The following is a 60,948-nucleotide window of genomic DNA, read 5'->3' as shown; positions in this document are numbered from 1 at the left end:
CCTCAAAGATCACCTGCCTCAGTGACTTCAGACCAGTTGCCCTAACATCTGTGGCCATGAAATCATTTGAGTGTATCATTCTGTCATACTTGAAATCTTGCACCTCCCATATCAATTTGCTTATCAAACCAACCAGTCTGTTGAGGATGCAGTTAGCATAGCCCTGCACCATGCCCTGCAACACCCGAAATCACAAAACACCTACACACGCATCCTGTTCATAGACTTTAGTTCTGCCTTCAGCTCCGTCAACCGTCTCAACTCTTTACCATACTCTTGGATATTGTGGAAATTGCAGTAGAGATGGACAATTTATCTAATTGACTACATGAACACGTGTGTTATTTATTCTTCCGTACCAAATCACCATCTCATCAATGAGGCGCTGCTCCAACCATCCTACTCCTCACCTCGCCCTCTCAACCCGGAAACCCTTTCTTAAAGGGCCCGTGTCTACCAATTATGGTTAATTGTGCCGATATAGTCCGTACATACGTCCCCCCAGAATTCACCATAACGAAAAAAAGACAACGTGGAGGGGGGCGGATGGCCTGGCCACAACGGCTTCGCTGAACAGGTGCGGGGGCTGGGGTGCCTACAGGAGGGGCCTTAAGGACCATGTGGCGTTGTGGGGGTAGGGCAGGTGGTAGAGGAACCCTAGGGCCTTGTTGGGGGGTGAGGGCAGGGTAGGAGGGCACCCCCGCCATGGGGGCTGGACAAGTCCAGCAGGTCAGTCCAAGTCCAGGTGAGCCGGTTTGAGGCGATCTACTGAAATGCACTCTGGCTTGTTGCCGACTTCCACGACAAAGTGCTTGTTTCCGGTCTCCAGGACACGGAACAGCCCGTCGTAGGCTGGCTGCAGGGGTCCACGGTGGGCGTCGTGGCGGAGGAAAACATATTCTGCCAACTGCAGACTTGCTTTTGATAAATCAGTGTTTATGGCACTTTTCTAACTCAGTTTTAAACTTGTCTGTACTTTTATAAAATTTGCTGGTACTTTTATTTCTTTATATTTATTGGGGGGGGGGTGTTATTGTTTTACTGTGTGAAGCACTTTGTGTTACATTTGTTTGTATGAAAAGTGCTATACAAATAAAATCTGATTGATGATTGATTGATTGATAGATATGGTTGGGCTCACCTCCACACATAGCATGGGCTCTGGTACCAAACTCCTAGAGAGGGGCTGGACTCATTACTTTTCCAGAGATGGCCAAGGTGACAGGCGCCGGGTGTGTGAGGGGATACTCACAAGTCCCTGGTTGAGTGCTGCCATGTTGGAGTTCTCCCCAGGGAATGAGAGGTTCGCCTCTATATGACTGCAAGTCACTGGGGGGGAAGGCTCTGACCGTTGTGTGTACTTATTCACCGAATAGCAATTTGGAGTATCCGGCCTTCTTGGAGTCTCTGGGTGGTGTCCTGGATAAGGCTCTGCCTCCGGACTCTATAGTTCTGCTGGGGGGACTTCAATGCTCACGTGGGCAATGATGCAGAAACCTGGAGTGGCGTGATTGAGAGGAATGGCCTCCCCGATCTGAACCCAAGCGGTGCCTTGTTATTGGACTTCTGTGCGAGTCATGGATTGGCCATAACAAACACCATTTTCGAACATAAGGTAGTTCATAAGTGTACTTGGTACCAGAACACCTTAGGCCGAAGATCAATGATAGACTTTGTGGTTTTATCATCAGACCTGTGGCCGTATGTTTTGGACACTAGGGTGAAGAGAGGAGCAGAGCCGTCAACTGATCACCACCTGGTGGTGAATTGGGTCAGATGGCGGGAAAGGCTGCCAGACAGACCTGGCAAACCCAAACGTGTATTGAGGGTGAACTGGGAATGTCTGGTGGAGGCCCCTGTCCATGAGGTCTTCAATTCCCACCTGCGGAAGAAGTTCGCATGTATCCTGAGGGAGGCTGGGGACATGGAGTCTGAGTGGGCCATGTTCAAAGCCTCTATTGCAGATGCGGCAGGCAGGAGCTGGGGTCATAAGGTCAGTGCCTGTCGAGGCGGCAACCTAAGAACCTGCTGGTGGACACCGGCGGTGAGGGAAGCAGTCAGGCTGAAGAAGGAGGCCTTTTGGACTTGGTTGGCCCAGGGGTCTCCTGAAGCAGCAGACAGGTACCGGGAGGCCAGAAGGGCTGCTGCTTCGGCAGTTGCGGAAGCAAAAAACTCGGGTGTGGGAGGAGTTCGGCGAGGCTATGGAGGGGGACTTTCAGTTGGCCTCAAGGAAGTTCTGGCAAACCATCCAGCGACTCGGGAAGGGGAAGCAGGGCTTGACTCAGGCTGTGTTCAGGTGGGGAGGAGAAGTGTTGACCCGGACTGGGGATGTTGTCGAGCGGTGGAAAGAACACTTTGAGGAGCTCCTGAACCCGGCTAACCCATCCTCAGTGGAGGAGGTAGAGTCTGAAGACTCAGGGGAAGCCCCACCCATATCCCTGGCAGAGGTCTCTGATGTAGTTAAAAAGCTCCTCGGTGGCAAGGCACCAGGTGTGGATGAGATTAGCCCTGAGATGCTGAAGGCTCTGGACATTGTTGGGCTGTCTTGGTTGACACGCCTCTTCAGGGTGGTGGTTCCCATATTCAAAAAGGGGGACCGGAGGTTGTGCTCCAATTATCGGGGCACCACATTACTCAGCCTCCCTGGTAAAATCTACTCTAGGGTGCTCAAAAGGAGGCTGCGACCGATTGTGGAACCTCAGCTCCAGGAGGAACAATGCGGATTCCATCCTGGTCGTGGAACAACGGATCAACTCTTTACCCTTGCGGAAGTGCTGAAGGGGGAATGGGAGTTCGACCAACCAGTCTACATGTGTTTCGTGGACTTGGAGAAGGCTTATGACCATGTACCCCGGAGCACTCTGTGGGGGATACTGCAGGCGTACAGGGTACCAGGGCAGTTACTACAAGCCATCCGGTCCTTGTATAACCAAAGTGAGAGCTGTGTCCACATTCCCGGCACAAAGTCAAACACGTTTTCGGTGGGTGTCGGACTCCACCAAGGTTGTCCCTTGTCTCCGATTCTGTTTGTGATATTCATGGACAGGATCTCAAGGCGCAGCGAAGGTGAGGAGTGTGTCCGTTTTGGGAACCTCAGAATTGCATCTCTGCTCTTCGCAGATGATGTGGTTTTGTTGGCTTCATCAGAACGCGACCTCCAGCACACACTGGGGCGGTTTGCAGCTGAGTGTGAAATGGCTGGGATGAGAGTCAGCACCTCCAAGTCTGAGGCCATGGTTCTCTACCGGAAAATGGTGGATTGCTCCCTCCGGGTTGGGGATGAGTTGTTGCCTCAAGAGAAGGAGTTCAAGTATCTCGGGGTCTTGTTCATGAGTGAGGGGAGGATGGAGCGGGAGATTGACAGGCGGATTGGTGCAGCATCAGCAGTAATGCAGACGTTGTACCAGACCATTGTTGTGAAGAGGGAGCTGAGCCAGAAGGCAAAGCTCTGAATTTACCAGTCAATTTTCGCTCCAACCCTCACCTATGGTCATCGGCTTTGGGTAGTGACCACGGCTACAAGCGGCTGAAATGAGTTTCCTCCATAGGGTGTCTGGGCTCAGCCTTAGAGATAGGGTGAGGAGCTCGGACATCCGGAGGGAGCTTGGAGTAGAGCCGCTGCTCCTTCTCATCGAAAGGAGCCAGTTGAGATGGTTCGGGCATCTGATTAGGATGCCTCCTGGGCGCCTTCCTTTGGAGGTTTACCGGGCACGACCAACTTGGAGGAGACCCCAGGGTAGACCCAGAACTCGCTGGAGGGACTACATGTCCAGTCTGGCCTGGGAATGCCTTGGGATCCCCCAGGAGGAGCTGGAGGGCGTTGCTGGGGAGAGGGATGTCTGGAGTGCCCTACTTAACTTGCTGCCACAGTGACCCGACTCTGGAGAAGCGGCTGATGATGAATGAATGAATGAATGAATGAATGTGAGATCAGCTATGTTATATAGTTTGAAGACGGTGGCACTGACGAAAAGACAGGAGGTGGAACTGGAGGTGACAGAGTTGAGGATGCTAAGATTTTCATTGGGAGTGACGAAGAAGGACAGGATTAGGAATGATTATATTAGAGGGACAGCTCAGGTTGGACGGTTTGGAGACAAAGCAAGAGGGGCAAGATTGAGATGGCTTGGACATGTGTGGAGGAGAAATGCTGGATATATTGGGAGAAGGGTGCTAAACAGAGCCGGCCCAAGGCATAAGCGAACTAAGCGGTTGATTAGGGCCCCCGCTCCCCCAAGAGCGCTTGAAATGTCAAACACGACAGGTTGATAAATATATATATTCTTGTGTGTGTGATATATCATATCAGTAGTAATCACCAAAAAACAAAAACTAAATATTTTGATATCATGTTGTTAACAGACTGACAAATTAATGCTACTAGTTTAATCAAACAAAGATTTTAAGGAGAATGATAAATTAAAGCACTTTATTTTGGGATATTTTCTGAACCATTAGCACACCTTTGAACACTATAGTTTTCCAAAAAGATTTATTCATCTACATATTCTTTAATCTTTATTGTTATATTGTTAGATGTTAGAAGTTCCTCTGTTCATCGTATGTCATTATTTAAGTTTCTATTTAATCTACTCATATATTTTCGTAATGTGTGTGTGTGTGGTGTTAGTGTGTGTGTGTGTGTTAGTTAGTGTAGATAGCGGGACCGAAAACTAAAGCATTTATGATCCTAATTCTTTTTGGAGGTGGTAGGTATTGTCTCAGAGAGTAAGGGAAAAATCCCAGAAAATTAAAATTATGCATAATTATGCATAAATATGCAAAATATTATTTTTTCTAAAAATGGATAAAAACAATTTCTCTCGGCATTTCAGATTATTCTGAGCATCTTTGATTTTTGCACCTATATCAAAAAAAATTTCTGGGACTTAGAAATGTTTTGGCATTATGCAAAATATATGCATTTTTGCAAAAATGCACTTATGATCCTAATTTTTTTTTGGAGGTGGTAGGTATTGTTCCAGAGAGGACCAGAAAAATTGCAGAAAATTAAAATAATTATAATAATTATGCATAATTATGCAAAATATGCATTTTCTAAAAATGGCTAAAAACCACTTTTCTCGGCATTTCAGATGATTCTGAGCATTTGGGGGGAGGGAGTTGGAGTGGGGGGGGTTTAGGGGCAGGGGGAAGGCGGTTAGCTGGCAGGATGAAGAGGAGGGAGATTTAGACGGGTGGATAACCAAACCGCTACATTGTAGCGGGGTTCTTCTAGTCTAGTTAATATTGTCTGTTTTTGCATTTGCATTTTATGTAAGAAAATAATTTAGTTCTTTGTTACTGTTCCGCACTTTCGCACAGTTCAAAAGCAATTAAAATAGTTAACTTGTTCAGTAAATGCATTGTCTGCTGGTTTATTTTAAGACTTTCCAGCACAGTAGTAAGTCATAACAATGGTACGGTAACGACCAAGCATGGACATAATATTGTCGGTGGTGGGAGGTGGGTTTAGTGTGGGGGGTGGGGGGGCAAAACAAATTCTGCTTAGGGCCCCATAAAGCCTTGGGCCGGCTCTGGTGCTGAATATGGCGCTGCCAGGCAAGAGGAAAAGAGGGAGGCCAAAAAGGAGGTTTATGTGGTGAGGGAGGACATGCAGGTGGCTGGCGTGACAGAGGAAGATGCAGAGGACAGGAAGAAATGGAAACGAATGATCCGCTGTGGCGACCCCTAACGGGAGCAGCCGAAAGTTGTAGTAGTAGTAGTAGTAGCAGATGACTGTGAAGCACTTTGGAAACTTGTTTTTTAAAAGCGCAATATAAATAAAGTTTATTTATTATTTTTATCTGTTGGATGTACCTTGCCCCATCTGGCATTGTGAAAATGCGCAAGACGGAAATGTTCCTGAATGTAGTTGTATGTGTGAATAGTGAATCACTAGCGGTGACTGAAAGGTTCAGTAATTTATTGGAAACTGAACGAAAAGCACTTGACTCACTCTGTATTGAGTGTTTTTTCAGTGACAGTTATTTGGGTTGCTTTAACTACTATACGCTCCCTCATGCCCCTCAGTGCACGGAGAGCTGCGGTGCATGGGAAGCAGGTTCCTTTTGTAGAAAACTGGTTTAGGGAGAAGACGCGTGAATTAATTTAACGTGTGACTCACGAAGCACTGGCATATTCAACACGATCACCTTGGACGACGAGTAATATTTACAATTTAAGTGCATTGGATTTTATTAATCAGTGCTTACAAAATATCAAACCACGCATGCAAAGCACCGACAAGAGGTGACGGTGAGCTTGAAAAGCGGAATGTAATCTGCTAACAAGCAAAAATAAACCGCTATCAAAGATAACAGTTAAAACAGAAGAGCGACCTGCCAAAGCGGAACTTTAGCGACCTGTGAATTGTACACCGGCGGAATGTTTTACAGTCGGGACACGTGGTAAAAATGGCAGAGGCAGACTCATGGGGTGAGGATGCGGCTACTGTCACGGTGTAAATTTCAGAGTAATGTTAGCCGTCATTGAACTGTCATTCTCCTCTGTTGATAGACGCTGAGTCGTTTGAGCCCGACGATGTAAAAAAGCCGGTCGCGTTTGACAAGTGGGAAGGCGAAGACGAGGAGGAAGACGTGAAGGTAGGTACCGGTTAGCTAGTCGTTAAAGTGAACTCGGCGCTCATGTAGCTTGACATCCGAGTAGATAACGCGAGCATGACTGATTACAACAACGTTAGTTGGCTAGTTAATTTACCAAGTTGTCAACCTGTTGAAATAACATACCTGTGCTTGTTATGCTGACCATCGACGATGACTTTGACGCCCTAAAATGGTTTGTACTTTCCAGAGAGTTGCAATAGAAATAAGGAAATTTAGTCATGGAAATATCACCTTGAAAGTGTCGCCCATAATCTTCTGATTGGGAAATCAGGCTCAGATGTTTTAAATCACAGCATCTTTGGTTGTATGAAGTCTTGAGCGATATTTAATAATCAGTTTAGAAATATAACTATTGGGCCCTGGTCTGTTCTTCATCCAAGATGCTGTTTATTAAGCCTTTCAAATATACGTGCAGGGATGCATTATGGTCTGCTTTATTTGCTTCGGTGATACAAACAAAAATCAAAATGTTTGAACTTTGCAATTCCATTAGTAATAGGGCCACTGAAGGTTGATCTGGCAAAAGCATAATGGCCAGCTGTGTAACGATAAACACACAAAGCGTTTAGGCAAAAGGGCAGGAAGCAATATCATAAGTTTAAAAAAAGTGCATTTAGTGTATTGGTCCATTTTGATACTGAGTCAGTCATTAGACTGCACTTGTTTGCACTGGTACATCAATCATCGTACTCTGTTGGGCTACTTGATATGCTTAGGAATTGGAACTGTACATATACACTCACCGGCCACTTTATTAGGCACACCTGTCCAACTGCTCGTTAACGCAAATTTCTAATCAGCCAATCACATGGCAGCAACTCAATACATTTAGGCATGTAGACATGGTCAAGACGATCTGCTGCAGTTCAAACCGAGCATCAGAATGGGGAAGAAAGGTGATTTAAGTGACTTTGAACGTGGCATGGTTGTTGGTGCCAGACGGGCTGGTCTGAGTATTCCAGAAACTGCTGATCTACTGGGATTTTCACGCACAACCATCTCTAGGGTTTACAGAGAATGGTCCGAAAAAGAGAAAATATCCAGTGAGCGGCAGTTCTGTGGGCGAAAATGCCTTGTTGATGCCAGAGGTCAGAGGAGAATGGCCAGACTGGTTCGAGCTGACAGAAAGGCAACAGTAACTCAGATAACCACTCATTACAACCGAGGTATGCAGAAGAGCATCTCTGAACGCACAACACGTCGAACCTTGAGGCAGATGGGCTACAGCAGCAGAAGACCACACCGGGTGCCACTCCTGTCAGCTAAGAACAGGAAACTGAGGCTACAATTCGCACAGGCTCACCAAAATTGGACAATAGAAGATTGGAAAAACGTTGCCTGGTCTGATGAGTCTAGATTTCTGCTGCGACATTCGGATGGTAGGGTCAGAATTTGGCGTCAACAACATGAAAGCATGGATCCATCCTGCCTTGTATCAACAGTTCAGGCTGGTGGTGGTGGTGTAATGGTGTGGGGGATATTTTCTTGGCACACTTTGGGCCCCTTAGTACCAATTGAGCATCGTGTCAACGCCACAGAGTATTGTTGCTGACCATGTCCATCCCTTTATGACCACAGTGTTCCCATCTTCTGATGGCTACTTCCAGCAGGATAACGCGCCATGTCATAAAGCTCGAATCATCTCAGACTGGTTTCTTGAACACGACAATGAGTTCACTGTACTCAAATGGCCTCCACAGTCACCAGATCTCAATCCAATAGAGCACCTTTGGGATGTGGTGGACCGGGAGATTCGCATCATGGATGTGCAGCCGACAAATCTGCAGCAACTGCGTGATGCTATCATGTCAATATTGACCAAACTCTCTGAGGAATGTTTCCAGTACCTTGTTGAATCTATGCCACGAAGGATTAAGGCAGTTCTGAAGGCAAAAGGGGGTCCAACCCGGTACTAGCAAGGTGTACCTAATAAAGTGGCCAGTGAGTGTATATTCACTGTACATATTCTCACATTCACGTGTTTCCTTTTTGTGTGTGTGGTTGTAATCTTTTATGGTGCTGCTTGTTTTTCTCTCTTTTTGCACTGGAACTGAGCTACCATGTTGTACCAAAACAATTACCATCAATAGTGTTGCGTGGCAATAATTAAGTGTCTATCCATCCATCTTTACATGGCATCATTCATTCATTCATTCACTGAGAAAAAATAGGGTTTTGTCTCAAAATCTGGTACAATACTTAGACATTTTTTAAACAAGCCCATAATGCATAAACAAAACAATTCTGAACTGTATAAATATGATTAATGTAACATTCACTCTGCTTTTTTTTTCTTTCATTGGACACCCTTATTGTATCTGTAATAAATATGGTAATAATAGCCAGACTTCAAAGACCAGGTAGGTGGTTATTTAAATGCATTCATAGTTAGTACAGTATAGTATATTTTGGCCTTTTGGGACCCTGTGTCCAAGGTTTAGGGGCTTAAACTAGTGTAATAATTGTCAATAGATAGTGAAGAAATAGTAGTAGTGGTAGTAGTAGATATTGAAGAAATGTGTTTTATATAGTGTGCCTAGTCTAGAAAACTTGGCATATGCTTAACTAAATATTTGAAATTGTTCCAAGTTTTAGTCTGAAAGACCAATGCTGACCATAGTCAGTTGTTCCTTCAGTTTCTTGACAGTTAGAAATGGATAAAAACTGCTCTAAAATCTTCAGAATTTCACAAACAGGTGATTAATGTTCTCAGGTAGAAATGCATTATAAATTTCACTGAGTACAAGTGTGATGCTGAAGCAGTGATGTGTCACTGTGTTTAATTCACTGTGGGCCTACCAACAATCCCCTCATACTACCTCACACAACCATTCCTAATGAAGCATCTAGATGTTGTAGAGACAGCAGTGAGAGCTCTTCTTGAAAGCAGCTATTAGAAAAGAGAGCCATAAAAGTTCCCTTTTTAGTTACCTGTCTGCAACAATTTGGGAACCATCAACAAGACTTTGGAAGCATGGTTGGTTGAATAGTAAAAATTGAATAATATCTGATAAATGATGCCAGTCCAGTTATGCATCCCCTTGCCGTATTTACCTGCTTCACATTTGAACTTCATTTTTATTCCTGCTGTGACTACATGAGATCAACCATTTTCAAGCGAGATTAGAAGGTGGAGACTGCAAACTGTTATATGTGCTATGTTCTCTTGTGACAGAGTAACAGCATGTGTCATTTCACCACGTTGTTAAAAACGAGATCCAGAGGTTTTCCATCAGTCTGCTGATCATCTACAGGATGAGCTTTTTATATGTAGAATTACATATAATTACATGTTTCATAAATCTTTTTATTCCGCAGGACAATTGGGATGACGAGGAAGAAGAACTGAAAGATGAAGAAAAGAAAACAGGTCACTGGATAAACATAACTATTCAGTCTCAACTGCATACATATCTGTCCAACAAGGTCATTCAGCGGTAGAGACTAGTGTAGGACACCCTGTTACTCACTTAATATAATGTCAAATGTGTAAAAATGCCATATGACAGCACTGTTCTTAATGTTTTCTTGGACTCTAGTTTTCATGATGAAAATGTTGGACAAGCGCTGATTAGATGTTAAGTTTTCGATTATTTGATGGAGGCTTTAATCCAAAGTGTCCTACAGTACCATGAGGTGCATGTGTTTTAAATATGAGTGGCCCTTGTTGGCTGTCTGTGTCATGAACTAACTACAACTAATGAACCACATTAGAGACTGCACAAATTTGAAAGATGCATAACCTGTCATCCTCCTCTACCCCTCACAGAAACAACACTGTCGACAAAGAAGAAACTAAATGAAAAAATAAAAGAAAAAGAAGATTTACAAAGAAAAAAACAGATGGAATTGAAGATACAGGTGAGTACTGACCTGCAGAACAGTTTGCTCAGATGTAAAGAAGCCCCCCCCCCCCCAAATAAATACAGAACGATTTCATGGTTTCAGTTTATGGAAATGTAAAAAGAACCTCATTTGATATGGATATCAATGCTTTGTCGTCATACTTGAGTTAAGACCTGTGTATTTAATCAGTTGTAGATTTGTTCACATGGACACGAAGCCCTGGAGCTTCCATTTCATGACCTAACCACAGTATTTTAAAGGAGCATCTCATAAGAATCTACAGCTGTTTACAGAATCGGATATCCAGTCTGAACGCGCTGCAAATAGGCTTTTCTTTTGACCTACGTTTATCTTTGAAAAGGAACGTCCATTTCATTTGCATGTTGTACAAAACCAATTGACCTATCAATCTGTATATTTTGGTCATTCAGTGGTAAACAATATTTATTGATTGTCCCTTTTTTTTTTTCTTAGTTAGAGGAATCCCAGGACGACAAAGAGCTCACACCAGAGGAGGATTTGGCAGAGAAACTCATAGAAGAAAAACTACAGGAGGATTCCCTTGTGAAGCTGGACGGTGAAGCTTTCGGTATGAACGGAGCGATATTTTAGCAATGAAATATAATACTAGCTCAGAAATTTCTATCATGCATTCAGCATTTACTGTAAAAAAGGGATGTTTTTTCATGGACGCACAGATTGAGTCAAGAGAACGAGGCCTTAGTGTGAAACAGGCGAGGGAGCCTTGAGAATGTTGAGCGGACATGTTGGTGTCTCTCAGATTTGTATTGTTGATGGGGGTCCTTTTGATCATTTCATCATAACAATCAAGACTGTCAGGGAGACTACCAAGTATTTCGGGCAATCTCTGGGAATGAGCTAAATATCACAGGAAAAGGTGAAACAATTTAATAATATATTTAGACTATCTATTTAAACTAGATTATTTCACTGTCATTGATTAATCAAAACACCGGATTTATCTGGATTTTTATTTACATCTGTTAGTGTTAAGTCGGAAGGCACGGTGGCGCAGTTGTTAGCGCGGTCGCCTCACAGCAAGAAGGTCCTGGGTTCAAGCCCCAGGGTAATCCAACCTTGGGGGTCGTCCCGGGTCATGCTCTGAGTGGAGTTAGCATGTTCTCCCCGTGTCCGCGTGGGTTTCCTCCGGGTGTTTCAGTTTCCTCCTACAGTCCAAAGACATGTAGGTCAGGTGAATCAGCCATACTAAATTGTCCCTAGGTGTGTATGTGTTGGCCCTATGATGGCCTGACGGCCTGTCCTGAGTGTCTCCCTGCCTGCCACCCAATGACTGCCCGGATCGGCTCCAGCATCCCTGCGACCCTGAGAGCAGGATAAGCAGTTTGGATAATGGATGGATAGTGTTAAGTCCCACAGTCCAAAGACATGTAGGTCAGGTGAATCAGCTGTGCTAAATTGTCCCTAGGTGTGAATGCGTGTGTGTGTGTGTGTGTGTGTGTGGCAGCCCTGTGATGGACTGGCAGCCTGTCCAGGGTGTCTCCCCGCCTGCTGCCCAATGACTGCTGGGATAGGCTCCAGCATCCTCACGACCCTGAGTAGGATAAGCGGTTTGGATAATGGATGGATGGATAGTGTTTAGTTATCTGACAGAGTTCACATGGAGACCAATAATAACCAATAAGACGATTACTGGGAGTAATCTGTTAAAGGCAACATTTTGGGTTTACATAGTTTTTGAAATCATTTTCTTATTCCTCTAAAACTTGGCTGTAGTTTGTTGATCACATTTCTTCCAATGAGAGACTGCATAAATCAGAGGTTACACTTTGTTAGTTTTGTCTAATCTGCATTGAAACTACCACTCATCTCCTTTATCTGTATAGTTTCTCTCACTTTCATATGTCCCACTAAAAAGGACATTTTAGTTCTTGTTAAAAATGCAAATCTCAGTTCAAAATATGTCAAAATGCTCTAATCATATTTTGGTTACTCTAGGTGTCTCAAACAACGTCACGGGAATTGACGGCATCAGCCCTTCCTCAAAAGATGACTTCACAGAGTTTGAGAAACTGTTGAAGGACAAGATTTCCCCTTATGAGAAGTCCATACATTATTCCGGTTTCCTAGAATCATTGTTCCGAGACCTCTGCCTGTCCTGTAAGTATTCAGGTCTAGTTTGTGAAACACCAAATTCAAGCCTGGCTCACTTTGTTCTTCCGCTATATCTTCATTGTTGAAAATAAGTTGTGTTTGCACTAATATGCACTATGTTACCATTTGAATCATCTACTACCTTATTCTATAATGTTTTTTATTTTATTTTTAATTTTATGCCATTTTGTGTTTAGCATGTTTATGAATCCAAGTCTGGTGTTGAGTCCTTAAGCTGAAACGTTATTCATGTCTTTGGATGCAGCTGCAGGCTCAGTTCCTATTTATCACTTACAATTCATGAAAACTAGTTTATATGAACTGTATGCAAATTGAATTTGACTTATGTATGAAAATCATTTGCCAATACTTTGTGATAAGTCATTCTTTTCTTTTGCTTTGCAGTGGAGGTGGAGGACTTGAAAAAAATTAATGCTTCCATCACAGTTTTACTCAGTGAGAAACAGAAACAAGAGAAGGTTTGTGTTTTAATGTAGTCATTAGGAATTAGTCTTTTTTTTTTTACTCATTTCAGACAACGCTGCCTTTATTGTTGTTTCTTCCCCATTTGTGGCAGTGAGACTCCCTGTGATCCCATTTGTTTAGTGATGATGGTTAATGTTTTGTTGGATTATCTTTCTGAATGTACTTTTGCGTTACTTGGGAAAATAACTGCCAAATTTTACAAGAATGACCTGTTAAATACTAATTTACTCGGACAAAATGACATGACTGTTACTGATGGTTGAATGAGTTGCCTGTGATGCAGGTAGACGGAAAGAACTGTGCACGCTGGTCCCAAACAGATTAGTTCACTCACTGACACAAGTGAATTGATAAGGTTTATACATGTGGTCCTAACTGTTCAACTACATCTGGGCACAATAGTTGTTTTTTTTAGATGAAAGTTTCATGCATGTCAGTGTTAACTTAAACTTGAAAATAAACTCAGTTTTCCTTTGTTTAGCAACTGAATAAGGGCAAGAAGAAGAAGAAAGGAACTACTGCTGGAGGTGGGCTTAAGGCCAAGATGAAGGACGACCTGGCCGACTATGGGGAGTTGGATGGGGGTTATACACAGGACTATGAGGACTTCATGTGATACCTTCTGTCAGTATTCCTCTTCTTGCTCAAACATCTTCTATCGCTGCTTCAAGCCATCCATCGGAACCCAAGTATCAACTAAAACATATAATACTGTCACAGGTACAAAGAGCGTTTAATCAGTATATTTTTTTTAGGAAATAATCTGCCTTGTAGGAAAATTATCTGCCTTGGGTTGACCATCCCATGTCAATGCTCCCTCAGATTGGAAGGAAAACACTTCGCCTGTGGTATATATTTAAAAGATGGAAAACAGTCTTTCCATCTCTGCCATTCTTGGCTAAATTTGATCTCTGGTCCACCAAAAATGTTCCAAGATTGGTGAGATGGACTACATTTGTTGTTCTATGCAAAGTAGAATTTCCCTGAACAAATGTCATGTTTTTATTTGTGTCAAGTCAATTTTGTTTGTATAGCCCATTACAGATTTGCCTCAGTGGGCTGGGTCTTGACATTCCTGAGATGTAACTGTTACACATTGGCTTAGAAAAAAAACTTTGCCTGGTACATGTATTGCATCGGCAGTGCATTGCATTTTCAAGTGTACATTTCCAAAAAGATGACTCATAAACCTGAGCTGTCATTTCAGTTTTAAGTATTACGTTTGGCTAAAGGAAAGGTTGGGAAAATGTGGTACTTGGTGTGTCTACTGTCGCATACTTGCAGACTCTTCCCATAACAACAGGAATGCATTGCTTATGCATTCCTGTTGTTGTGGGAAGAATCTAAGAATCCTTAGATTCTTCATGCAAGTCGAATGATGTTGCCTTAAAAAAAGATTGTTCCAAAATTACCGCCAGTGAAGATATAAAAATGAAGCATACATTTGCATTTGATTTAATTTTCAGCCATGTTTTTATAGTTGCTAAATGTTGTCCTTGTTCTGTCAATGTGTTAGCAACAGTCCCTCCACAGGACAACAGTGTTTAATGTCGTGTCCATCCTGCATATCTTGGGGGAATTGTGTCTCTTCTGAGGTCAAAATGTTTGACCCCCCCCCCCCATAGTCCCACTTAAATATTCCCAGCCTTCCCTTTAAGAATATTTTCACATAACACTGCCTTTAGTAATATTGAATAATATTTGAATATAACTATCTATGATGGTAGAAAAAATCTTTTTGAGTTTTTAGGTTTTTTTTTTTTAAGATACCGTATTTCTTATAGTATTTGGGCAGCAAACGCTGTGTTGTCACTCTAGTAGTAAAGCGGCGAATTCCTGCAGGATATTTTCAGACAGCTGTTGGAAACCTGAACACCAGTCCGCTAGTCCACAACCACATTCATGCAAATATACTTAAGTCTGTTGTTACCTTCACACAAACAGGGTGCTGTCGAAAAGTGTCGGATGGAACATGTGTTTGTTGACAATAAACTACAGGTTTGTAGTTTATTGTCAACAAACACTGCTTTGTCTTAACAAAGACTGACAGCTGATTTAATTCCAGAAAAGGGATATAGTATTTCAAAAAAACAAAAAAAAAGATCAGATATGAGGCCTGAAGTTGGAAGTTGTGTCTGCCGGTGGTGGGGCAACGCTACAATACAGAATATCGCTCTAAAGAAAAGAAAACCTGTCTGGATGAAAATATGAGTATTTTCATGTCATTATAAGCCTTGTATGAAGATGCAGCAGTTTCTTTGCTGTTAGACGACACCGAAAAACTGTTATTATTGGGTGATGGGAGACCAAACTGCTATTTTAAATTCCTCTCTGTGCTATTTTGCCTACAGTTTTGAGTATTTCAAGAAACTGTGGGATAACATGTTTATTAAGAGGGACTGTTGTATAGTATGCAACCCTTGTATTATATCGTGTCACACCCCATCTCCTTTTCCTATTTCTTTAAACAGGACCAATTCTGAGTTGGTGAAGTAACAATACCACGATTTGTTGCTATGAATAATTTATTGGGGAAAAAACAAATAAAATTGCGTGTAAAATGCGTTACTGTTGAACTGAATTGGTTTTGCTGGATGCAAATGATTGATCAATGATTTAAATTATTGTTACAGGAATGACAAAAATGATAATGAAAGTGACATTTTCGTATTCTTCACTGACAATATTAAAATCATGTATTATATAAAAGCATTCTAGGCTACTTTTAGTGCTGCTGCATTAGTACTATTTTGCTTTCCCATGCCTCATAATCCCATAATGAGAAAAATTCAGGTTATTTGTAAAAATACCTTTGTTACCGGTAGACTCACAATCTACTACTACTACTACTACTTTCGTTAGACTTTATAGATGACGAGTAACTAAATTCCAGATGGCATTCAAATTTAGGCCCACGACTAACGAGACCTTTTATTTGGGGTTTGTGAACCAAAGCATTGTCTTGCCAGCTGGTCAGATAACTTGCCGGTCGGTGTCTTAAGCCTGTCCTCTTGTCCTTGTAGGAAATAGGTCACTGTGCACCAAATTGCCCCTTTCGGTAACCATCATGTGACTCCAGTTGCAAAGGAGACCAGTCTTCACACCTTTATCTAACAAAGGTGTTCAAAATGAAGAATATATATATATATATATATATATATATATATATATATATATATATAAAGCTTCTTTTTTTTTTTTGGAAACCGTCAATGGTGTTGATAAAAGGGCTCAACAAATGAGGAGCGGAATATCAATATAGATGTAGGAATTTTTTTTTAATACATAGCAGTACAAGCTAGTTTTCGTGTGTCACACACTCATCAGCTGCCAATGAGTGTGCGACGCACGAAACAAGCTTGTACTGCTATGTATTTTTTTTAAAAATCCTACATCATAATATATATATATATATATATATACGTGATATTGTAAGGATACGGCACAGGGATAGTTATAAGCACATTTAATAATAATAATAATAAAAACCTACACTAGGTAAAATGGCCCATGTGCCTTCAACTGTTTATTATTAGCTGTCGGGGGGGGGGCTCATATATACATGAGCCGTGTGTGTGTGTGTGTGTGTGCGCGCGCATGTGAGTGTTGCTGGTCTACTGCACCTCACCGCCATGGGAATCCTCCGACAGCACACCGGATTTGGAGAGCAGAGGGATATGCAGAGCAGGCTAGCTGTGCTGATGTTCTCTGCCGTACTGGTTATGGGAGGAGGGTTCTGAATCCAGAAGGTCTCTTTCACCTTCCCCTCGGTTGAGCCTTTACTAATATCACAATGTTAAGAAAATTGGCTTTGTTGGAGTACGTAACATGATTTGATGCCGTTTGATGAGGTCCTATGATTGATGACACGCAGATCACCATTTTTAGAGATGCGCCATGTTGTAAGCCATGCATTTCGCATCAGAAAAAGGGAGAAATACAGGCCCCAAATGTTTTTTTTTTCTTTGTGGATCTTTTGAAGGTGATTGTTATGGGGTTGCCTTCAGTTAGTTGGGTTTATTTGTAAAATATCTTGGTTATCTTTTAGCAGACTCATAAAACCTTTAATGAGACTTGATATATGACGAGTTTCTAAATTTGAGATACTGTAGGCCCGCAACCAATGAGAGCTTTTATTTGGAGTTTGCAAACTAAAGCAATGTCTTGATAGCACATACACATGATCTGCTTCTTAGGTCAAGTGTGATGGTGACACCCTGATCACTGATTAAAGAGATGTAGCAATTGTAAACTGCACTTTGCATCACAAAAAGGATTGAAATCCGCTGCTCTTCATGGAATTATATCTTTGTCCATTGTTTTTTTCCCCTCTTTCTTCCCCCAATAGAGCACTCCTGAGGGACATTTTATGTTTTGTCCCACTGTGTCGACATTCACTGAATTGATGCCTTGCTTGAAGCGATCACACCCACAGTAAATAGCCGCTAAGCAGATGTGGCAAATTAAAAATGTCAGCTATAGTGGATATAAAAAGTCTCCACACCTTGTTAGAACAGCAGGTTTTTGTTCATTCATTCATCATCAGCCGCTTCTCCGGGGTTAAAAACCCCACTGCCATCTCTCCTAAACATCTCCATGCCTCCAGCATCTCTCCTCCACACATGTCCAAGCCATCTCAATCTTGCCTCTCTTGCCTTGTCTCCAAACCGTCCAACTTGAGTGGTCCCTCTAATATAATCGTTCCTAATTCTGTCCTCCTTCGTCAATCCCAGTGAAAATCTTAAAATCTTCAACTCTGCCACCTCCAGCTCCGCCTCCTGTCTTTTTGTCAGTGCCACGGTCTCCAAACCATATAACATAGCAAAACAATCAGAAACATTTTAGGGGGAAAAAATATAAAACTTAGAATAACTTGATTGCATAAGTGTTCACACCCTTTTATAACTGGAGATATGGCTGTGGTCAGATAACCAATCACATTCAAACTCATGTTAAATAGTAGTTAGTATACACCTGCCATGGGCAGCATGGTGGCCCTGTGGTTAGCACTGTTGCCTCACAGCAAGAACCCCAGGCCGTCCCAGGTCCTTTCTGTGTGGAGTTCGCATGTTCTCCCTGTGTCTGCATGGGTTTCCTCCGGGTGCTCTGGTTTCCTCCCACCATCAAAAAGACATGCATGTTAGGGTTAACACTCCTGCCTGTGCCCCTGACCAAGGCAATGGAAAGAAGAACTGGAGTTGGTGCTGCAGCTGCACTGCTCCTATACAATAGGATGGTTTAAATGCAGAGAACAAATTTGTTGTAAGAATACAATTCGCTATAAGAATACAATGACAAAATAGTGGCTTTCTTCTTTTAATTAAACTGACTGTGATTAAGCCCAAATAAGGTTCAGTTATTCCTTTCTGATTTTCTTTGTTGCATCCAACTGGTCCACAAAGAGCTTACAAAGCATGAATGGGATCTCATTGTTGAAAGGTATCGATCAGGAGAGGGGTACAAAAGAATTTCCAAGGCATTAGATATACCATTGAACACAGTAAAGACACTTATCAACAACTGGAGAAATATGGCACAATAGTGACATTACCAAGAACAGGACGCCCCTCCAAAACTGCTGAGAAGACAAAGAAAAAACTGGTCAGGGAGGCTGCCAAGAGGCCTACGGCAACATTAAAGGAGCTGCAGGAATTTCTGGCAAGTCCTGGTTGCTCCCTACATGTGACGACAATATCCCGAATTCTTCATATGTCTGGGCTATGGGGTAGGATGGCAAGACGGCCTTTTCACACGGAAAAAAAAATACAGTGGTGCTTGAAAGTTTGTGAACCTTTTAGAATTTTCTAAATAAGACCTAAAACATCAGATTTTCACACAAGTCCTAAAAGTAGATAAAGAGAACCCAATGAGACACAACTATTATACTTATTTATTTATTGAGGAAAACGATCCAGTATAACATATCTGTGAGTGGCAAAAGTATGTGATCCTCTAGGATTAGCAGAATTTGAAGGTGAAATTAGAGTCGGGTGTTTTCAATCAATGGGGTGACAATCAGGTGTGAGTGGGCACCCTGTTTTATTTAAAGAACAGGGATCTATCAAAGTCTGATCTTCACAACACCTGTTTGTGGAAGTGCATCATGGCAAGAACAAAGGAGATTTCTGAGGACCTCAGAAAAAGCATTTTTAATGCTCAGGCTGAAAAAGGTTACAAAACCATCTCTAAAGAGTTTGGACTCCACCAATCCACAGTCAGACAGATTGTGTACAAAAGGAGGAAATTCAAGACCATTGTTACCCTCCCCAGGAGTGGTCGACCATCAAAGATCACTCCAAGAGCAAGGCGTGTAATAGTCGGCCAGGTCACAAAGGAACCCAGGGTAAAGTCTAAGCAACTAAAGGCCTCTCTCACATTGCTAATATTAATGTTCATGAGTCCACCATCAGGAGAACACTGAACAACAATGGTGTGCATGGCAGCGTTGCAAGGAGAAAGCAACTGCTCTCCAAAAAGAACATTGCTGCCTGTCTACCTTTTGCTAAAGATCATGTGGACAAGCCAGAAGGCTATTGGAAAAATGATTTGTGGACGGATGAGACCAAAATAGAACTTTTTGGTTTAAATGAGAAGCATTATGTTTGGAGAAAAGAAAACACTGCATTCCAGCATAAGAACCTTATCCCATCTTTGAAACGTGGTGGTAGTATCATGGTTTGGGCCTGTTTTGCTACGTCTGGGCTGATGATCTGGGCTGATGAAACAATTAATTCTGAATTATACCAGCGAATTCTTAAGGAAAATGTCAGGACATCTGTCCGTGAATTGAATCTCAAGAGAACATGGGTCATGCAGCAAGACAACGACCCTAAACACACAAGTCGTTCTGCCAAAGAGTGGTTAAAGAATAAAGTTAATGTTTTGGAATGGCCAAGTCAAAGTCCTGACCTTAATCCAATCGAAATGTTGTGGAAGGACCTGAAGCGAGCAGTTCATGTGAGGAAACCCACCAATGTCCTAGGGTTGAAGCTGTTCTGTATGGAGGAATGGGCTAAAATTCCTCCAAGCTGATGTGCAGGACTGATCAACAGTGACCAGAAACATTTAGTTGCAGTTATTGCTGCAGCGGTGGGGGGGTGTCACACCAGATACTGAAAACAAAGGTTCATATACTTTTTCCACTCACAGATATATAATAATGGATAGTTTTCCTCAATAAATAAATGACCAAGTATAATATTTTTGTCTCATTTGTTTAACTGGGTTCTCTTTATCTACTTTTAGGACTTGTGTGAAAATCTGATGATGTTTTAGGTAATATTTATGCAGAAATATAGAAAATTCTAAAGGTTTCACAAACTTTCAAGCACCACTGTATCCAAGCCTCGCTAAATTTTGCAAAAAGATACATCCAGTCTTTCAAAACCATGTGGAAGAATGTGTTATGGTCTGATGAGACCAAAGTTGAACTTTGTGGCCATAATTTCAAAAGTTATGTTTGGTTCAAAAACAACACAGTACTAAACCAAAAGAACAGCAAACCCATGGTGAAGCATGGTGGCGGCAGCATCAGGCTTTGGGGCTGCTTTTCTTCAGCCAGATCTGGGGCTTTAGTCAAGGTGGAGGAAATCACAAATAGCTGCGATTACCAGTCGATTTTGGCACAAACCCTTCAGGCATCTGCTAGAAAGATAAAGAGGAATTTCACCTTTCAGCACAATGACCCAAAGCATACATCCAAATCAAAAAGAATGGCTTCACCAAAAGAACATCAGCATTTTGAAATGGCCCAGCCAGAGCCCCGACCTGAATCCAATAGAATATCCGTGGGGTGACCTGAAGAGGGCTGTGCATAGGAGATGCCCTCGTAATTTGACGAATCTACAATGTTTTTACAAGGAAGAGTGGGGAAAATATTGTGAAGTCAAGATGTGCCAAACTGACAGACTCTTACCCAAAAAGACTGAGTGCTCTAATAAAATCAAAAGGTGCTTCACCAAAGTATTAGTTTAGGGGTGTGCACACTTGGCAAGCAGGTTATTATGTTTAGTATTTTTTTTACCCTAAAATGTTTAACTTAGTTTTTATAGGTTGCAATTTCAAAACAAGTGGAAAGTTCTGACAGGATGTCTTGATTTCTCCTTTTTTTTTTTACATTACAAAGACCTGCCAGTTTAACGGGTGTGTAGACTTTTTATATCCACTGTATCTTTAAACCATTGCCAAGTTTCAGTTGTCCATCAGTTTCATTTTAAGATAAGATGATAAGATGTACTTTATCAACCCCCGTGGGGAAATTCATCCTCTGCATTTAACCCATCCCAACACACACACACACACACACACGCACACGCACACACACACACACACACACACACACACACACACACACACACACACACACACACACTGGAAGCAGTGGGCAGCCACATTGTAGCACTCAACTCCAGTTCTTCTTTCCATTGCCTTGGTCAGGAGCACAGACAGGAGTATTAACCCTAACATGCATGTCTTTTTGATGGTGGGAGGAAACCAGAGCACCCGGAGGAAACCCATGCAGACACAGGGAGAACATGCGAACTCCACACAGAAAGGACCTGGGACGGCCTGGGGTTCGAACCCAGGGCCTTCTTGCTGTGCGGCAACAGTGCTATCCACTGGGCCACCATGCTGCCCTAAATAGGAATTACTGTGATTTAAAACACATTCAATTTGATTGCATCACATTCAGTCATACAATGACATTTGATTCACTGCAATGTAGCTGTCATGAGACACATAAAACTTGCACCAAGTCCACCAGTTTTGAAAAGTATATTCTTGTAACTATCTAATAACTATCGATGTATTATGTGAAATTGTCATTTTGAGATGAATAACAATTTATGAGGCAGCAGTAACGAAGTCCCAATGGGCAGTTTGATCTGTCCTTCAAATGATCGTTCTGACAGAGAGGCTTGTTTCAGTTTAAAAATGCCTTTTTTATATTTCACAAGTCTGAGTCACTTTTTTGTTTAACTAAAACAATGGCTCACCTTTTCTTTCAACTCACTTGTCAACAACATCAGCAATAGTTGTGCTTACTTACTGACAAACTATTGGGCTTTAACAAGAAAACCTAAACTAAAATGTTCTAGTTAAGGCTAGCTAGAAATATGTGAAGCTCGTATTGACCTGGTTACTACATATATTTGATGTGTTAGTGTGATGATTAGAAGTAAAAATTAAAACAAAAGCAAACTTACAAGATGAAACAATGCTGTCTGCATTGTAAATAAGCACTGCAAAAAAAATTACATCTGAATGAATAATTACTAATCTCTTACTGAATGATTAAATTTAGAAAGCAACAGTAATTAAGCTTGCAACTTCTTATAATGCTCTCAATGTGTAGGTTTACTGAATGTGCACTTTATACATGTCAGGCGGATTGGTGCAGCATCAAGCAGTAATCTGGACGTTGTACCGGACCGTTGTAGTGAAGACGGAGCTGAGTCGGAAGGCAAAGCTCTCAATTTACCAATCAATCTTTGTTCCAACCCTCACCTTTGGTCATGAACTTTGAGTGGTCACCAAAAGGGTGAGATTGCAGATACAACCGGCTGAAATTAGTTTCCGCCGTAGGGTGTCTGGGCTCAGCCTTAGAGATAGGTTGAGGAGCTTGGACATCCGGAGGGAGCTTGGAGTAGAGCCGCTGCTCTTTCGTGTCGAAAGGAGCCAGTTGAGGTGGTTCGGGCATCTGATTAAGATGCCTCCTGGGGACGAGACCCCAGGGTAGACCCAGAACTCGCTCGAGGGACTACATGTCCAATCTGGCCTGGGAATGCCTTGGGATCCCTCAGGAGGAGCTAGAGGGCGTTGCTGGGGAGAGGGACATCTAGAGTGCCCAACTTAGCTTGCTGCCACCGCGACCCAACCCCGGAGAAGCAGCTGAAGATGAATGAATGATTTGATTGAATTAATGTGTCATCTGGGGCTTAAAATCCTCACTGACTTCATAAAACATCAAACAAGGATTTCATTCATGTTTTCAGGTTTGTTTCCTACTGTGAAGACACATTACCGTATAAGGTATTTATCAAGGGCGCTAGGATCTTTGACCAAAGCGGGCCACCCTTGTTATCATCCCCACAGATGGTTCTTTAAACTGATTAAAAACAATGGATAATAAAGGAAACTTCTGTTAAAGTTTGAATACATAAAAGAATATAAAACACAGTTACACTAGACGACACTTCTGCAAAGCAGTGATTTTCAAATGAGACCAAATGTTGCTGTATTATTGGGGAGCAACTATAAGACTTTATCAGCGCTCTTTTGAGTTCTGAGTGAGCGTTCCTGCACAGTGCATGATGTTTTGGTGATCACCTATAAGCTCAAAACACATTTTTGAGTCAATCATATTACCATATTTCCCGGACTAATATTTTCACCAAAGTACAAGCCACACTCAGCAAAAAATGCATTGTTGCGACGAGAAAAACCCGTCATTTGTATATAAAAGTTGCATTTATATGGCGGTACAGTATTTTCAATTGAGTCAGAACATTAAACAGTGCCCTTTAGTGGCATTAGTTGAAATGCAGCGTACTGTCCGACAAAATTACATTGTATAAGTCGCAGTACCAGTCTAACAAGTTAAAAAAAAAACACGGCGATTTGTCAGTCCAGCAAATACGGTAACTAACTTGTATTTTTGTAATCCCCAATCTCTTAATTTAAACGATCAGACAACCCCCCCCCCATCAACTTCAGAAAAATTGGACAACTGAAAAAAATTTTGTTACCGCTTTATTACTGTTTTACTTTTTCTTTTACTGTTTTATTTTTAGTGTTTTATTACTGTTGAAAATCGGTAACAAATATAAGAAAAATCATAGCGTTTAGTAAAAGGATGTACATCTTAAGAACTGAATTGTTATGAATATAAAATATCATGAGCATTTGAAGACATCATGAGCAAAGGCAGCCAGTGGCCTCACAAAAGTATATTTCCCACAATGTAAGTACAAGTATAATATTCATCCTAGGGTTTCCATTTATTAGACAACTGACTATTATATTCAATGCCCCCCTTTTTTTTCTAAATTATATTTGACTCATAAAATTTAACACCTGTGGGTTGTGAGAATTATATCACTACCCACGCTTAAGTCCTATACAGACTGTACGACTCCAAAATGTTTCATGTCATGTCTTTGAAATGGCGGCAAACGTTTTGTGTTGTGGGCAAAATCTCAAGTCCTACACACTTTCTTAATCTTGCCTCGTTAATGTGACAGAGTCTGTCCGCCCATGAGATGTAGTAAAAGTTCTTCCAGTATCAGAATTTGTGGGGCTCATACATTTAACGTGACAGGACTTATGAACCAATGACTGACCCATCAGAACATTACCAGAAAAACTTCATTCCTGTGCATGACAAGGGATATAGTAACTGTAAATACAAATGCAAGTCATGTCAGATGAGAGAAAACATTGCAACCAAATGAGACTTTACTCTTATTTAGTTTTTTTGTATTGTACAGTGACCCACAAGTGCAAAACTTATTGACAAAGCAGGAACAAGACAGGTTAAAACCTAGTATACGGCTGTTTTTGCAAAACTTATTGACAAAGCAGAAACAAGACATGTTAAAACCTAGTATACAGCTGTTTTTATCACGGCTCCAGCATCTCTGCGACCCCGATTGTGTTAAGCGGCTTGGATAATGAATGAATGAATGTTTAAAATGTGGCTGTGTTGACATCAGTTCCATGAACAGCTGATGACATAATAGAAAACTCCACACTGATTCATTTTGAAAGCAACGGCCAATGGAGAAACTCCAATTCGGCCGTTTCACCAATGGTGAAACTCCATAACTCACTCAGGCACTCGCTCAACTAACTACATGTGTACGGCTGGCCTCGCTGTTGTGGTCCAGCCAAAAAACAAGACACAGGGATGCAAACAATTTGGTTTATGGCGAATGTCACTTTGTTGACATCAATTTGGATGACTTGTGTGAATCGTCCAGATCCAAAGGTTTTTTCTTGGAGGGGGGGGGGTCCTCCTTAACGATTTCTACAGTGTAATTCTGTCACACTCGTATGAGTGAACTGCACTGAGCAAAAAAATCTACTCAACTGTCAAGACCTGTTAAGAGGACCTCACATTACAACACTGGCTATGTAGTTGTTTAGTCTTGCTGGACCGTGGCTTACACAGACCTCACTTAGGCAGCTTGATGTGGTGTGTTTTAAAAAGAGGAAATTGAGGACATAATTGAACTACATGTAGTTAACTACTCCCCAACACTGCAGTTATGTCGTACATGGCAGTGGCCTCGCCTAGCCTTGACTGTGTTTTTAGCGTCGTCGTGTGGAGTGCGGGGGGGTGTGTCGAAGGTGTTTGGCTGAGACAGCTAGCATGGGATTGGCTGAGGGAGCTTGGTCTGCTGCGTCCTGTGGGCCCAAGGATCATGGCCCTAACTGGAGCTGCACCCGAAGAGGAAACACCGAGGGCGGTCTAACAGGACGCAGAAGCGGGCAGGCTTGGCTAACTGCTAGCCCATGCAGACCGGCAGTTCCGACAGTCATCCTGGCTGGCGTCCATTCTCCTGGACAGTGATTTTTGTTTGGTTGGTTTAGATATATGCGTTAGTTTGGATATACACTACCGTTCAAAAGTTTGGGATCACATTGAAATGTCCATATTTTTGAAGGAAAAGCACTGTACTGTTCAATGAAGATAACTTTAAACTAGTCTTAACTTTAAAGAAATACACTCTATACATTGCTAATGTGGTAAATGACTATTCTAGCTGCAAATGTCTGGTTTTTGGTGCAATATCTACATAGGTGTATAGAGGCCCATTTCAAGCAACTATCACTCCAGTGTTCTAATGGTACAATGTGTTTGCTCATTGGCTCAGAAGGCTAATTGATGATTAGAAAACCCTTGTGCAATCATGTTCACACATCTGAAAACAGTTTAGCTCGTTACAGAAGCTACAAAACTGACCTTCCTTTGAGCAGATTGAGTTTCTGGAGCATCACATTTGTGGGGTCAATTAAACGCTCAAAATGGCCAGAAAAAGAGAACTTTCATCTGAAACTCGACAGTCTATTCTTGTTCTTAGAAATGAAGGCTATTCCATGCGAGAAATTGCTAAGAAATTGAAGATTTCCTACACCGGTGTGTACTACTCCCTTCAGAGGACAGCACAAACAGGCTCTAACCAGAGTAGAAAAAGAAGTGGGAGGCCGCGTTGCACAACTGAGCAAGAAGATAAGTACATTAGAGTCTCTAGTTTGAGAAACAGACGCCTCACAGGTCCCCAACTGGCATCTTCATTAAATAGTACCCGCAAAACACCAGTGTCAACATCTACAGTGAAGAGGCGGCTGCGGGATTCTGGGCTTCAGGGCAGAGTGGCAAAGAAAAAGCCATATCTGAGACTGACCAATAAAAGAAAAAGATTAAGATGGGCAAAAGAACACAGACATTGGACAGAGGAAGACTGGAAAAAAGTGTTGTGGACGGATGAATCCAAGTTTGAGGTGTTTGGATCACAAAGAAGAACGTTTGTGAGACGCAGAACAAATGAAAAGATGCTGGAAGAATGCCTGACGCCATCTGTTAAGCATGGTGGAGGTAATGTGATGGTCTGGGGTTGCTTTGGTGCTGGTAAGGTGGGAGATTTGTACAGGGTAAAAGGGATTCTGAATAAGGAAGGCTATCACTCCATTTTGCAACGCCATGCCATACCCAGTGGACAGCGCTTGATTGGAGCCAATTTCATCCTACAACAGGACAATGACCCTAAACACACCTCCAAATTGTGCAAGAACTATTTAGAGCAGAAGCAGGCAGCTGGTATTCTATCGGTAATGGAGTGGCCAGCGCAGTCACCAGATCTGAACCCCATTGAGCTGTTGTGGGAGCAGCTTGACCGTATGGTACGCAAGAAGTGCCCATCCAACCAATCCAACTTGTGGGAGCTGCTTCTGGAAGCGTGGGGTGCAATTTCTCCAGATTACCTCAACAAATTAACAGCTAGAATGCCAAAGGTCTGCAATGCTGTAATTGCTGCAAATGGAGGATTCTTTGACGAAAGCAAAGTTTGATGTAAAAAAAATCTTATTTCAAATACAAATCATTATTTCTAACCTTGTCAATGTCTTGACTCTATTTTCTATTCATTTCACAACATATGGTGGTGAATAAGTGTGACTTTTCATGGAAAACACAAAATTGTTTGGGTGATCCCAAACTTTTGAACGGTAGTGTATGTGTTCTTGTAGTTTCTGGTTATGTGTTGCAATGTTGTGGGAAGGGGGAAACGATGTTTCATTTCATTTCAAGTGCACAAGTGCATGAAATGAAATGACAAATAAAGTGTTTCTGATTCTGATGTTACTTTTGTAATTCTGAAGATAAAAAATTTACAAACTAGAATTACCTGTTTATTTAAGCATATAGCACAAGCATATAGTCACATGGTTATATGATATTACGCTGTTGCATTTTTTTCTTCAACTTTGGGTAGCTGTTTTTTCCACCATGTCTTTGCATCCCTGAAGACAGCGTAACAGTAATAACTTGGAACACAGTGACCTTAAAACGTGACAGAATATTTGTAATATTGAAAAAAAACTAGACGTCTCAGTATTAAGCACCAACACAGTAGTATTTATCCAGCTGCAGCACATTAATTTGTCCCCTCCCCTGAACATAAGCATTAATGCATACGCATTAACCCTTCCCAAGTTTAAAAGAGACTAATTTTTTTAACCATCTCTTCAATTGTATAGAAAGTAGTGTAGAAGACTACTTCGCAGTTAGTTGGGGGAAAAAAGTAAGGCGTTCAAGTCCACCTCTCACTTTTATGGTACAGCAACTTCCATTTTGCCATGCCTTAAATGTTTTTGTGTTGCGAATCAATGCTTTTGTGTAGTGCTCTAATGTTGTGTTGTCAATGTCTTTGTTTTACAAATGTCATTGTCTACTGTGGCCTAATGTTGCCAAGTAATTACTGTTGTCATTTTTTTTCTGTTTCATGGATTTTGCTCTTTGCATCCCTGGGTCACTGTATTTTTTGCACTTGAAACACCACCAAGTGTCACAACAACTTGTTCAGAGGCCATGCTTGTGAGCGACACACTGTTGACAAACTTCACACTGTTGCTCTGCTGACTGTTGTAGCCCTGAGCCAGTGTGTTATCAGAATCTTCACTCACTGTACAATATGAACAGATTAATAAAGACTTTAATCTCTTCACAACACCAAATAGACATGAGAGAATCTATTGCACACTATGCTCATGGCTAGACAATGGCAAAGCCCCAAGTAATGCAAAAACATGTAGCAATGAAAAGCACTTTCATTATTGTCGAATGAGAATACTGCAGCAGACCTAAGGGACAATTACAAAACAGCGGTATATAACTGGACCTATATGCAAGCCCAATCTCACAGACAAAATGTTTGTAAACAACTTAATTACAGGTAACAAAATACCATGAATGCCAGCCTATTAATGAATGAGGACACCTGTTCAGACCTACTTTTAACCCCAAGGTAGACTTACATGGAATATTATTGTTAATACCAAACCCATACATAAACATAAACATCTCTAATGTAATACCTAAGCATAAATATTTCTAATCTTACTCATTTTAATTTCTAACTTCATCACCTGTAATCTAATAGTTCTATAGCAGATGATTTGAATGCATGTTCACAACTATGTCCTCATTCATTGATACATTGACATGCATCACATGTATGAGACAGAATGCTGGCAATCAACATTTTGAGAAATGCTAATTTGTATACAAACGTTTTGCCTTTCAGACTAGGTTGTATATGCAGGCACCCGTCCCATGCAGTCAGCTGTGCAATTGTTTAAACAAAATGGCTTCTGTTTTACAATGACAGAGACTTTTCCCCCCTCCTTGATATGATTGAAATGACAGGGACCTTTTCCCCCCTCCTTGATATGATTGAAATGACAGGGACTTTTCCCCCCCCTTGATATGATTGATTCCTTTGAGGTCAAGAAGGCTACAAGGCTTACCCACAAAATAAAATGTTTGCCAATTGAAAATGGTTCCCATCAAGAAATTACCTTTACAATCAAAGAAAACAACAGTATAATTTCTACAGCTATTTGTAAAGATATGTCACCTTATAACACCTCTAATAACCATTTACACACACAAGAAGGATTAAGGATAAAACCTGTATTAAGGTGCATTCAGTTTTGTTTGTTTTTTTTAATTCCCAGGCCGATTAAGAACGTACCATATTTCCCGGACTACAAGTCGCACTCAGCAAAAACCGTGTTGTTGTGAGGGAAAAAAAACATATATTAAGTTGCTTGGGTGTATAAGTCACATTTATATGGTGGTACAGTACCGATGCACAGGTCAGGGTTTTTTAATACCTGCACCCACCTGACCCAACCTGAGTCAAAAACCTCCAAATTTAGCCTAGGCAACAGCAAAGTGAGCAGTGTTGAACTATTTCATTTTTGAGCTGTTTGCTCAGCATAATAAACTGATTGCAAGGCACAGCCTATTGTATCCTAGCCTTATAGGGTCTGGGTCTAAGTTACTAAATAAACAGATGAATTATTCCAAATGGTGTTCTATGTTGTTGAATAGCAGCAAGACAAGTAACCCTTCAATAAAGACATGGACTCTGTCTATTGTTGAATAGCAGCAAAACAAGTAACCTATCTCTCTCTCGCTTGCTCGCTCGCGCACACACACACACACACACACACACACACACACACACACACACACACACACACACACGCCTCTTCTTTCTGACCAAAAAGAGAGTTTTGGCAGCAAAAACAAAAGGGGAAAAAACTTGTAGGTGAAGCCTCAACACTCTAAATGTATGCATTGGCCAAAAACAGGAGGCAGGGTGGCACAGTGGTTAACACAGTCACCTCACAGCAAGAAGGTCCTGGGTTCGAGCCCCGGGGTTGTCCAACCTTGGGGGGTCGTCCTCTGTGTGGAGTTTGCATGTTCTACCCGTGTCTGCGTGGGTTTCCTCCATGTGCTCTGGTTTCCTCCCACAGTCCAAAGACATGTAGGTCAGGTGAATTGGCATTACTAATATTGTCCCTTGGTATGAATGTGTGTGTGTGTGTGTATGTGTGTTAGTCCTGTGATGGCCCGGTGGCCTGTCCAGGGTGTCTCCCCGCCTTCCGCCCAATGATTGCTGGGATAGGCTCCAACATCCCCGCGACCCTGAGAGCAGGATAAGCGGTTTGGATAATGGATGGATGAACAAAACCACCATCGCAAATTGATGATAAAGCTGCTTGCATGCATTCATGTGTGTTTGAGAAAGCGTGACAGAGAGAGGGGAAGAGAAGGTGGACTAGTAATGCACAGCTAAGCCTATTGCACACAATGTTTACTCTGAGCGCTACTTACACACTTTCTGACCTGCCTGCTCGAACCTGTGATAGTTTCCAGTAAGTTTACCTGAAGCCGCCCGACCTGCGCATCACCATGTTACTCAATTGAGTCACAAGATTAAACAGTGCCATCTAGTGGCCTTAGTTGAAATGCAGCGTATTCGTTCCGCAAAATTACATTGTTTTGGAATATAAACCGCAGGACCAGCCAGACGAGTAAAAAAAAAAAAAACAGTCCGGGAAATATGGTATATCCCAGCGTCTCCATCCTGTCACCGAAATAGTCTGTGCCAGAAGGATAAAAATGTGGTGGAGTTAAAGGCACCAATGAATATGAGCAGCAGAAGGTAGAGGCTCATCATTACAGCAAAATGGTGTCTGACAAGCCAGGAGGTTCCACGAGAACGTCTGAGGTAACGAAAAAAAATAAAATAGAAAAAAGCAACCTGGTTACAACTATAGCTTATGCAATATTCATTACATTCAACATCCACTGAAACAATAGAACCAAGATTCATTTCTGAAAAAGGGATTTTAGCTATTATTTATTGATAAATATAAAACAAATTTCGGTATTTCTACAGTATCAAAGCTTGGACTTGGTCCTGATAAATTATGCAAAAGTTCTACCATCTGTTCTAAAGATATGGTTGGACTATATATTATTCTGTGCTACCTTTTCTATTTCCCCATTTGGCTTGTTGTTTTCCCAAGCTATCAGCCTTAAATTACTTTTTTTCTGGGTCACAAATCAGGTCATCCCCTAAAGCTAAAGCACATCCAATCCCTTATAACATTCAGGCACTGAACTAAAAACAGTACATTCATGTGGACACATGAATAATTTTTCCTAATCCATGTTCTGAGTTACTAAAAGGTAGTTTTGTGTATTTCACACAACAATAATGGCAACAGTGGAAAAAAAACAAAAAAACTCGTATGCTGGGAGGCACTCCAGATTCCTGCTCTTGGGTCAAATTGGGATATACATTTTAAAATATTTAAGTCAGAATAATACTGATGAATACTGTAATTTCTTTCTGGCTTCTGAAGGAATTGTGAGGCTTTCCAAGATGTTCCATTAAAACATCCTTATGCTATTGCCCTTTAGTATTGGGGAGCAAGATTAATATTTACTGTGGCATGTGATTTAGTTTTATATTCAGAATAGTGAATCGCAGTGAAAGTGATGTTTTTGTAACTCAATGACAACTCCAGCAGGAAACAGTGGGAAGCTTTAAACACTGTGCTGAAATGGTCTCATGCATCATCATCATCATTATTCATTCATCATTAGGAAAGACAACTCTCAAGTTAATCCCACCCCAAATGTACCTTACCTGGACAGATGTCGTCTCTGGGAGTAAACAAGCAGGTATTTGACCCTCACAAGCTGATTGTTGGTGACTATAAAGTATTTCTGTGGTACTTCCCCTCCTTCGCTGTTCCTTGCCCTTGACCGCTGACGGTCGATCATCTCAGAGTCTGAAATAAATTGAGGGAATTACTGAGTGGAAATCAAAGGGTAGCCATTTTCCCATTATGAGACATATTTCACATTTTCCTGCACTGCTGTGAAGTGTCCACCATTATTTTTTTTTTTCGGGGGGAGGGGGCTACCTTTTCTCTTCATCTGGCACTTAACATCAGGGTGATCAATGACTTCACACAAGGCAACACAGCTGAGCAGTTGGCCCAGGAGACTTTCATTCCAACCGCTGCCATGGGGACTGTATAGGACTGCCATGCTGAGGTCACTGGTGAGGTAGGTCCCCTCGCCAAACACTGAGGTCTACAAGGAATCAACACAAGACAAGTCAGATTAACTGGATTTTAATTTCTATGTCAATCAAAATCTTTTTTTTTACTGTGGCCATAGTCATATGAATCTCGAATTATCTTTAATATGAAATCTCTATATAGATGAAGGCCAACAGATTAGGCAATTTCTTGGGCAGTCTCCTTCTGCGCTTCAGATTAAAACATCTATATGCCGTGATTCCAGTTATTAGGCTTGACAATACAGTTTGAGACAGTTAAAGCCACTTCCCTTTTAACTGACAATGGATCACAAGTTTGATATCTTCACAGAGGAGACATTAGTAGATATCTCCTCTGTGAAGATATCAAACTTGTGATCCAACTGACAGTGGATCACAAGTTTGATATCTTCATAGAGGAGACATCAGTAGATACTTCACTCACCTTGTTAAGGTGGCAGTGTAGCCCATTGTGAATGATAGAGTGGAAGTTCTCCAGGCGGCTTCCATGGAATGCATAGAAGATGTCTCTGCCAGCCCTCATCTTCTCAAACCTAGCATTCATCTGATCACAATACTCCAGCTCAAACAGGAAGTCTGGGACAGGTGTACAAATTCTGTCGTTTTCAGCCAGGCTGCAGAGTTTGGCATACTGGTAGAGAACATGAGCACAGGTGTCAAAACAACAGCAGGTTGTAACACAGTGGCTGTAATTTGGGCAGTTTAACAGCTGCGGTGACCTGCCTCATCTTTCTGCAGTGTCTTCACAGCAAAACTTTTGGAAGAAAGAACCCAATGGACAAGAGCCAGATGGTGATATCCCTCTCCTGCTCTTAGTCTAACCAAGTCTCTCACACCAGGCAAGGAGCTCACATCTGTCAACTGGAGGGCAAAACACAATTTTCATTAGAGTACCATGACAACAGAGGGTAAATATAATTATAGTATGTCTTACACTTTTCCTTTCTACTGTATGTGAGGCCCTGTTGTACCTTTTATTTAACATTGTTTTTCCCTGGGCTGTCACTCTTTGCCAGTGTGACCAAGGCAATTTCCCATGGATTTATTTGGCTTGGTGATGAAAGTGATCCTAGATTTGGGCCATGACTGTATTGGCGGCAGACTTAAAATAGAAATGCAAAGGCAAAACTGGAAATCAAACAAAACAAAAACGTACTAGCTCATCAAAATCCTTGTTTTCCCCAATGACATATCTTGGTGGGAAGGGTCTCAGCAAAGAATCCCTTTTGTAGCACTGTGCAGCTGCAACAAAGAGACTGCAGCGCAGGTCTGCGGCCACTGGATCTCTGTGAAGACAGGAGCACACAAGCTCCCTGACTGCGTCAGATGGAAGAGGTGGCTGCATTCCCAACACTGTAAATAAATGTAATATGATAACATCAGTGAGCATAGTGAATAAACAGTCTCGGGAACACTAAATAATGAATTTCAATGCTACAAGGCTGAATTCAAATATAACTGTGAGACATTCCACACTGACCCATATACCGCAACCTGACTAATTCAATTACGTTATGAAACCTGTTCACAGGACAACTTGCGAACTAACCCAGCTTAGCTACCCAATTTGTTTACATTATAGCTAACTTCCTCTAGAGCTACCCATTCTGCATGACCAGTGCTTTAAACTAAAGTGCAACTTCCGTACCGGCGCTATACAGTGCATTAGTTTGTGTGGTTCCTTGTGCAAATGTCCACCCAAATCGAGTCAGCATATGTGTAACGCACGTTTAAAACCAACAAATGTTAGGCAAAATTCTGTTTTAAGAATGAACACAACATCAACGATCTATGTAACTGTACAACTGAATGCAAGACAAACAGGTAGGCAAAGAAAGTTAAAGGAAATCCTTGTAACGTCGGCCTATGTTTAGGTTACTTACCTTGTGTAGGTAAGCCAGTCAGCTAGTTTGGCCAAGCTATAGCATTAGCTAATTTAACCATATCTAAATAACTGCCAACGAAAAGTAAGGGCTGTTCTCTATATTAAGTCATTCAGTAATTGATTGTAAAACCTTTCCACAATCTTAATGTCTGGCATTAGTCATTACCTTGGGTTTTTCGCTTTCACATTACATTACAGACGACGAGGAAGCCGGCTAACATTGGTTGATGCTAACTCCGGCTGTGTGGCAAAGCGGCTGGAGTTTCTATCCGCAAATCAGGAACCTCTAAGTGGGAGGTTCTTTATTAGAAGTCGGAGGATCATCAGAGGGGATTCATTAAAAAGACGGTGTGGTCACCTGTATATGAACTAAAGTGTGTCTAGGATCGTGTCGTTGTTTACTCATTCCCTACACACGAAACGCTGAGGTACTCGATAGGGAGTAATAAATCGAGATTTCGGGCACTACTGAATCTTAATTTTGCGTCCTCTTCTCGTCCAATCTCGCGGTATTTGATAGTGGCTGGAGTCTAGGAGCAGAGGGAAGCGAAGAGGTGAAGCAGTGCATTGTGGCGCTTTTAGCGTGAAGTCGCGTGCATACATCTGAGCCCACATTTTCAGTTGCACTGTGGGAATTTTTGAGGGCACTAAATAGTGAATACATTTTAGTTAGGATTTGCACACTCAAGCAAAATGGAGGAAGGTGTTTAAAGTGCACCCTTCCTCCATTTTGATCTAGTATTCATTTTTACTGTTTAGTTGATTGTTTATATGCAGGATGTAGTTACATCATCGATTTATTAATCATAGATGCCAACTGCCAAGTAATCATGGCTAGTATCTTGCTCATCATGTAATAAAATGGAACACAATAACTAGTGGTTATGGCAGTTTGGTAGCTATTGGACCCAACAACATCTTATGGAGATTTATGATGGCTGTGCCTGATGTCTCTGCTGGGGAAAAAAAGGATCAAAAACCATGACAGCATGGTTTTAATGGTCCTACTGGGAATTGTGATGGTTTGCAATGGTCTGTATTAGTATGTCTAATGAAAACCACCAGAGCATGATGTGCTCTACTGGAAACCACCATAGCGTGGAGTGCTCCATGGGAAACTACCAGGAACAGGTTGTGTCCGATGGAAAAATTAAAAACCATTAGATCAAGTGTCCAAAAACACACTAGAACCTGGTGGTTTTGATGGTTTCTGCTATTTACTTGAGAATTATAGACCAATTTCCAAAAATTCTTTCTTATCCAGAATCCTTGAAAAAAATTGTTGCAGACCAAATCCTGCAGCTGGCTGAAGGTCATAACATTTCTGATAAATTTCAATCCGACTTTCGTCACAAGCATAGTACTGAGACTGCATTACTAAGAGTGTTCAATGACATTCTTATGCATGCAGATAAAGGCGACTACTCTATTCTTATTCTCCTAGATTTAACTGCTGCCTTTGATACCATCGATCATGCCATCTTCCTTGATAAGTTGGAGAACTGGGTTGGCATTTCTGGTGCAGCGTTAAATTGGTTTCACCCTTACCTGACTAATAGATATTATAATGTTTGTATTAACAATCTTGTATCATCGTCAGTGCCCCTACTGTGTGGAGTCCCTCAGGGGTCTGTCCTTGGGCCAATCCTCTTCTCTTTATACATGCTTCCTTTGGGCCATTTGTTTAGTCACTTTCATGACATGTCACACCGCTTGTGGGGAAGTTGTTGTTTCCCAGCTATAACTATGTGCTGGATTTAGTCAAGGAGAACCCGCTGCAGATGATCGATCAGAATCACACAGATGTCTTCAATTTTTTCGTCTTTATTGGCAACACTACAACCACAATTCTTGAACAACAGTCTGATTACTCATTGGTTCTGTGTAAATGAACATAATAAATCAGATAACTTTATAAAATTATAAGAGGCACATGCAGAAAATGTAAACTACATTGCTTTCACAAAGGTATGAATTTACACTGTACAAGGTAATACAACTGGTAAACAGATAAATAATGTGGCTATTTATCAAACAGGGGTGGCACGGTGGCGCAGTGGTTAGCGTGGTCGCCTCACAGCAAGAAGGTCCTGGGTTCGAGCCCCGGGGTAGTCCAACCTTGGTGGGTCGTCCTCTGTGTGGAGTTTGCATGTTTCTCCCCGTGTCTGTGTGGGTTTCCTCCAGGGGCTCCGGTTTCCTCCCACAGTTCAAAGACATGTAAATCAGGTGAATCGGCCATACTAAATTGTTCCTAAGTGTGTGTGTGTGTGTGTGTGTGTGTGTGTGTGTGTGTGTGTGTGTGTGTGTGTGTGTGTGTGTGTGTGTGTGTGTGAGAGAGAGAGAGATTCTCAAGAATGGAATTCGAGCCTGTCTGGAGGGAGGGAAAACCTTCAGCACTGCACTCAGCCAAACTCTCCTGGCCATCTGGGCATCCAAGTACTCCACCACAGGGTGACACCGGCTGTGCTCATGATCGGGCGGGGATTAAAACATCCACTGGACCGTTCGAGAGCGGAGCCAGCCACTGCACACGAGAGCCCAGGGCTCCAGAAAACCAGAGCTCAGGTCCGAAGCTCACAGGCCCGGATGAAACAGAGGTTCGATGCCTCCCGCCGAGTACAGACTCACTTTCTGCTTGTGGGGGACTGGGTCAGGATCAAACACGCCCACCGCCAGAACAAGCTGCAGTCATACTGGTCAGAGCCCCATCAGGTGACTCAGCAGCTGGGACTGGCTACCTACAGACTGGACGATGGGACTCGTTGGCACTCAAACCGCCTGCTTAGGGCTGTAGCCCCTACAAGCCCTGCATCATCCCTGTCCCCAGCTGCTACTCTCAGTTGGCAGCCCAGACCGGAGGCAAACCGGGTGGGTGGTAACCCACCGCCATTGCCAGGCCCTGCTCCCCAGCCTGCTCGCCTTCAGAGGGTGAGGGTTCCGCCTGTCTGGCACAGGGACGAATGGTTAAGGGACATCTAGGGTAGGGACTGATATGTTATGTTATGTTACTTTCTCAAGGGGGGTGGGGGGAGAAAATGTTATATCTGGTTAGGTAGTGTTATGCCCAAGTCTGACTTGTATGGTTAAGTCCTAGCAGTTACTGTGCCTTTGAGAAAAGCAGGGGGCAGTGTGAATTATGGCAAGGTGGAAAGTGTCGTGAGTTGATGTTGGTTAATCAGATTCATCAGTCAGATTTTTATTTGTATAGCACTTTTCATACAAACAAATGTAACACAAAGTGCTTCACACAATAAAACAATGAAATCAATAAAATCCCCCCCTCACAAAAAATAAATAATTAAAATACAGGCAAATTCTAGAAAAGTACAAACAAGTTTAAAACTGAGTTAGTGAAATAAATAAATAAAAGTGACATAAACACTGATTAATTAAAAGTAACAACAGAGCAGAATATATAAAAATAGCAAAATATATAACACACACACACACACACACACACACACACACACACACACACGCACACTATGAATTTAGCTGTAGGCTGTTTTGAAAAGTAAGGTTTTTAACCTGCTTTTAAATGTGTCCAGTGTGGGGGCCTCTCTCAGGTCCTCAGGCAGGGCATTCCATCTACTTGGGCGTAAATAGAAAATGCAGCTTCCCCTGCTCTAGACCTGCATGAGGGATGGTTAAAAGACCACTGCCATTCGACCTGAGAGTTCTTGCTGGTTTATAGGGAATTGACATATCTTTTATATAGCGTGGTGCAAGGCCATTTAGCGCTTTGTATACATTTAAAATAATTTTAAAATCAATTCTAGTTTTAACGGGGAGCCAATGCAGAGATCTAAGAACAGGTGTAATGTGCTCATACTTTTTAGTTCTGGTGAGAACACGTGATGCCGCATTTTGAATTAATTGTAGTTGGTGCACAACTGATTTTGGGAGGCCGGTGAATAGTCCATTGCAGTAGTCTAGTCTACTTGTTATAAAAGCATGGATTAATTTCTCACAGTCTGATATTGATAGAAAGCCCCTTAGTTTTGAAATGTTTTTAAGATGGTAGAAGGCTGATCTTGTGAGATGATTGATGTGGCTCTTAAAATTTAGATCACTGTCCATGATTACACCAAGATTTCTAGCTTCACCTTTGCACTCCAGAGACAGAGAACTGAGATGAGCAGCAAAGCTCTGTCTCTGAATCTTTGCACCAAAAAATAAGTATTTCTGCCTTGTCTTTGTTCAGTCGTAAAAAGTTATCTGACATCCATAAAGTAATATCGTCAATACACTGAATTAGGGAACGTATGGGAGCTAGATCATCAGAAGATAGGGATATGTACAGTTGTGAATCATCTGCATACTTATGGTAATTTATTTTGTGTTTCTGTATAAAATGTGCAAGTGGGAGCATATAGAGATTGAATAGTAGTGGTCCAAGAATCGAACCTTGGGGTAGCCCACACATTATACCCACTTTGTCCAAGGGAAAGTCTCCAATAGACACAAAGAACTGCCTGTCCTGAAGGTATGTTCTAAACCAGTTGACCACAGAACGCACAGTGGCGTTTGCGTCACGTTCACTGACTTCAACAGAGAGGAAATACTCCACTGTAGAGAAAGAGGCTCTTGCGTGCGTCTGGGCAGTGGAGAAATGGAGGACTATTGAGACTTCGTAGAAGAAGAAAAAAAAATCATGTTCTTACTGTGAATGAAAAATATTGTGGTTATCTGGTAAAAGGTGTAATGAAAAAATACTGAGATTAGTTGGTTAAATGTGAGCACTATTAGATAATTGTGATTGTCATCTGGAAATCCCTGGTTATTGTGAAAAAAACTAATAAACTAATTGCCTTGCAATTATTTTAGTAAAGTTTATTAAGCTATACTTCGTGTGGTTATTCTACCAAAGAATATAACAGACACAGCGCTGTCGCTCGACACACCCTCTAGGGTTTTTTTTAAGAACTTTATTAACAAAAGTGTACAAAAATAGTATACAACAATGTCAATCAACAAAAGTCACATTATCTTTTTTTTTATTTTTATTTTTTAATAATTTTATTTCTGATTTTTCCCTTTTTTTCTCCCAATTTAGTGGCCAATTGATCCCTATTTTAATTCAAACACCCACCCTCGTATTGCATGCGTTCGCCAACTGCATCTCTCCGGCCGGCAGTCTCGAAGGAAAGCGCCTCCCCACTTTCGTGACAAGGCGAATCCAAGCCGAACCACTGTTTTTCCGACACACACAGAGACGCATTCACATGACGAACACAAGCCGACTCCGCCCCCCTCCCGAAGACAGCGTTGCCAATGATTGCTGCTTCATCGAGTCCGGCCATAGTCGGATCTGACGAGACCGGGGCGCGAACCCCAGTCCCCAGTGGGCAACTGCATCGACACCAAGCCGACGCTTAGACCGCTAAAAAGTCACATTATCAAATGTATAGAACATTAACACATATATTATCATAAACATTAACATAAATACGCCAGGGGGATTGTATAAAGTAAAACAAATAAATTACATACTTAACTAAATATTTTGTAAATCATAAAGTGCTTATATGTTTTTACAGCTTTTTTATTTTCACTATCAGATATTGATGAAATATATTGTTTGATATACGCAGACAGCTCAGGAAAATTAGGTTTCTTGCTAGAGAATTTAGATCTGTGAATATAAAATGTTGTTAAGATAATTAGCAAATTGATTAAATAATACTGAGAATCGAGGTTCCTATCAAATTCAGTATTTCCAAACAATACATTTTTCCAACTCAGGGTGAAATGAGGGTAAATATGATCAATAATCAAACGAGACAACCTACTCCACAGTTGTTTAGTGTGTGGGCAAGACCAAAATAAATGAACCAATGTTTCATTAAACAAACCACAGAGAGAACAACTCTCTTCAATGTCCTTCTTAAGTCTCTGCAAATAATGATTAGTTGGATAGAATCTATGAATAATTTTGAAAGATATTTCTTTTACTTTATTAGTCAAGAGGAACTTATGAGGTAAAAGCCAATTTTTTTCCCAAACAATTTTTTCACCAACAAAGGCAGACCAATAAGATAAGGCAGAGGGTGAGCTAATAATATCTTGTTGAAACATTTGACGAATAATCTTGTTTTTGTTCTTGGTGTTCCATGAAAAGCATGCTTTCCCAACAGTTGTTTCAGTTACATCTACTGATATAGGGAGATTAACATTCACATTAACACCTTTGAAAATTGAAAAAATACCAGAGGGAACAGCATCAAAAACAATAGAAAATTCTTTAGGTGTAACAGGGAATCTATAATGTTGAATGAATTCAACATAATTGTAAAGTTGCCCATGTTGGTTAAACAACTGACTAATCAAAAGAATATTGTTGTCAAACCACTGTTTGAAAAGTTAGATTTGTTTTTATACAGCAAATATCTATTATTCCAAATAAAAAACATGTGAGGAGAAAAGTTGTGTTTGTAAATTAGACACCATGCCAGTAACATTTGTTTGTGGAACGAAGAAAGTTTGAGGGGAATTTTGTCAATGTTATAGTTACATAGAAGAAAAGACAAAATGGGGAATGAAATTCCAAAGAGAAGATGGACATATAAGGTAACGTCTGATCCAATTTATTTTAAAGGTGTAATTTAGTGTGGAAAAGTCTAAAAAATTAAGGCCACCATTATTGTATTCGCTCATCAGAACAGATTTCCTAAGATAATGGGTGCGGTTTTTCCATACAAAATCAAATAATATTTTATCTATTGTTTTGCATATATGACTATCTATACCTAATGACAGTGCAGCATATGTTAATCTTGATATTCCTTCAGCCTTTGAGAGGAGAATTCGGCCCCTTAAAGATAAGTCACGTAAGAGCCACAGATTGAATTTTTGTTTAGTTTTGTTAATTATTGGATTGAAGTTAGTGTTACATCTTTGGGATTCATTTTTATCTATAATGATACCTAAATAAGTAACCGAATTTTTAACTTGAATATTGGAAATTGAATCAACACAACAATCTTTGATAGCTAATAATTCACATTTTTTAAGATATAAATGAAGGCCTGAAGCTTTAGTAAATTGTTCTATAATATTAATAGCTAAAGGTACTTGGGAGCTGTCTTTTAGAAATAAAGTGGTGTCATCCGCTAGTTGACTAATTACAATAGTTCTATCAGCAATAGAAACACCTTTCAGATTACTACACTTAATATGGTCACATAAAAGTTGGGCAGTGAGTAGAAATAAATATGGCGATATCGGGCAACCTTGACAAACGCCACGTTTGACCTCAAACCTGGAAGATGACCCATATTTAAGCTTGATTAAACAGTTGGCATTATTGTAAAGGGTTTTAATTGTATTGCAAAAAAGTCTCCAAAACCAAATTTCTTTAACGAATGAAAGACAAAAGTATGTTCCACCGTGTCAAAGGCTTTAAAGAAGTCTAAGAAGAGCAAAAAGCTATTATCAGAAATGAGGTGTGAGTAATCACGTACATCTAAAACTAGTCTAATATTGTTGGTGATGTGTCTATTAGGCATGAATCCTGATTGTGCTTCATTAATTATGGAATCTAGAACTTTCTTGATTCTTCTAGCAAGAATCATGGCCAATATTTTATAATCATTATTTAGAAGAGAGATTGGGCGCCAGTTGTCAATATAAAGCGGATCTTTGCGTGGTTTAGGAATTAATGTAATTAAACCTTGAGTCATACTTGCAGGTAAACAACTGGATGATAGGCTTTCATTAAACACTTGTAGAAGAAATGGTGCCATCTGCTGTGAAAACAATTTATAGAATTCAGAAGATAAGCCATCTGTTTCCGGAGATTTGTTATCCTTTAAATAATTAATACAATTGCTAACCTCTGTTAGTGATAAGGGGAGATCACAAAGATGTCTTTCAGAGTCTTTAAGTTGAGAGGTATGCTGTAGTGAATTCAGGAACGTTTGAGTATTATCTTCAGAGTATTCAGATGTGTACAGGTTTTTATAAAAAGTAGAACAAAAATCAGATATTAGTTTTGGGTCATCTGTTATATTATCATCAATTTTTAGTTCATTAATGGTATTAATTTTTGCATGGTATTTTTCTAGTTTGAAAAAATATGCAGAGTTCTGTTCACCCTTTTCTAGCCATTGTGTCCGCGATCTAATAAACGCTCCTTCTGCCCTTCTTTTATAGATCACATCAAGTTTCTCTTGTGACTCATGCAATTTAATTTTGTCTTCTTTTGTTAAGGCGTCTGGTGAAATTTGAGAGAGTAAAGAAATATCTGTGATAATGTTCTGTTCTTCTAATTTCCTAATTTTGGCAAGATTACTTCCGTAAGTCCTAAAATATTTCGCTGATTCACACTTAAATAGCTTCCAGTTTAATCTGAATGAATTATTTATTTTTGCTTTATCAAAGTAAAGCGTTATCAATTGTGAAATTTTCATTTTAACTTCCTCATATTTAAGAAGAGAGTTGTTCAATTTCCAATATTTGGCTTTGCAGCTTTTATCAGAGGGAAACAGATTAATTGATATGTAGATAGCCTTATGATCACTTAAGGGACAAGGGATAACATTTACTGTGATATCTTGTTCATTAAAATGTTTGGAAACTAACCAAAAATCTAAACGAGAAAGCCTTGTGTTTCCTTTGTTCTTCAAAGTGAACATTACCGTATCTGGGGATTTGACTCTCCATATGTCTACTAAATCATATCTTTCTATAAAAGATTTAATAAAATAGTTTCTGTTATTATCTTGTGTAGGTGGCCATCTATCTATAAGTGGATTCAAAGTTACATTAAAGTCTCCTCCAATTATTATTTGGGAATTTGGAAATTTAGTGAGCCAATGTTTAAGTCTATTCTCTATGACAGTAAATAATTGAGAATTTTCTAAATTAGAGTTGTATCCATACACATTAACAATAATCAAAATAATTTGATCATAACTGACAATTTGACAGATAAAATGTCCTTTAGGATCTGTGTCTGTGTGTAGGATGTCACCGTTATATCTATTTTTCATGGTTAAGACACCCGCTGATCTTTCTGAGCTGTGAGAAAACCATAAATCGTTACCCCATTGGGCTCTCCAAAAATTCGCATCACTTGCGATTGAGTGAGATCCTTGACAGAAACAAAAATCTGTATCAAACTGTTTCGAAAATAAAAATAATGCTTTACGTTTTGTAACATTCCTTAACCCCCTGGCGTTTAGGGAAACTATAGATAAAGAAATTCTTAAGATAAGAAAACTTACGAAATAATACTGAACAAGTAGTTATGACCTGGTACGCTGAGCATTAGTTGCACTTGGAACAGTCAACATAGTAGGTGACAATATAATATAAATTGAGCATTATAAGGGTGTCCTACATATTTTAGACCACTTAGTTTTTCAAGCTGTTGTCTATAAAAAAATCAGTAGGATACAACATTGTAAGAAATATTGTAAGAAAAGAATGCAAAATAAATGAGAGTTCAAGTAGGCTCAATTCTCCCTGTGATGAAAAGTCTAACAGCCCACCAGTTTAGAGAGTCGGGAGACTGAGCTTTGTTGGACCTGCAAGCCATGAAAAAGACTCAGTTGAAATCAATCATGTTTACCTCAGGTAATTTCCTTTCCACTGACGAAGGCTCGTGCACCTACATAATATGCAGGTTTCCCCTCACTTCGTGCCTTCTGCACCATGGGCCACATCTTCAGCCTGGCCTCCCTGACGAGCTGAGAGAGATCTTCAGCAAAACGAAGCCTGTTGTCACGCAGGAAGGAATGATTTTTTGCTGACTTCCACACAGCATCTCTATAGGACCTCAGGGAGAATCGGATGATGATGGCTCCTGGAGTGGAGCGGCTTTGTGATGGTTTTCCAAGACGATGGGCAACATCGATAACATCTGAGAGCTTGTTCTTTTCCTCTGAAAGGATATTCTGGCAAACCTCTAAAGCTTTTTCTTTCACATTTTCGGTTGAGTTTTCAGCAACGCCATAAAGCTTCAGGTTCCACCGTCTTGAGTAGGACTCCAGCTCGCACACACGTGTTTGAAGACTGGCAGCTTTGCGCTCTTCCTCTTTAAGACGAGCTTCAACATTTGACACTTTCTTCTGTGTGTCTTTTACTTCACTGCATGCAAAGTCTATTGTTTTTTTCATCCCTTCTATCTTCAGTGTATTTTCGTCGATTTTCTTAGTTTTCACTCACCAGCCTTTCAATAGAGTCGGCTCGCTCATTTATGAGTTTGGAGAGTATGGAGATGACGGCGTTATCTTGGGATGTGGACTCTTTAGTCTCATTAAGAGCTTTTTTGCAGTAGGGGACTTGCATGGAGTCACAGGTAGCGGAGGAAATTCTTCTTCTGCCATAGTGACCGTTACTGGTTCTACGGAGCGAGCGTAATCATGGCATGAGGATATAAGCATGTGGACCGCAGGCGAGGGGACTTTGCTCTTTTGCGATCTTTTCCTGTCTCGACTCGACATTAAGCTGCTTTCAGTCGTTGAAGAAGTTCTTCCGGTTGTTGTTAAAGTTATTTAAACGACAACTTCTTCGTTTTTCACCAGATAAATCGTTTATTGTGCAGGAGCTCAGCAACCGCGACTTACTCGGCAGCCATCTTGGCGTCGTCCCATAACGCTACTTCACAACCTATAGGTTGCATTCTTTATTTTCACTGACATAGCGTCACAGGCAGACCCGATCAAACAACCCAGAGCCCGCAGGCATCACCAATCGATCCCGGCACAATAGAACAGCGCCAAATCAAATGCAGCACTGTCGACGCGTGCAGACATAACAGGAGCTTTTTGTTTTTCTATGTTTTTAGTTTTAACAGGTGCAATGTTGTTAAAGATATTCCGTATTTTTGAGTTGAAGTCGTTCACAAGATCTCAGTTTGTGATGACATGAAAGGCGACAACTCATTTACTGTTTTCTGAAAGGTTTCAGTTGTGTTATCAATGAAGCGTTTTTGAGCATTCCAGTGCTCTTCTGTTGTACAGGAAGAGCTGACACATCAAAAAATATACAACAGTGATCAGAGATAGCAACATCCATGACACAGGGTACAGTAATATTAAGTCCTTTTGATATGACTAAGTTTAGAGTATGACCCTTATTGTGGGTGGGTCCGGAAACATGCTGAGTGAGAGCAATTGCCTCCAGTAAGCCAATTAGGTTTCTAGCATCGGGGTCTGTTTGATTGTCAACATGAACATTAAAATCACCCAGGATGATGAAATAATCATAAGCTGTGGAAACCATAGACAGTAGCTTCGAAAATTCGTCAAGAAAATCATGTTTCGATTATGGTGGCCGATATACAGTAATTATTAAAATCGTAGCAGAACAATGTATTGTAGCGAATACGGGGGACAACGCAACCACAGGAACTGCCGCGGCCGGGAAGCGAACCCGTATCGCCCGCACCGCAGGAGACATCGCTAACCGCTCCACTAAAGGGTTAGATCCGCGGGCCAATGGCCAGCGTGTCTTCTTATCCATGCACGTTACAGTATGGAAAGAGCAAGGCGTTCAAAAGACGTGAATTTCCCGAGGGGGATTTCCTTGCAGCTATAGGAATCAGAGAAGACAGCAGCTATTCCACCGCCTCTCTTATCAGATCTGGAGGTATGGATGAATTTGAAGCCAGTAGGTGCAGTCTCAATAAGCGCGACTGCGCCATTTCTATCCAGCCAGGTCTCGGTCAGTTGGGTGAAGTCCAGGTTATAGGTGCTTATAAGATCATTAACTAAAAAATGACTTATTAGTTAGCGACCTGACGTTTAATAAAGCAATTTTTATTGTCTGAGGTGCCTGGCTTTGTGGGGGACTGATAACTGATGTCTCAACTGGCAACAAATTGTTTAGCTCCCTGTATGTTACAGGGAGATTACGGGGTCTGTGTCTATGGTTTATTATTACAGGAATTAGTACGGCAGAGTGACAGTCACTGGTATGATGGATCGAACTCACCAAAGGACCTGAGTAAGTAGGGTTTACAACGGAACCAAAATTGAAACCACTCTGCTCCTGTGGACGTCAGTTAGTGACGGAACTGTCCGCACCTGTGTGCGGGCACCAAACGTTATTGTCGATAGCGCAAATACGGGAGTTGGAGACAATGGAATAAAACACGTTCGCAGCCAGCATTCGTGAGCCTGCTCGAGCTGGATGGAGTCCATCACGTTTAAAAATAGAAGAGCGCTCCCAGAACAGATTAAAATTGTCAATAAAACCAAATTGTAAACGAGAGCACTGCGACGGAAGCCAGGTGTGAAGCTGCAGAAGTCTACCAAAACGACCAATGCCACGGCCGAAAGTGGGAAGTGGGCCAGAGATAAAAACTTCCTTTTTACTAAGTTTAGAAGGTTAAAAAGATGCATGAATCCGATTTTAAAAACTCTGCTGCCGTGGAATGTCATGTGTGCCAACGCGAACGACAACGTTCTCAACAGGTATGTTGGGATAGCAGACTAGGAAGTTCTACCAGAATGTCATTTACCTTGGCACCTGGAAAGCAGTGTGTTACAGCTCTGTTCGACCTAAGTAAGTTATAAACGTGGCTCCCGGTGTAGTCATTGGCTGAACATAATATTCTCTGCTAAACCCAATAACCTGAATCAACTGTCCTCCCTCAATTATTGCTATCTGCCACCAAAGACAGACTGTCCCTTAATCTAAAAACAGTCCCTTAAACTGCCCCTCCATCTAAACCCCGACAAAACTGACATTCTCTTAAATCTTAACTGGTCCTGAGAACTTTGCCACTGCAGTTGATCAGTTTATCGGTCCACTTCATTCAAACATCAAACCTACCGCTAAAAAGCTTGGTATCGTCTTTGACCAGGATATGTCTTTCAATCACCATGTTACTAAGCTTGTCCAATCCTGTTTTCGTCAGCTACGAAATTCTGAAATATTTTGTCTTTTGCTTACACGTGATGCCTACTATTCTGCTGTAGTAAGCTTCCTCCACCTCTGCACGTACCTCCTCCTGGATCAGCTTTTGCCTTTCCTTTCCACGGGCTTTACCGCAGCAAGGTCTTGAGTTGCTCCTGAGCCCAGCCCGACCAGTTGCCACAGTGCCCATCAGGATACTGTGCCGCAACCTTGCCTCAACCCACTCAACTGCCTCCTGCACGTGCTACTTCCTGCCTTTTCTGATCTCGATAACCGCAGAGGAGTCCTTGGTGTCAGCAGAATCTCGGTAGAGCAGGACTTCTCTGGTTCGGGTGACCCTGAATTCCTCTGCCAGACTGCTGAGAAGAAGCTGTAGCTTGGTGTTACTGCCCGTAAAGGGCAATGCTGCTTAGGTTCTGTGGCAGGCCCAGCCACCTGCACAGGAACTGGCTGATCTTCCTTTTGAAGCCCTCCTTGATGGTGATTGAGACTTCATAGATTAACAGTGGCCAGAGGAGTCGAGGCAGGATTCCATATTGATATATCCAGGCCTTGAATATTCCAGGAAGCCCTGACTTGTCCACCGTGGAGAGCCAAGTGTTGAGGTCATCACTGGTGACCTGGCACACCGCTGTGTCCTTCAGACTGCTGGCGAAGAGCTTACCCAGGCTTTTGACTGGCTTTTCAGTCACAGATGGAATTTGGGTGCCTCCCAAAGAGAAGCTGAACTGCATCTCTCCTCCACACATGCCCGAACAATCTCAATCTCGCCTCTCTTGCTTTGTCTCCAAACCGTCCAACCTGAGCCATCCCTCTAATATACTCATTCCTAATCCTTTCCTTCTTTGTCACAGATGACCTTTTGGATATAACAGAGTAAGAATCATGTTTGAAGTCACAGACAATTCAAAATATTATGCTCTGGCCATCTTTCAAGTCTGCTTCGTATGGTAGTTATGGTATTTGCAGACCATTCTATGGTGCAGTATTGAAATATCCAGAAACAAGCTCAGAGCCTATCATTTCAAGCATTGTATGAATGCTGATCTGAGACCAATATTAGGTTGTTTGCATATGACGTCACGAACTACAGATGGAGGGCAGGAAGTGATTTTCTACATAGGAAGCACGATCACAAACTTTCGAAATGCCTATGTTTGGCGTCATTAACTGAGAAACCACAAGGAGTTTTTATTGAGTACAAAAAGTTGTTGTTCATGGGAGGGGGGGAGGGGATGCAAGAAATTGACCGAAAACGCCGGGAAAAAATGGCTTGCGAACCGTCGTCTGCTGTCGGGGGGAGCGGAGTCGGATAACACGCGTGTGTGCAGTGACCACTTGGTCAAAAAAAAAATCACTCTTCATAACATAAAGATCATGTCCAACATATTTTACTTTCTGTTTATACCTTTCTCATAATATCGTCTAAACTAGCACAGTTCGGGCTAAACTAGCTCCATCTTGTCCATTCTGCTTTTCACACTTCCTGCCCTACATCTGAATCTCGCGCGTCATCAGAATCACGTGACGACAGTCACGTGACCTGACCACTGACACAAAATTAGCATGTATTATTATTTTCTGTTAATGGGGCAACGGGGATAGCCAGGTGTTTAATGCGGGTAACCTCGACCACCCTTGGCCACCCCCCTAGACGCAGCCTTGTATCGTCCCAATCATCTGGGTATCAAGATTTCAAGAGTAAAGTAGGAAAAACACACAACTATGAACAAGTTACAAAAGGCTTTAAGACAAGACATCATTTTCACTTGTTTAGTGGTGGTTTTATTTTCTACTTTACTCTCAAATCAAATCAAATCAACCCGCCGCTGCCCCGATGATCTGATGGGGGAAGGAGAGGGTGGTGGTAGTGTGGGGTGGGGGTTGCGCGCGTAAAGACAGCCTACGTCACGTGACTGTTTTACGTCCAAACCCCGGTGAAGAAATACAGATATAGAGGAGGTTCAATTCGTGTTGGATTTTGGGATTTTCAGCAGCGAGTTTACCACTTGCAATAGGATGCCGTTTAAAGGAACAGAGGAATTGTAGCCACATTCTTTGGTTAAAAAAAAGGTAAGATATTTTCAGTGATTGCGTTACCATTTATTGCGATTCAGTTAACGGGGCGTGTTGATTGTAAAATTGATGGTAAGGATGACGAGAAAGCGAAAAACATCGTGGCATCGCACAAGGTAGCGCCTATATGAAGACACATTATGTCTGAAGGACGCTTCTGCATTGGCATTGCTCACGATGCTCCGTATCCTTTTGCAGCATCACGACCACCCGCTAAAGGGGGGGGGGGGACACGAATTCAAGAAAAACACCCATCGAATTACGACACATACGATAATCGTTGCTCGTTATTTTCTCGTTAACGGAGTTCACTCTCTTGCTTTATCTAGTACCCAACAGATGCCCTTCATAGCCACACCGCCTACCCACCTATCTCACCCATTATTTATGATTCGTGATATTATTTGATTACCGACAGGGTACCGAGTCATTGATAGCCAATAACCAGATGGCTTTAGTCTTAAAAAATGATTAGATATGCCTACCGACATTTGCGAATCGATTGTGAAAATATTGTATGACAAGGCCATATTGTTTCTTACTATGCACGATAGAGCTTTGATGCATTGTCAAACTGACACCAAAACGTTGCATTTGTACACTTTCTATGATGGTTTTTTTCTTCTTTTTTTGTATCTAAAGCCCAATACATTTCAGTGGCATTATGAGATGGCCAGTTCCTCTCTAGCCACAGTCCATAGAGCTCAGATGCCTCTACTTGCAGTTTGACATAGTGTAGGCCTGCTGTGTGCATGCGTTGTTGATCGATGGGAAGGCCTGTGGAGGATTATGACATGCTGCTTACAGCGGGATTTTATAACGGGGTTGTAAAATGGGGAAAAAAAGAAGTCGTAAGTAATTTTGCACATCACTGAAATAATTGAAACAACCTCTTTTTTGTACAGTTTCATTTCAAGGCAGAGTCTGAGGTCTATATTTTCAAACAGAGAATATACTGAGTGTTCACTATGGCAGGTAAGTTTTTCATGCAAAACAACATGACTTGCATTCAAAAAGATGTGATTGAAATTGTAGCTTTACAATGGACAAAATTGGTTATTTCGTGTAAAATCCCAGGTGATTTTTCCAACACATTTGTTAAAGTCTAATCATTTATCCAGCTCTCTTGCCGTGTTCATTTTTGGTAACTGGTTTGTTGGCAGTTGTATGTTATTATGCACATGGAACTGTGTTTGTGTGTCCCAGAAAACAACTTCCCTCCACTGCCTCGGTTCATTCCTCTTAAGCCATGTTTCTACCAGGACTTCAATGAGATCCCAGATCAACGTCGTACCATGTGCAAGAGACTGTATTACCTATGGATCTGTAAGTGGGCTTTTAGTTGGTGGAGCGTAGGCTAAAGCGTTGACTGAGCTTTGCAAAAAAAACAAATTCTTAGTTTAACTGTCGGCAAGCCTTAACATGGAAAATGCTTGCACCATGATATATAAACTTTTAACCCTTACACTGCTTCTGTTTTGCCATGCACTGACACATTGTTTTACCCAAAATATTATGGGAGACGAGTGGTGCAGAGGAGATTCTGGTATGGCAAGGTTTGTTGCTCTCAAAACCTGGCAACTATAGCTAGCCAAACTACTGCATTCCTATCTTGCCGTGTACAGTAAGTACACAGCAATATACTGTAAGTACAGTATATTATATATTATACTGTAAGTACACTATATCATATTGACTCCATTTTTTGTTTTTTGTTCCAGTTTCAAGCTCTAGTTGAGTAGCAGTATAGCATGCTGCTAAAACAGCAGCACAAATGCAAAGATCCATGCAGGACTTTTGTAATATGAAACATTTTCGAGTTAAGGGCGATCTGGTGTAGTCTGCTATTTCCACCTTGGTCGACTTCATGGCTATTCTATTACTCAGCTGTATATTAAGAGCAGATCGTGGTATTGCCATCATTATAACGCTCACACACGTACAATCTCTCTTTCATTACCACATAGGTCCTACCATTTGAGAAGAGACATTGAGTTCATCTAACCTGGAAAAGTGGTTGAGTAGACTGATGAAGATGCTGAGCTGTAGAGTAGATATTGTAGTGTGTTGAATAGATTTCTGCTTTAGTCTGAGAATGTCAAAATGTTCAGTGTCGATTACTGTTTTGAGGTGAAAAAGTAATATGGAAAATACATACATTGTGTTTAACAACAAATTCCTTGTTTATTTAACTTATATTTGTCCTCTTTGACCCTATTCTGTAATATTGACAGTGAACAGTGCTACGCTGGCTGTTAATCTCATTGGCTGTCTGGCGTGGATGTGTGGTGGAGGTGGAGCTACCAATTTTGGTATGGCCATTCTGTGGCTCATCCTCTTCACTCCCTGCTCTTATGTGTGCTGGTTCAGGCCCATCTACAAGGCCTTTAAGTAAGTTGGTCATACAGTCGATACAGTTTAGTAATCCCTTATTCAGAATTATATTTTCAATCAATTTATTTTTTAAACTGACTGTGCTCTTTGATTTGGCAGGACTGACAGCTCTTTCAACTTTATGGCTTTTTTCTTCGTCTTCATGGCCCAGGTTGTGATTAGTATAATCCAGACAGTTGGCATTCCAGGTTGGGGAGTGTGGTAAGTGATGAGAACATAAGGGAAGCGTGTCCCTGTGCTGTAGATTTGCTCGTCAGTGTCCACTTTCGGTGTTGCTAGAAGTGATGCTATCATCACTTTGCATACACACAATCGGTGTATTGAGTACCCCTGGCACTATAAATGAAAAACTTTAAGATGTTGATTTTGTATTACACTCAGCAAAAGCCTTAAATGAGGTCTTGCATATTTTTGTCAATGGAAAAAAAACCTTTGTTGTTTTTATCATATTTATTAGGGCATTAAAATGATTCCACAGATTGATGATTTAAGGTGACTTTTCTCTCACTTGACCCCAAAATGGTGGATTGAACTCTTATTTTCCATCAGGGCTGTGAATAACTTACTATTTTCAAGAAGGCGCAAAAACAGCCCTTTTCCACATCTGCCTTAATTCTTAGATGGTCTCCAAGTATGACTGATTTTGATTTGTGGCACGGTCCAAATCATTAGGAATTCCCCATTGCTCACGTCACCATTGGTTATTTACCTGTTTCATATTTACACTAAATGCACTTGACATGACATTCACTGTCAGCTATGATATGGTTGCTATTTCTCTAAGATGCTTGTGGGCTGATTCCTTTAAATTATATATATATATATATATATATATATATATATATATATAGCAGCTGATGAGTGCGAGACGCACGAAACAGGGCTGTACTGCTATGTGTTAAAACTTTTTTCCTGCATCTGTATTGAGATATATATATATATATATATATATATATATATATATATATATATATATATATATATATATATATATATATATATATATATATATACTCACTGGCCACTTTATTAGGTACACCTTGCTAGTACCGGGTTGGACCCCCTTTTGCCTTCAGAACTGCCTTAATCCTTCATGGCATAGATTCAACAAGGTACTGGAAACATTCCTCAGAGAGTTTGGTCCATATTGACATGATAGCATCATGCAGTTGCTGCAGATTTGTTGGCTGCACATCAATGATGCGAATCTCCCGGTCCACCACATCCCAAAGGTGCTCTATTGGATTGAGATCTGGTGACTGTGGAGGCCATTTGAGTACAGTGAACTCATTGTCATGTTCAAGAAACCAGTCTGAGATGATTCGAGCTTTATGACATGGCGCATTATCCTGCTGGAAGTAGCCATCAGAAGATGGGAACACTGTGGTCATAAAGGGATGGACATGGTCAGCAACAATACTCAGGTAGGCTGTGGTGTTGACGCGATGCTCAATTGGTACTAAGGGGCCCAAAGTGTGCCAAGAAAATATCCCCCACACCATTACACCACCACCACCAGCCTGAACCGTTGATACAAGGCAGGATGGATCCATGCTTTCATGTTGTTGACGCCAAATTCTGACCCTACCATCCGAATGTCGCAGCAGAAATCGAGACTCATCAGACCAGGCAACGTTTTTCCAATCTTCTATTGTTCAATTTTGGTGAGCCTGTGCGAATTGTAGCCTCAGTTTCCTGTTCTTAGCTGACAGGAGTGGCACCCGGTGTGGTCTTCTGCTGCTGTAGCCCATCTGCCTCAAGGTTCGACGTGTTGTGCATTCAGAGATGCTCTTCTGCATACCTCGGTTGTAATGAGTGGTTATTTGAGTTACTGTTGCCTTTCTATCAGCTCGAACCAGTCTGGCCATTCTCCTCTGACCTCTGGCATCAACAAGGCATTTTCACCCACAGAACTGCCACTCACTGGATATTTTCTCTTTTTCGGACCATTCTCTGTAAACCCTAGAGATGGTTGTGCGTGAAAATCCCAGTAAATCAGCAGTTTCTGAAATACTCAGACCAGCTTGTCTGGCACCAACAACCATGCCACGTTCAAAGTCACTTAAATCACCTTTCTCCCCCATTCTGATGCTCGATTTGAACTGCAGCAGATCGTCTTGACCATGTCTACATGCCTAAATGCATTGAGTTGCTGCCATGTGATTGGCTGATTAGAAATTTGCGTTAACGAGCAGTTGGACAGGTGTGCCTAATAAAATGGCCGGTGAGTGTATATATATATATACACTACCGTTCAAAAGTTTGGGATCACCCAAACAATTTTGTGTTTTCCATGAAAAGTCACACTTATTCACCACCATATGTTGTGAAATGAATAGAAAATAGAGTCAAGACATTGACAAGGTTAGAAATAATGATTTGTATTTGAAATAAGATTTTTTTTACATCAAACTTTGCTTTCGTCAAAGAATCCTCCATTTGCAGCAATTACAGCATTGCAGACCTTTGGCATTCTAGCTGTTAATTTGTTGAGGTAATCTGGAGAAATTGCACCCCACGCTTCCAGAAGCAGCTCCCACAAGTTGGATTGGTTGGATGGGCACTTCTTTGAGCAGATTGAGTTTCTGGAGCATCACATTTGTGGGGTCAATTAAACGCTCAAAATGGCCAGAAAAAGAGAACTTTCATCTGAAACTCGACAGTCTATTCTTGTTCTTAGAAATGAAGGCTATTCCATGCGAGAAATTGCTAAGAAATTGAAGATTTCCTACACCGGTGTGTACTACTCCCTTCAGAGGACAGCACAAACAGGCTCTAACCAGAGTAGAAAAAGAAGTGGGAGGCCGCGTTGCACAACTGAGCAAGAAGATAAGTACATTAGAGTCTCTAGTTTGAGAAACAGACGCCTCACAGGTCCCCAACTGGCATCTTCATTAAATAGTACCTGTTAGAGCCTGTTTGTGCTGTCCTCTGAAGGGAGTAGTACACACCGGTGTAGGAAATCTTCAAGTCGGCCCTGTGTGATGGCTTGGCGGCCTGTCCAGGGTGTCTGCTCGCCTGCCGCCCACTGACTGCTGGGATAGGCTCCAGCATCCTCGCGACCCTGAGAGCAGGATAAGCGGTTCGGATAATGGATGGATGGATATTCCTCTCACCTCTTTTTCATGTGGTGTGGGTCTTCCTCAAGCTCAGGTCCTCAACCAGAGGCCTGGGAGTTTGAGGGTTCTGTCCAGTATCTTGGCTATTTCTAGGACCACACTTTTTTGGACAAAGACCTCAGATGTTGCTTCTGGAATCTGGTGGAGCCACTCTCCCAGTTTGGGGGTCACAGCCTGAAGTGCTCCTATTACCACTGGGACTGCTGTGGATTTCACCTTCCATATCTGATTTAGCTCTTCCCTTAGCTCTTGGTATTTCTTTAGCTTCTTATGCTCTTTCTTCCTGATGTTGCTGTCGCTCAGGATTGCTACATCAATCACTACTGCTGTCTTCTGTCCCTTGTCGACCACCACAATATCTGGTTGGTTAGGCACCACCTGCTTGTCAGGCTTAACTTGAAGTCCCACAGGATCTTAGCTCTGCCATTCTCAACCACCTTTGACTGTCTCTCTCATTTGGACTTGGGGACTTCCAGTCTGTATTCAGTACAGATATTCCTGTACACTATCCCATCAACTTGGTTATACCTTTCCGGGTACGCTTTGCCAGCTAGCATTTCACACCCTGCTACTAAGTGCTGGACTGTCTCAGGGACATTTTTGCACAGCCTGCATCTTGGGTCTTGTCTGGTGTGGTAGACCTCTATCTCACCTATCTATCTGGTCCTGAGTGCCTGTTCTTGTGCTGCTATGATCAGAGCCTCTGTGCTGTCCTTCAGTTCAGCCTTTTCTACCCACTGGTAGGATTTCTCGCTATCAGTTACGTCTACTATCTGTCAATGGTACTTCCCATGGAGGGGCTTGATCATCCATGATACCTCCACTTCTTCTTCTGCACTCTGTCTTCTGCTGCCTGAGTAACTCACTCAGCAGTTCATCCTGGGGGCCCTTTTTCTGATGTACTCATGGATGTTCCTTGTTTTATCCTGGATAGTGGCCCTGACACTCACTAACCCTCGGCTCCCATCTTTTCGTGTATCGTACAGTCTCAGGCTGCTGGACTTGCACTGTGAGGAGTTTCCGTGTCCTGTATCTCCTCCTTTGGCCAGCTTATTATTCCAGCTGGGTATCTGATGACTGGTAGGGCATAAGTATTGATGGCTTGGATCTTATTCTTCCCATTGAGCTGGGTCCTCAGGACCTGCCTCACTCTCTGGAAGTGCTGTAGCTGACCTCCTATCTGCCTTCTCATGGTTTCCATTTGTCCGTGGAATACCCAGGTACTTGTAACTGTCCTGTATGTGTCCCTTCAGTGCTCACTTGTCCAGTCCAAATGACATCCCGATGTTGTTGCTGTAGATCCTGGTGAGGTGGATCAGCAAGTCAATGTCTCGCTCATTCCCGGGGTACAGCTTGATGTCATCCATGTATAGGAGGTGGTTGATGGCAACTCCACTTCTGAACCTGTATCCATATCCACTCTTTGTGATGATCTGGCTGAGGGGGTTCAGGCCTATGCAGAATAGCAGTGGAGATAGTGCATCACCCTGGTATATGCCACATTTGATGGTTACCTGTGTGATTGTCTTTGAGTTGGCCTCTAGTGTTGTTTTCCACTGCCGCATTATGTTCTTGATGGAGGCTATTGGTGTCCTGTTGGCTTTGTGCCAAGCACAAAGTGTGGGGCATTGAATCATAGGCTTTCTTGTACTCAATCCAGGCTGTGCTAAGGTTGGTCTGTCTGGTCTTAGAGTCATGGGTGACTGCTCTATCAACCAGCAGCTGATGCTTTGACCCTCTGGCGTTCCCAATTCCTTCCTGAGTTTCGCTCATGTATTGACTCATGTTCCTATTCAGCTTAGCTGCTATGATGCCTGACAGGATCTTCCATGTTGTGGGGGGCCAGGTTATCGTCCAGTAGTTGGAAGGTGTTGTACCCTTGTGGGGATCCTTCTTGATCAGTATTGTTCTCTCCTTTGTTAACCAGTCATGGTGAGACCCTGATGTTAGCAGCTGGTTCATCTGTGTCACCAGGCATTCATTAAGTGCCGTTAGCTTCTTTAACCAGTAGGTGTGAATCATGTCAGGGCCTGGTGCAGTCCAGCTCTTCATGTTTGAGACTCATCATTGGATGTCGGCCACTGTGATGATAACTGGTTCTTGTTCTGGGATATTGCTGGTGTGCTCTTAGGCCTACCAGCCACTGGGCATTGGTGTTGTGTTATGCCTCCTTTTCCCGTATATCCTTCCCTCAGTCTGCTCTGGGTGGGTGTGATGTTCTTCTCTTGTTACTCTGCAGCTGGGAGTATACTTTGGATGGTTCTTTGAGGAACAGGCCATTTACTCTTTTGGCTTCTACTTTTCTAGTGTATCTCTTCTTGGTGTTAAATCTTGGTTAAAAATCTTGGTGTTACGTTTGATCCCAGCCTTTCCTTTGATAAGCACATTAAAGCAATCACCAAGACTGCCTTTTTTCACTTCCGTAACATAGCTAAAATTCAGTTTTCCTGTCCATGATTGACGCAGAGACTCTAATACATGCATTTATTTCATCTGGACTTGATTACTCTAATGTTGTTTTCACATGTCTGCCACATGCTAGAACTAAAAGTCTTCAGATGGTTCAGAATGCTGCAGCCAGAATCCTAACTAAATCTAGGAAATTTGACCATATTACACCAATTCTTGCCTCCCTTCACTGGCTTCCTATCCATGCTAGATCAGACTTCAAGGTGCTTCTGCTGACTTATAAAATCCTAAATGGGCTTGCCCCATCTTACCTGTCTGATCTCCTTAAACCGTACATTCCATCTCGAGCTCTTCACTCTCAAAATACAGGGCTCCTGTGTGTACCCAAAGCTAAAAAGAAGTCAGCTGGTGGCAGGGCCTTTTCCTGTCAGGCCCCGTTCTTTTGGAATAACCTGCCTTCTGCCATCAGACAATCGGAGTCTGTCGAGTCCTTTTAAATCCAAACTTAAAACTCATCTTTTTGCCTTAGCCTACAACTAGTTGCCTTTAAGCTGAGTGCTTCACAGCCTGTACTGCATGGCAGGTTGGTTTCTGTCTCGATGAATTCTTGTGTTGTGGGACGATATTATTTGTTGAATGTTAGGCATGCAGCTGTAACTAATTTTGATGGTGTTCTTATTGAATATCTTCCTCAGTTGATGGTCCGGAGTAAAGCACTTATCCAAAAGTTCACAAAACTGCTTACCAATGTTTGTGGCCATGGTATCATATATATATATATATATATATAAAATCCAGTGATTGACAGCTGATGATTGCTTATAGCATGAAACAGGCTTGTACTGTCTCATGAAGAATTTACTGGAATCACTGGATTATTTTGCTCCTTATTTGTTGAGCACTTTTCCTACCGTTGTGTTTTTTTAACAGTTTTATATACATATATATATATATATATGTGTGTGTGTGTGTGTATATATGTATATATAGGTGTGTGTGTGTATGTATGTATGTATGTGTGTGTGTGTGTATATACACACACACACACACACACACACACACACACACACACACACACACACACACACACAGATGCAGGAAAAAAACTTTTAATATATAGCAGTACAAGCCTGTCTTGTGCGTCGTGCACTCATCAGCTGCTAATCAATATATATATATTACTAACGGTAGTGTATATATATATATATATATATATATATATATATATATATATATATATATATATATACACACTACCGTAGTGTGTGTGTATATATATATATATATATATATATATATATATATATATATATATATACACTACCGTTCAAAAGTTTGGGATCACATTGAAATGTCCATATTTTTGAAGGAAAAGCACTGTACTGTTCAATGAAGATAACTTTAAACTAGTCTTAACTTTAAAGAAATACACTCTATACATTGCTAATGTGGTAAATGACTATTCTAGCTGCAAATGTCTGGTTTTTGGTGCAATATCTACATAGGTGTATAGAGGCCCATTTCAAGCAACTATCACTCCAGTGTTCTAATGGTACAATGTGTTTGCTCATTGGCTCACAAGGCTAATTGATGATTAGAAAACCCTTGTGCAATCATGTTCACACATCTGAAAACAGTTTAGCTCGTTACAGAAGCTACAAAACTGACCTTCCTTTGAGCAGATTGAGTTTCTGGAGCATCACATTTGTGGGGTCAATTAAACGCTCAAAATGGCCAGAAAAAGAGAACTTTCATCTGAAACTCGACAGTCTATTCTTGTTCTTAGAAATGAAGGCTATTCCATGCGAGAAATTGCTAAGAAATTGAAGATTTCCTACACCGGTGTGTACTACTCCCTTCAGAGGACAGCACAAACAGGCTCTAACCAGAGTAGAAAAAGAAGTGGGAGGCCGCGTTGCACAACTGAGCAAGAAGATAAGTACATTAGAGTCTCTAGTTTGAGAAACAGACGCCTCACAGGTCCCCAACTGGCATCTTCATTAAATAGTACCCGCAAAACACCAGTGTCAACATCTACAGTGAAGAGGCGGCTGCGGGATTCTGGGCTTCAGGGCAGAGTGGCAAAGAAAAAGCCATATCTGAGACTGACCAATAAAAGAAAAAGATTAAGATGGGCAAAAGAACACAGACATTGGACAGAGGAAGACTGGAAAAAAGTGTTGTGGACGGATGAATCCAAGTTTGAGGTGTTTGGATCACAAAGAAGAACGTTTGTGAGACGCAGAACAAATGAAAAGATGCTGGAAGAATGCCTGACGCCATCTGTTAAGCATGGTGGAGGTAATGTGATGGTCTGGGGTTGCTTTGGTGCTGGTAAGGTGGGAGATTTGTACAGGGTAAAAGGGATTCTGAATAAGGAAGGCTATCACTCCATTTTGGAACGCCATGCCATACCCAGTGGACAGCGCTTGATTGGAGCCAATTTCATCCTACAACAGGACAATGACCCTAAACACACCTCCAAATTGTGCAAGAACTATTTAGAGCAGAAGCAGGCAGCTGGTATTCTATCGGTAATGGAGTGGCCAGCGCAGTCACCAGATCTGAACCCCATTGAGCTGTTGTGGGAGCAGCTTGACCGTATGGTACGCAAGAAGTGCCCATCCAACCAATCCAACTTGTGGGAGCTGCTTCTGGAAGCGTGGGGTGCAATTTCTCCAGATTACCTCAACAAATTAACAGCTAGAATGCCAAAGGTCTGCAATGCTGTAATTGCTGCAAATGGAGGATTCTTTGACGAAAGCAAAGTTTGATGTAAAAAAAATCTTATTTCAAATACAAATCATTATTTCTAACCTTGTCAATGTCTTGACTCTATTTTCTATTCATTTCACAACATATGGTGGTGAATAAGTGTGACTTTTCATGGAAAACACAAAATTGTTTGGGTGATCCCAAACTTTTGAACGGTAGTGTATACATATATATAAACACATATATATATATATATATTAGTTATTGGTTGACACATGAATATATGTCTGCTAATTGCTCAATCTCTTGTAAGTCACTCTGGATAAAAGTGTCTGCTAAATGAAAATAATGTAAATTTATCAAATATCTTGGCATGTCCACACAGACAAAAAAAGTGAAATTGTTCCTGTCTTATCTTGACTTTAATTCTTCTTCTCAGTGGTTGGCTGGCTACTATCACCTTCTTCAGCACGAACATTGGCTCCGCTGTGGTCATGTTAATTCCCACTATTATGTTTACTGCCGTGGCTGTGCTGTCCTTCGTCGCCCTCACAAAGGTGCTGCTCTTGACTTCTTCACAGCAAAAAGCTCGTTAATTCAGCTGATACATACCATATATATATATATAGTCTATTTTTATATTATATTTTATATTTATATATATATTTTTTTAAATTTATATATATATTTTTTTTGGACTTGTACAGGTTCACAATTTTTACCGTGGCAGTGGGGGTAGCCTGGGCAAGGCCCAAGAAGAGTGGACCACTGGGGCCTGGAAGAACCCCCATGTCCAGGAAGCAGCTCAGCAGGCAGCCATGGGAGCAGCCCAGGGAGCCATGCAGCAGAACCAATACTCAGCAGCTCCCACCTACAACTATGACGACCCAATGTAGGCCATAGGATACGGTGCGACAGGGACGTGGGAGAGACTAAAAGGGATCAATTAAGAACAGTATTCAGAATTAGGTGCCCTTTGGCATAACAGTGTATAAGCTGAATTCTAAAATTCAAAAGTCGAGCTATGTATTGTTTAGTGAAAAGGTACTTATACCAAAGTCTAAGGTAGACAAGAGTTAGGCATTCAGCCTAACGGTCCAGTTATTTACAAAACCCCCACTAATACCTCCAAAAGAGCAGGGATCCCCCCCCCCCAACAGTCAAGCCACCCCAACTTATCTGGTCAAGATAACTGTGCTCTCCTACGAAGATATCTGCTG

General features: G+C 41.5%; 3 protein-coding genes across 5 annotated transcripts; 2 read left to right on the top strand and 1 right to left on the bottom strand.

Moving 5' to 3' along the window:
* The first annotated feature begins 6,397 nt into the window (after positions 1–6,397).
* On the top strand, positions 6,398–15,654 carry eif3ja (eukaryotic translation initiation factor 3, subunit Ja). The gene is made up of 8 exons (XM_056281887.1): positions 6,398–6,438; positions 6,520–6,605; positions 9,945–9,996; positions 10,396–10,487; positions 10,947–11,061; positions 12,450–12,611; positions 13,011–13,084; positions 13,573–15,654. Exons 1-8 carry the CDS (start codon positions 6,417–6,419, stop codon positions 13,705–13,707), a joined length of 738 nt encoding a protein of 245 aa, XP_056137862.1. The 5' UTR covers positions 6,398–6,416; the 3' UTR covers positions 13,708–15,654.
* Positions 11,565–34,543, bottom strand: parp16 (poly (ADP-ribose) polymerase family, member 16). Of its 3 annotated transcripts, none has more exons than XM_056281886.1 (7): positions 34,315–34,540; positions 33,420–33,616; positions 32,987–33,124; positions 32,688–32,894; positions 32,103–32,274; positions 31,823–31,967; positions 11,565–11,659 (listed from the first exon to the last, which is right to left on the bottom strand). In XM_056281886.1, the coding sequence occupies exons 2-7, from the start codon at positions 33,606–33,608 to the stop codon at positions 11,605–11,607; spliced, it is 906 nt and encodes a 301-aa protein (XP_056137861.1). In that variant the 5' UTR covers positions 33,609–33,616; positions 34,315–34,540; the 3' UTR covers positions 11,565–11,604. The 3 variants fall into 3 exon arrangements, with proteins under 3 accessions (XP_056137861.1, XP_056137860.1, XP_056137859.1); XM_056281885.1 differs by lacking the exon at positions 11,565–11,659 and adding an exon at positions 20,650–20,735 and having other exon boundaries at positions 34,315–34,541; XM_056281884.1 differs by lacking the exon at positions 11,565–11,659 and adding an exon at positions 29,786–30,890 and having other exon boundaries at positions 34,315–34,543.
* Positions 34,544–50,272: 15,729 nt separating this feature from the next.
* Positions 50,273–60,756, top strand: scamp5a (secretory carrier membrane protein 5a). Its single transcript, XM_056282427.1, has 5 exons — positions 50,273–50,417; positions 51,326–51,482; positions 51,585–51,686; positions 60,168–60,285; positions 60,436–60,756. The coding sequence occupies exons 1-5, from the start codon at positions 50,273–50,275 to the stop codon at positions 60,622–60,624; spliced, it is 711 nt and encodes a 236-aa protein (XP_056138402.1). The 3' UTR covers positions 60,625–60,756.
* Positions 60,757–60,948: the final 192 nt, after the last annotated feature.

The sequence above is a fragment of the Lampris incognitus genome, chromosome 6, assembly GCF_029633865.1.
Source record: "Lampris incognitus isolate fLamInc1 chromosome 6, fLamInc1.hap2, whole genome shotgun sequence".
Classification (NCBI taxonomy): Eukaryota; Metazoa; Chordata; class Actinopteri; order Lampriformes; family Lampridae; genus Lampris; species Lampris incognitus.
Note: the sequence above shows the minus strand (reverse complement) of the source record. Positions and strands in the feature narration are given on the sequence as shown.

Bases quoted from the DNA above. Each gene is read 5' to 3' on its own strand.
- eif3ja (XM_056281887.1), top strand. From the start codon at position 6,417: ATGGCAGAGGCAGACTCATGGG. The intron at 9,997-10,395 runs GTCACTGGATAA...TACCCCTCACAG, and splicing joins AGATGAAGAAAAGAAAACAG to AAACAACACTGTCGACAAAG. The intron at 12,612-13,010 runs GTAAGTATTCAG...TTTGCTTTGCAG, and splicing joins CCGAGACCTCTGCCTGTCCT to TGGAGGTGGAGGACTTGAAA.
- parp16 (XM_056281884.1), bottom strand. From the start codon at position 33,608: ATGCAGCCACCTCTTCCATCTGACGCAGTCAGGGAGCTTGTGTGCTCC. The intron at 32,895-32,986 runs GCAGGTCACCGC...GTTCTCTACCAG, and splicing joins AGACACTGCAGAAAGATGAG to TATGCCAAACTCTGCAGCCT. The intron at 32,275-32,687 runs GTGAGTGAAGTA...GATTCCTTGTAG, and splicing joins TACACTGCCACCTTAACAAG to ACCTCAGTGTTTGGCGAGGG.
- scamp5a (XM_056282427.1), top strand. From the start codon at position 50,273: ATGGAACTGTGTTTGTGTGTCCCAGAAAACAACTTCCCTCCACTGCCT. The intron at 50,418-51,325 runs GTAAGTGGGCTT...TAATATTGACAG, and splicing joins ACTGTATTACCTATGGATCT to TGAACAGTGCTACGCTGGCT. The intron at 51,483-51,584 runs GTAAGTTGGTCA...TTGATTTGGCAG, and splicing joins CCCATCTACAAGGCCTTTAA to GACTGACAGCTCTTTCAACT.